The 72089-nt window shown below is 38.1% G+C and overlaps 2 protein-coding genes across 5 annotated transcripts; one reads left to right on the top strand and one right to left on the bottom strand.

Moving 5' to 3' along the window:
* Positions 1-4344: 4344 nt before the first annotated feature.
* Positions 4345-6299, bottom strand: LOC116267626 (AP2/ERF and B3 domain-containing transcription factor RAV1-like). The gene is made up of 2 exons (XM_031649482.2): positions 5820-6299; positions 4345-5499 (listed from the first exon to the last, which is right to left on the bottom strand). Exon 2 carries the CDS (start codon positions 5479-5481, stop codon positions 4603-4605), a length of 879 nt encoding a protein of 292 aa, XP_031505342.1. The 5' UTR covers positions 5482-5499; positions 5820-6299; the 3' UTR covers positions 4345-4602.
* Positions 6300-19171: 12872 nt separating this feature from the next.
* LOC116267495 (protein MICRORCHIDIA 6) lies at positions 19172-48920 on the top strand. 4 transcript variants are annotated; one of them, XM_031649226.2, is made up of 20 exons: positions 19172-19368; positions 21729-22092; positions 22991-23065; positions 23161-23195; positions 23386-23464; positions 23593-23679; positions 23780-23855; positions 25841-25919; positions 26093-26227; positions 31905-32003; positions 32145-32246; positions 32330-32476; positions 35430-35522; positions 35923-35974; positions 36104-36215; positions 47672-47799; positions 47875-47984; positions 48109-48188; positions 48270-48312; positions 48416-48920. In XM_031649226.2, the coding sequence occupies exons 2-20, from the start codon at positions 21735-21737 to the stop codon at positions 48512-48514; spliced, it is 1989 nt and encodes a 662-aa protein (XP_031505086.1). In that variant the 5' UTR covers positions 19172-19368; positions 21729-21734; the 3' UTR covers positions 48515-48920. The 4 variants fall into 4 exon arrangements, with proteins under 4 accessions (XP_031505086.1, XP_031505088.1, XP_031505085.1 ...); XM_031649225.2 differs by lacking the exon at positions 19172-19368 and adding an exon at positions 19404-19571; XM_031649227.2 differs by lacking the exon at positions 19172-19368 and adding an exon at positions 19601-19777.
* The last annotated feature ends 23169 nt before the right edge of the window (positions 48921-72089 follow it).

Here is a 72089-nt window from a genome sequence, read left to right as displayed (position 1 = left end):
GATGGTGGATTCAACATCTCTATTATGCTTCAAATCCATGGATCCCTAAGTCAGGCGGGGGAGAGGCATCTAAAGTGAGAATAAGGATTTGAATATGCAAGTTTTCAAATCTATGGTGTAGTTGTTGCATTTTGAATCGAAGAATGATATGAAATGCTAAAGATATCAAGGATAAGACTGCTTTGGTTTGGTCAAGTCGGATGGTTTCTGAGTTTAATGGTTTGTAGCTTCAAAGATGGATTTGACTCCATGAAATTAGAATTAAAGCAGAAGATGGTGGTCACAGAAAGATTGGATTGGATTTGAAGACGCAAGATTTTCAAATGTATGGTGCAATTGTTGCATCTTTGAAACTTTCAATCGAAGAATGATATGAAATGCTACGATGTATATGAAGGACATGATTGCCAATTGGATAATTTGGTCAAGCCGGATGGTTTCCGAATTCAATGGTTTATAGCTTCAAAGATAGGTAGATGAATTCAGAGAACTTGAAAATGGGTAAGAAGGATTTGAAAATATCAGAAAACATACACAGGCAGGACCAACTATATATGGATCCTCCTCTCAATTCTTGCTCTTGACAGACTTTTCTATTTCAAAAAATTTTCCACTTGGTGGGACGACTGTTTGCCTTCAATGGTGCTGATGTTCATGAATTACCAATTAGTGACTGCAGTGAATGTCTGACATCGTCAATGGCCAAACACACTGTTAAAATCCATCGTCTTGGGATCAGGGATCAAGTTTCTCTTTCAAGGCCTTAATTATCCATTACAATGCACTCCGTCTTGAAGCCTGCAGGATGCAATTTCTTTTGCTATCAATCTTTTACAGTTCAATAAAAGATGTAAACTGGTAATTGGACTCCGTTCAGGTCCACCCTTTATTTAGTTCAATTTAATCAGACTGTATCTAATAGATCGGCTCAGATTTTGGCCCCTTGAATCTTTAAGACCCAATTCGCCTTTACCTATATGTAAATAAGATGCATCCTTACATAGCTGGATGTCATACCTCTCTCTCTCTCTCTCTCTCTCTCTCTCTCTCTATATATATATATATATATATATATATATATATATATATATTGGTGATTTGGCTATCCAGGTCTTGAAGGCCATCTAATTATCCTGATAGACTATTAGGAGAAAAACATGAAGAAAAATATATAAATTAATAGTTAATCACATTTCTCTTTTTTCTTTTACCGTTCATAATTATGAATCAAAATGAGTTCAAAGCTGGTTATATGCGCCATAGTGCATGGTTAATAATAAAAGTACTCCTCCTTGTTCACATAGAAAAAAATAAATTTTGGTAAGATAAAAATGAAAATAAAAAAGTGAAATGACTACAAAGGACATGTTTTTTTAAGATTACAGAAACATCTTCCTCCTTTTACTGCGTATATAAGCTTACACGCATAACTGCACACGCAACCTTTACTAAAATGAGTTGAGTTGGGTAACGAGCACAATTTAATTTAGTCTCACTCTCTTTTTATATATATATATATATAACAACAACCGTACATAGCTGCCAGACGTTTTTATCTTGCACTCGAGTCGTCCGTTGAACGATATTATTATCGAGTCAGTTTACCAAAGCTTTTAAAATGTCAATAAATTAAGACCACGATTTTAATGGCTGTAGAATGCGTCCTTTTTGTCATGAAGTTATGGAAGCATACGCGGAGAGTGAGACATCACTGTACTCCAGACAGTCATTATCAGCCACAATGAACATCAACACCAAGTCATCAACAATGAAAAATTAAGTAGGGATTGGTGGTTTTCTTCGATTGGTCGTTTCCTTCATCATATGGAAGGAGATGGACATTTCACAACATTTAGAATCGGGGAGGTAAATATATCTGATTTGGATCGAATATTTGATCAAATGGATTCGAAAAAATCAGATATAAAAAAAATTAATATCTGATTAACAAATCAGATCGGACTTGGATGTAAGAAATGAGATCTGATCCAATTCGCATTTGGATTCAGATATACATGAATATTTTATCAAATTCAAATACCGATTTGGATTGGATTTGTTTTTAAACAAATGTCATATATCTAATGTTCTTATATTTCGAAAATTAGCAAAATTCGGTTTAAAATTTGAGATTCGGACATGAATTTAAAAATCGGACTCACATCTGATTCGGATTGTTAAACAGTATTTAGGATTCGGATATGAATATAAAAATCAGATTCAAAACACATTTGGATTGTTAAATAGGATTTCAGATTCAGATATGACTTTTTTATTTGTGTCTGAATCCAAATATGTGAATATCCGAAAAAACAGATACAATTAAGAATTTATCTGATTTCATTGACATCCCTATTTGAAACTCGCTAAAATAAGTCAGTGACCCTTCAAGATGCTTCCTTTTATACACAAGTCAATAATTGATGCCGATGCAGCGTAGAAACCTGAAAGTAATGGGGAATCGGCGGCCTCCGGGTTTCTTTTTCAGGTAATAGGTTGTTAACCCTTGGCTTATCTAATAATATACAATCAATGATTTGTTTAATTGAAGTACACAATTATCGGTCAGATAAATGTCTCAAACGGTTTTTAAATACAAGCTTTCCTGCACCTTTAGCTGAACGTTAGTGTTAAATTTCAGCAGCAGGCAAACATTTTATACATATAAAGGAGAGGGAAGAAGAAGATATTACTATTGAACTTTTAAAATTATATAGCCGATTTGATATATATATATATATATATATATATATATATATATATATATATATATATATATAGAGAGAGAGAGAGAGAGAGAGAGAGCAATCAACTTCTTAGTATTGGCCAATTTTAAGGCTCAAAAATTCATATTTTCATATCCAAGCTACATGATCTGAGGCATTATTCTGATCATTGTAAATAAACCTTGTCGAATGATATCTACTTATAAGTACTACTCTTAGAGTGGGGTGGTAAGTAATTGCAAAGAGGAAAAAAAAGTCTCATAGTCTCTCTCTCTCTCTGTCTCTCTCTCTCTAGATATATATATATAAGTCCCATTGAAGAAAAATGTAGCCTTTTATGGATATGTATGACGAATGGCGGGCATGGTTGTTCTCTTTGATGCAGTTGAGAAATAGTATCTTTTCATTTGATCATTTTCCCACAATTCAAGTTAAATAAGTTTTAGGTGAGCATGAGGATAACACACCATCATTGGCTAAAAAAGAATCTCGAAAGTCATCTCATTTATCCTGCCTTCAAGATGCAATAGTATCAGCAGTAATACACTCTTCAACTTATGCGTTGTGTCACACGACTTAATATATGGAAACATAGTGATTAAATTGAATTCGAGACTTACCTTTTCACATGCCCCAGTCGGATCAAACCAGCTATGTTATGTCTCTTGAGGCTTAAGTTAAGTCAAGTAATTCAAATCAATATCGACATTAACAACAACAGCAACAACTACTTCACACGCCCGAGTCCAACCATCTATGTTATGTCCCTTGGAGGCTCAAGTTAAATTAGCTAATTCAAATCAAACCCAAATCAATGTCCATAATAACAACAACAACCAGTTCACATGCCCTAGTCCGACCAGCTATGTTGTGCCCCTAGAAGCTGAAGTTAAATCACTTAATTCAAAAAAAATCTAAATAAATAATAACAACAACAACAACCATGTCACAAGTCCTTGCTCAACCAATTATGCTATGTACCTTGAGAATCAAGTTAAATCAGTTAATTCAAATCAATATCAGCAACAACAACAACAACCACAAACTTAGTTGGGTTTGATGAGTGTGTGACTCTGGCAGAACTCTTATATAGTGTGTGACTTCTAATATCAATTAAATCAGCTTTACTACACGAAGAACTTCTTTGGAATTTGGCTTCTTTATAAAGCCATGCATGGCAGTCATCTTTCTTGCCTTCATAACGGTTCATAATAGTAATTTCTACTGGTTAGGTTTCTGTTGATGTGAGTTGTTATTTAAAGCCGTGGGATGTGTGGAAAACTGCAAACTTCAACTTAGAATCCACTATCCTTGACGTGATTGAAATTATAATAATTCTCATTTTGTTGATGAAATGGAAATTGTGTCATCAAACAAAAAATTTTGATTATTTAATAAACTCATTCAATCAAAATTCTGGAAATATAATGTTCTCTTAGGGGTGAAATTACAATTCTAGAATTTTAAGTTTTTTCATCGCATGTTATGATAGTTCCAATTTAACAATTTTAAAAGTTTAATTTATATTTTATCAAGCTCATCATTTTTTTTCATTCTAAAAATGAAATTTTAGACTATCAAACACAAAAGAAAATTAGAACTAAAATTTTCATTCCAATTTCAATTTGACATGAAATTTTGCCTAAATTTTTAATTCTACAAGCAAAATTCAACACGGCCGAACGCCTCCCTAATAATGGAGAATGACACTAGTGAACATAAATAATTGAGTAACTCCCCTTTAAGCATGACACAGCCATGGTTCTGAATCCAAACTGGTAATTAATGGCGTTGAATACCTTCCCGGTGACATGCACTGGATCTTGCAACCGATCAAAGGATTGAACAAAACTCTCCAGCATCATCCCAAAGACTTTCAATGCTGTGTTGCATATTGCAGGAGTTCTTCATGCGATGTGGAGCAATCAGAGTCTCCTCCTCCGGCATGCTTCGATGTTATATGATACAGATTCTGATCAGGACCAGCAATAGACCTAGAGAACGTGATCACATCTCCTGCCTGGAGCCCCTTCTCCTTCACAAACCCTCTCCAGCCTCTAGTCAGGACATAGCTCTGGCTGCTATTCCAGAACGAGTACTTGATCCTCCAAACTCGCCCACCTTCGTCTTCGAAGCCGAGCAGCAGGCTATCGCTGCCGCCGTTGAGCAGCTGAGGAAAGCATGCCTCGGCGTACTGCTTCGGAATCACGAGCCTGTTGAGCTTCCCCACGTCGCTGGGCGTCAGCACCTTATCGAACAACGCCTCCTTCTCCATGAATCTCAGGCGAAACTCTCGCCCCGCCCACGCCGATGAGGGACAAGAGCCCGCGGCGTTTTCTTTGGCCGCAGCCAGCTCTTCGTGGTAGGTGTTCTTCCTGAGCATGTCGATGATCTCTTCCTTGGAGTGAGCCTCCAAGAAGGCGGTCTGGTGTTGGTCTTCCCACACGATCCTGAAGTTGGTGACAGCCTCTCCTCCTCTGTACTTGAGGGCGGCGACGTCGTAGGCCACCGCCGCCTCCACCTCCTTGCGGAACGTCCCCAGCCACACCCGCTGGTGCTGCTCGTATATTTGAGCTCCCCACTTGCCGTTTGGCTGGGGAACCACTCCCTTGTACCGGGAAGATGGAAGCTTCCCGGCGGGGGTCACGAAGACGGCATTGTTTCCGGTGGTGGTGGTGTCGTTGTTGGCGCCATGGAAGAGGAAGGGAATCTCTTCCACCCCTCCGCGGCTCCAGCATTCCTTGTTTCTCTTCATATCTGCAAAGCCAACAGTCTGTAACAACAAAGGGTCCATAAATCGTATGGTCATGGAAGGTGAATGAGCTCTCTCTCCCTCTCTATCTCAATGCTGCAAGTGTCTGCAGCACAACTAAAGGGCAAATGAAGAACCCTGTATATCAAACCTATCTCTCCTTTTGATTGGAAGACAACCACATAATTAAAGCAGAAACAAGAGCACATATTGTAGATTCTGCGTTCCCATCTAAGCAATTTAATTCATAGCGGATGGTACAAGCCCCTCGCTGGAAGGGACAAGAAAGCAGTAGGATGGTCCTGTTCCTGAACCTATATATCTCCTTCGTCCCAACCCACCTGCGCGTGCAACTCAATATGTTAAAATGGTTCCTTCTGCATCTGGCGTCGATTTCGAGGGGACGATGGACACTCTATTTTTCAGATGAAGATCTTCACTCGATTTTAACTTGGAGAAATAAGGGATTGCCACCACAGAAGCGCTACCTCCAATTAAGAACCTGTACAGTCTACAGATTGTTGCCTGTAATGAGACGAACCAGGTAATGAAAGAGGTCAACAATTCAATGTCCATGGGGGTTTGTATCTTTTCTAGCAGTCTCAAGGTGACGAGGAGAGTCTTTTCTGGTTGGTGGGATCGACATCGGGATATGGCTGAGGTCAGTGACAGAATCAGATAATATCACGTTCAACACGCGCCGATTCAGTCGGCAAGTGTGCATCCTCCAAAAAGAAAAGGAGGAGAAATAAAAAAATAAAAAAATGGCTTCCCTCATCATTTGAAAGAAAAGCTGTCGGTATCTGCTCGCCAGTGCCGTCTTAGAGGAACCAATTCTCCCACACGATGAATTCTGTGTGGTCGTCGTTGGACAGATTGAAGATTAGAGTAGGAACTATTCATTCCTGTTTTCTCTTTCTATAAGTAGTTGATAGACGAGCAGTGTGGGCCTCCTGCTGTTCCCCGGTTGTCTTTCTGATCAGGCCAATTCATCCCCCCTACACAAAAAGCCATAATGGGTACACAGAGAGAGAGAGAGTGAGAGAGAGAGACTCTCGATATTGGAGAAGGCAGCCTGATCTTATAAGTGGTTTTTGTACATTTGAAGTTGGAGAAAAAATGGATCTCATTCTAGAATCAAAATTTCAAAATTTTAATTGTTATTTTATAAGTTTAAAATTTGTTTATATCCCTTAATTAGGACACATGCCATGATGATTTTAATTTATTAATTTTAAAATTTTAGTTTCTGTTTATCGAACACATGATTTTTAATTTTAGAATCTCCAGTTCGAGGTGGGATTTCTTTCTAGAATTTTTAATTTTAAAATAAAAAATCAAAACAATCAAACACTCCATTAGAAAGCCAACTTCCGAGACCTCCTATAGGTGCCTCCAAATGGTGTTGAAGCATTTGCAGTTGCAGAACAACTGATGCTGGTCATATTCAAGTCCCACCCTTGTTTTGTTTCACACCCATCCTAAATATTCATTGGAAACGTCCCAAGATCCACCATTACCATCTCCCTTCTTTCTGTAAATGCATCCAGCTGACTATCTTTACCATAACAAGAACTCGAGAAGCGCTGGCCCGTATAATAGTACTGATACCTCCAAATGAAAAGGGTAAGTGAAGAAGCGGTATGTAGATAGGGGTGAATACGAGCCAAGTCGAGCTCGAGTTCAGTCAGCTCGACTAATGAAACTTCAAACTCGACTTGGCTCGAGCTTGAAGGAAGAAGCTCGAACTTGACTTGACAGTTACGTACTTACGTGTTGACCTCGAGCTCGACTCGATTAAGGTTCGACAAACTTGTTTGAATAGAATTGATATTCATCGTTACGTGTTGAGCTCGAGCTCGACTCGATTAAGGTTCAACAAATTCGTTTAAATAGAATTGATATTCATCATTACGTGTTGAGTTCAAGCTCAACTCGATTAAGGCTCGACAAATTCGTAAACTCGTTTGAATATATTGACTTCATTAAAGCTCGACAAACTAGGTTAAGGCTTGAGCTCGACTCAGCAGTTACGTGTTGAGCTCCAACTCAACTTGATTATTTGAACGAGTCGACTCATGAACTCGAGTTTAACTCGTTAAGAAAATGACTCGGCTTGACGAGTTCAAGCGAAGCTTTAACGAGTCGAGTAGTTCAACTCGTTGTTCACCCCTATATGTTAAGAGAAAGAGGACGACAGTGGTAACAAGGTCAAAAAATGGAATCCAAGGCCATGGAAATGAGGGAGGGAAGCAATCAAAACAATGGAGGTGAGAATAATTAAAATGGCAGATTGAGCAGGTTCTTCATCTCCTCCATGGCCATGTTTTCATACGATATTAATTTCATCCACTCCGAGGCAGATTTACGTTGGTGCTCGAAGATTTTTGTTTTGTCGTTCAGTGTGCAACTTGCAAATGAGACCTTTTTCCCGTACCACGTTGTCTCTATTTTCGAATTTGTACGTTCTTTTGTTCCCTTGGACGCATTCATCCCACCGTCCATATAGCACTGCCGTTCACGAAAGCAAAAAACTAGATATCAGTATTTTAGGTTGGTAATTAAGCAGAAGATCAGGCATTGACAACTTTAATTAGCTGCGTGATCTTTAATAATCGATAAGAATTAAGAAGCGAGCACTTTGTTCATATATGAATGCAATCTTTCATAAACTTATCTGCACACATGCAATCTTCCTGCCTAAAATTGTGATAATTCATATAAAAGTTCTGGGATTCTTGGATTCTTCAATATATATGAAGCTCGCATTCATGGAGTTTGTTACGAAATAGATAACTTTCTTCTTATGTCCAATTAGTTTGTTTCGAGAATTACATGTCTTTAAAATTTTTGAACTTTTGTTCAATATCTTACTTGAATCAAGTCTTACATTCCCTACCTTTGATCGGATTTAATCTTGTAATAAAATTTTGTTGACAATTCAAATCTGCAGACATTATGTGCGTGGAGGAACTTGAAATTTGCATTTTACATTGTCAGGGGTTCTAAGAGATCGTCAAAATTTTATATGTATATGATTCTACCATATATCAATAGGATCAACATCTAATATACCAGGAAACAGTTAATATATAATACTTGTAAACCAACAGTGCTCCCTTGCTTCCTCATCTTTCAGCAGGTTGTGAGAGAGAGTTTTGTACGCCGCTCCATGTATATAACAAGCATACGTCAAATATGGACTCTACTACCAATATGTATATTTACTTTTATTGTCAAACATTGCATATGCATGTATATGCAATAATAAATAAGTATGAGATAATAAATAAGTATGAGATAACAAAAGATTTATGAGATAATAAGATAACAAACAGACGGATGTACGAGATAATGTGAAACATAAGTATGAGATAATGTTTATGAGTTAACAAATAAATTTATAAGAAAATAAGACAACGAATAGATGTATATAATGTTAAACATAAGTATGAAATAATGTTTATCAAATAATAAGGTCTTTATGAGATAATAAGATAACGTTATAAGCAAGACAAAAATACAAAAACACTTTTTTATTGCTTAAAGAAATGTATTGGTGCATACGATGACAAGTTTTACCTTTATTGAATCTTCAATTTTTTATCCATATAAAAAGTTTGGTTTTGTATTAACCATTGCGTTTTTTTTGTCATAGTTAAAATGACACAAAATTACATAGATGGAGACTGTGTATATAATCAGCTTCTACGTAGTTGGACTCTCGGAGTCGACAGATTGAAACCAAAGCCAGAGCGATAGCTTCAATGGTGAGAACCACTAGAGCGACAGTGCTAGGGAAAGGCCGGAGGGATGTGAGGACAGGAATTGAATAGGAGAGAAACAGGTCGATTACATTGGCAGAGACCAGACACCGGAGGTCTCATATGTTAGTCTGTCATCTACAAGAGGCCGGTGAGAGTGAGAAGGGGAAAAGACAGAGATACAGACAATGGGAGTTAAACGACAAAATGAAATTGGCGGGCGGGACCTGCAGTTTTTTTGTGGGCACCATTGGTTGCTTCTCTTATGATCATGGCAGCTTCTTCCCTTTCATGCTCCAGTTCTAGGTTCTCGTTGTACACATCCATGTCCCTCGACTAGAACAGCTAAATATTAGTGAAATTTTAGAAGCATACATTTAGGAGGCGTTTGGACGTCACTTCAAAACCTGATTTTAGAGGCAAAACTTTCAGAACCACTCCTCGAAAGTGTTTGGATTACAAGAAAATGTTGTTTACTGTGTTTTCACATGAGAATGAAAAAACTAGGCCCCCTCTAGGTTTTTCATCAAAAACCTAGTTGTAAATAGTCAAAACCTGGCTGGTCATCCAAACATACAAAATAGGTTTTCAAAAACTCATTACCAAGTTTTTGAGGGTGGCATCCAAACCCTCCCTTAAACTTTTGACTGTAATAAAAAAATATAAATATAAGTAGCATTTTTTATATTACTAAGGACAGTTTTTTGTAATAATCTATTAATAGAAAATAAGCTTATGTCAATTAACCATGGATTGTTACTAACTCAAAGCGAGGCTTGTGAGATAAAAATGATAAAAGTACCATCAACAATAACAACTCTCGAGTTTGTTATTTTGCAAAGCCTATTTAACTGTACTATTAATGTCGTACATGGTTAACCGTTTCAGGGTTAGATTGGGCTTTATCAACATTTAAAACAGTTATAAGGTGAAGGATTTTTCTTCATAAAAGCGTTAAAGTTTATTCAAGGGAAAGATTAGGTGTACCAACAAAATTAAATGTATTCTCCATCACATTCTTTAGAGGGTAAAAATGGCAAATCACTACGACAATTCTTTATAGCTCTGGCTTTAGAGGGTAAAAACGGGTCGGCCGGGTCGGGTCGGCCGGGCCGGGTCGGTCGGCCGGGTCGGCCGGGTCGGTCGGTCGGGCCGGGCCGGGTCGGTCGGTCGGGCCGGGCCGGGTCGGTCGGCCGGGCCGGGCCGGGCCGGGTCGGTCGGGCCGGGCCGGGTCGGTCGGTCGGGCCGGGCCGGGTCGGTCGGCCGGGCCCGTTTAATGAACATCGTTAATGACACGCATTTGGATCGGGTCGGGCCGGGTACCGGGCCTAGTCAATCAAATTCGAGGCTCGGCCCGGCCCGTTTTTTAAACAAATGAAGCCTATAATTCCCCGAGCTAAAAATCAAGCAAAGCTTCAACAAAAGTCCGAAAGCACAACACTCCTTCAACGAATAACCTTCTAGATCTCAGCAGAAAACACAACTCCTTCAACGAATAACCTTCCCAGACCTAAGAACGACAAAGAATATCATGGCAAGAACTCAGCTACACTGCCTCCTAGCTCGATTCTGCCTCATTCCTGGACATATCCAAACATCTCAGACAGGACCTCACCAAAAAATTAAGAGAATGTCGCCAAAATCCACGCTCAAGATAGCGGAAGCCTTAGGAAATGATACATTTACTCTTGCTCTGGGAAACCTCACGGCTCTATGCTTTTGGATTCCGCTCCCGTTCCCAAAGCAATAAGCGAGAATCTGAGCGCTCTTCTGCCCAAAAGAATGCAAGAATATGCGGATGTGGTGGATGTTTCATCCCTTTAAACAGCTAAGGAGGAGGCACAGAGGCAGAGGCAGAGGAGTGAATGAGTTTCAGCTCAAAGAGTCGCAGTTTTGCACAACCCTCTTTCCCTTTCCAATGAAAAAAGAAAGGCGAAAAGAAACCCTAAACATTTTCATTTTGACTTATCGACTTAACCGGGTCCCAACGGGCCAAGTCAAGTAACCCGGACCCGGCCCGTTATGATGTCGGGCCGGGCTGGGCACTACGGACGAAAGCCCGATGACATGAAGTTTGTACCCGGACCCGGGCCCGTAATGGGCCGGGTACCGGGTACCCGCTGACAACCCGGCCCGGCGCTCACCCTTACATTTATCCTTGAAGACTATAGATCTCCACAAATGATCATTTTGATGTTTAGGGGAAATTTTCCCCAATAGATTTTCCATGAAAAGGCAACTGATGCCAAAGGAACCAGATGATATGGAGAAAATGGTACCTTTGAAGTTCGGATGTTTGCATAGCTAGCCTTGGTTCTAGATTCTCCTTTTAAAGAATCCTACAAAAAGGCTAGATGACAAGAAAAGAAGTTCAGAAATTAAACAAATGACAAATGGAAGCTTTATAATTGAAAGTTATGCTTAAAACAATAAATTGCGTTTAACCCAGAGTGCAAATCAAATAGAAGTTTTATTGCACAATGCTGCAAAAAAGTTTATGGAGGCATCAACATTTGAAAATCTTTCTATACGGAACACAATGGCTTAAGGCATGCAATTAAATATTTAACTCTAAGTTATGATAAAGTATTGCAACTAACAACACTTCATGTACTCCTAATAGTTATGGTATCAAACATAACTTTATGGCTTGTTGGAAAAAACGAAATGCTAGTTTACCTCATTTCCTCCCTCATAAAGCGGAGCATAAAGGGCTCCAATGCATCCACACCACCATAGAAGGAAAGTCAAAGTTATAAAGCAATGACTTAGAAAGAGGAAACGAGGCTTCGTAAAAATCAAGAAGCACATGCACCCATGTGTGTGTGTGTATTTTTTATATATATATATATATATATATATATATATATATATATATATATATATATATATATATATATATATATATATATATATATATGAAAATTGAATGATGACTAGTAACTTAACTATATAATCAGGACCACTCAATCTAGCATGATAGACGAGAGAAAAATAAGAAGAAAAAGGCGATTGATATTTTTGTTATATAGTATTAGTTGTCACCTTTTTCTTCATATTTTTTCCTCAACCATCCATATGCATCAGATGGACAGCCCTGATTAGATAGTTGAGTAATATATATATATATATATATATATACACAATCAAATATATCAAATCATTAATATAAAACTAGTCATACTTTGTGAGGCTAGTGTGGGGACACCAGCCAACATGTGGCTCCTCCACTGCATATGCCCAGATAGAAGATACACTGCAGCAGCTTGTTTCATGCTTAACATGCAGGATTAACACCAAGGACCTAGCAAGTGAAGGGTTTGGCTTATAGGATCCATTGCCACTAGAATTCACATGATGTTACAAGTTACAATAGGATAGTAATAGCAGCACCATAGGCATCACTTGGAGAAAAACTATATACTGTTCTACTAGTAAGGAACATGAATCCATGGTACACATAGTCCTGGAGTAGCAAGGTATGGATGCTGTACCTGAATAATCAACTGCAGCAGGGAAAAGCTGTTAATTCTTTATAGCACTTGGGCTAAAGTAGCGGTAGTGAACAACAGCTCTGGTGCTATTTTAATGCCAGAGTAAGCGCCAGAGCTTAAACCATTGCAACCCATTTCTATGGCAAAAAAACTAAGCGTCAGTGCTTTATATTTATAATTATGGGTTTGGGATAGTTATTACTCGTTCCCCACATTTTAAAATTACCAAGAGACGCCTTTGACTTTGGTCGACCTCTAATAAATTCGACAAAAGTCGCAACCAAAACCTCCCCAAATAATAGCTAGATGTTGCTACCGTTGGCAACAAATGATTCCAATGCAAATACTGCCGTATACCACGCAATGCATGCACATAAATATAGACAAAAATAATAGTGACCAATATCAACATTTATCCTTGAAGACTATGTATTTCCACAAAAGATAAATTGTGATGTTTAAAGGGAATTTGTATCAATAAAATTTCCATGAAAAGGCAACCGATGCAAAAGGCACCAGATGAACTAATATGGAAGAAACTCGTACCTTTGTAAGTCTGGTTGTTTGCATAGTTAACCTTGGTTCTAGATTGTCGTTTCAAAGAATCATATAAGGAAGCTAGATGACGAGAAAAGAAGTTAGAAACATTGAACAATGACAAAACAAAGCCTTATAATTGAAGGTTATGGTTGAAGCAATAAATTGCTTTTTTTTTCCCTTGCAGGCGAGTGGTTATTTTTCCACTGCCCTAACGAGGCCATAGCTCCCCTCTCCCACCCAATGCCCTTCCCCTTGGAGATTTATAAAGCGTGCTTAGGGACCTTTAATGGTAGAGAGGAGCAGCACACCAGGACGTGATATCAACCACGAGTTTCATAACACAGACTCCCTTGAAGTGGGCTGCTTTGCTACCTAGTGCACTACACCCCTGGTAGCCAAAAACAATAAATTGCTTTTAACCCAGAAAATGCAAATCTAATAGAACTTTTCTTGCACAATGCTACAAAAAAGTTTAATGGATGGATCAATATTGGAAAATCTTTCTATACAGAATGGCTTAATTCATGCACTTAAATATCTAAGTTATGATAAATTCTTGCTACTAGAAACACTTCGTGTATTCCTAACATTTATGGTATCAAACATAACTTTATGGCTTGCTGTAAAACCAAATCACAACCTTGCAAAACAATAATCATTATCCACATGACACGAGGAATCCCCTATTGTTTCTTTATGGTCTTTCTGATGGCATACAGTACCCACTAAGGCTGCAATACCACATTTAATAAAGAATTCTGTATATACAATACTTTTTATACTGTATTCTATAGGTACTCTCTACGAATTGGAGGTGATACTCTATTCTCTTTATTTGATAAGGTTGAGTAAAAGGAAAGTATTGTCTACTACTAAAGAATTTTGACCTTGAACAAGCTAAGGATATGAGTTGCCAATCACATCAACCATGTATTTTCTCTTTTTAGTTTGAACCTAACCCCCATAGTTGGCTGACTTGTCGAGTTGGCTCGTGAATCGCTCGATCAGCTCGGGTCGCTAGAAAATCTGGTTACAAGTCAAGGATGGCCCACCTTGCACCTAACTCGGCCAGATTCACCTCTGACTCTGCTCGACTTGGCCCGACTCAGCCCGACTCACCCTATTCAAGTAATTGTGAAACTCGACCGATTCACGGTGAACTCACCTAGTCGATAAGTCAACTTGTTGAACCAGTGACCTAGTCATCTGCCGATCGAGTCCAAGTCGTGGGTTTTTCAACTATGCTAACCCCAACAAGTGCAAATTCAACACATAAAAATTGGTTTGATCCTTAGGCTTCCAAAATCTACTAAAAAGAAGTTTCTTCTATAATTCTTCTCTTTGATCAAGCAGGCCAATCACCCTACAATGCAAATGGAATTATGATGCTCTACATTGACTAAGATAGCCCCAAAACTGACAAGCTTTGCTAGAAAGGCGGTGAGACTCCTTCACAATGCAGAAATTTGGAGATTGGTTCGCATGACAAACTTGAAATAGAAGATTCTGCAATTTGGTTTGGTTCAAGTAGTTCTTTCCAAGTGTTGCAGTTACCATTATGTATCGTTTCCATCATTTTAGATTTGCTATAGTTTCTCAATGCCTCCCATGATTTCTCAAGTGGTAAAGCTCATTGCCGACACCTTTTATACTTCTTGAATGGTCTTCATGTTGTTATGGAAGTTATATCATCATAACAAGTTATATCATCCAGCCCCAAAAGAAGAGTAATCTAAAAACCCGATGAGATGCTTTACAAGGTTGCATGCTTCACGACCCCCTCAAGGAGGGATCATGTTCAACTCAAACTTGTGTTGGAAGTTGGGCTATGTAAGTACAGATTCGTCGACTTAATTCCTTCAACTAGGATGGGTGTTGTGGCCCGACAATAAATTGATAGAAAAAAAAAGTTAGAAATTATCAATATGAGAGGTATATAGGTGTTAGCATGTGCACTCATAACCTTTTCCAAAAGTTTTTACAAATAAGTGTATGAGAAAATTGAAATATGTCGCATGTCAGATGCTGCCGACTGGCTAAATATTTTAAAGTGGTAGCGAAACACCCTTTAAATCGTTTCTAAAAACATCATGAATTGTTGGTATACCACAAACCATTGGTAGTGCTTCTATTGCATAGGGTTTTTAGAAACCAATGGTTTTCAATATGTTGTCATTTGGCAACACTCGACAATAGGCTGATTTCAGTTCCTCTAAATGTACATATTTACATTTGGAAGTGTATATTTATATATTGTTGTCTCCTATTGACTATAAATATATATTTTGTGTGTGTATGTGTGTGTGTGTGTATATATATATATATATATATACCCCAATAGAAAAATTGGCTGATGTTGCTGACTACTAACACTATTATGGAATCTACCAAGAAAGAAAGTTGCCTAGGCTTCTTCAGTTTTGACAGCGTTGGTCCCGTTCATGTAAGGAAATCTAACCTCTGTACACATAGCCAAGAGTCTTGCTATAGTTGTTCCATAACATTTCATACAGGTTGGACGGAAAGGTTTCCTTATTAATGAAGACCTTGCGCAAAAGGATTGCCTTTTGTGAATACCTAAACAAGACCTACATGATATAAGGAAAACTACTCACTAGAATATAATGTGGACCGATGATTTCATGCATGCATTAATGTTAAATTAATGTACATCATTTACACTATGTAATCGGCATTAATACATTATCACTAATGATAATACATGGTAGTCTAAAATAAAATATATACAATAATAATCCAAAATAATCACAAAAGGAGGTCGAAAACAAAGGTAAAACACACAATAATGGTGACAGCTTTAGGCCTCAAAATAGAAAACCGGCGGTGAATATATATAGATCCATCTGCCAGAAATATATATAATTAGAGCCATTAGAAGCCAGAAATGAAGCATGTAAGAGCACACCATGAAAAAATGCAAGAATGCTACCTCAAGGGGCATAGCATAGTTGGTCGAGGCGGAGGTCGTGTAGACTGCATGCTCTTGTTTTGAATGTCGTTGGTACTACTCCCCTGGCCAGGCCATTAAAGGTGGGGTGCACTCCATCGAATTGAAGGCGACCTGCTACTCACCCAGGCTCCAACACAGCCTTGGACCCTAGAGGTAGGAGGAATGGGTTGGAGGGCCTTCGGGCCTCATCTAGGCAGTGGACAACCTCCCACTCACCTGAAAAAAAAAATGCAAAAAAAAATGCAACATAATCTACCATAATGAGACTCTGAAGGAAAAAGGGTGAGAAGGGAACTGCACCCAATGAGGAACGGGAGGAAAGGATGGTCTTATGGCCTCTGAATCCAGTTCCTAGATGTTCCTCACCTTGTTTTTAAGGTCTTCATGGTGCAGATGATTGAATAAGCAATCTGCGAAATGGAGAGTCGAAGAGTCTGCAGAAAATAGAAAAGGCCACCAATAGCAAGTAGATGTCTTGTTGGAACCCATGGCATTTGAATGGCTTCAAACACAAGCAAAACTGTGTTAGACCCTAGAAGGAAAATCACATACAAATGATGATAAAAACAAAAGAGAATGATGGAAGAGGCAAAAGATTAAGAACATCTACTAGAGTGGATTGAAAAATGACATTGTCATGACAAAATAGGTATTACAATGACAGAATGAGTGTTGCAAACTTCCAGGTCTTGGACAACCCATCATGGCAGGCCAAAATCCAAAATAAACTTCACGCACAATTGATCCACAAAACACTGAAATTTCTTTTACTTCTCCCATTTTAACTTTGTTTATGATGCAATTTCAACTGGAAATCCTTGGCGTCTAAAACAACTTAAACTTGGATTTGAACTTTAAAATCATGGATGCATGCATGTATTTACTTTCTAAATGTGATGTGTTTCACACATAATCATTAAACATGTAGTTTTTGAGATTTTCGCATGTCGAATTGTCGATCCCTCTATTCAACATTTTGGGCTACCCCTTCAACTACAAGTTATAAGACCCTCTACATGTATGCACATTGTTGACAGAAAACATATTGGCCACTTGAAGACCTTGATACCTCTCACTAGCTGGAAGAGCAACCATGATTAAGTATGCATTTCTCCCCTGCATTCATATTTCTTATTGCTCAATCTCTTGTCCATAAAGGTTGAAAAGAAATTACAACGAATCATAAGGAGGATTCAATGGAGTGGCTCAACTATGCAAAATCAATTGCATTGAATTATGTCATCCAGTTGACCCCTTCCCTCATGGTAGGTATTCATGCCAGAAGTTGGTCTTGTCTATATGGACATTCTACTTTAAATAAAAAAATGATTAGATCTAACTACAGACATGTTCTAGCAAAGGAACATCATTATCTAATTGCAATAATATGAACTCAATAACAGCAAAACTCTTAACTACATGCTTGCAAATCTAAAATTAAAGATAGAGTAGAAGAACTCAGAAGTCTAGAGAATTTCAATAGAATAATTGGGAAGTGGAGGAGAACAGTCTACCAAGCAAGAAGAGTTGTTTATGGAGAGGAAAAACAGAAAAGGGCTGGGACAATTGTTCATGAGAAAGGCAAAAATGTCATGGAATAATTTGGAGGTTAATTTCTAGATCAAAAATCCCAAGACAAGTCCCATGCTCCCTAGACTTCTTAAAGAACCACTAAACATGCAATTTGGACAAACTAACTCATGTTGAAAATCCTATAAAATGGAAGCTGCCCATACTAAGGTTCTTTTTCATTGTTTTAGCACAAATTTTGGTTTGAATTGGATATTGCTGTGAGTTTTTGGATCTATTTAGCTAAGATATGGATCTAACTTCATATTGGCCCCAATTTGCATTGGATTTCACTCCCGGTGACTCTAAATAGCTTATTTTTTACTCAATTTGATGTCAACCAAGTTTACAATCTTCTAAACACACAAATTAACTTAATGGGTGAGATTTTAATAATAAAATCATAACACATGTGTTTTATCAACTAAAAATATGCCACAATCATGAGATCATATTAAAATAGCCGAATGGACGTGGAGACATCCTAAATCGACCTATCCTAAAAAACTTTCTAAAAAGTAATATTCTCTATCATCACAATACGTTCTATGTATAAAAATTTCTTGTGCTAATGGAGTTGAGTTGAACAATCAGTGTAAAATTACACACGTATTCTATTGTTGCACAAACATAAAATTTGTAAATGAATAATCAAAACTAGGAAACCCAAAATTGAACTAAAAATATCAACCAAAAGAACGAGAGAAGTATAGAAGTAAACAACAATAAAAAAAGCTGCACTATCCAATTTTAATAAAAGTTACAATGAGTGATCTCATCAATGCAAATATCAGTAAGTATTTAATAATGTTTATCTGCCAATCCTATACACCCTGAGAAACCCAAATCCCAACTAGGAAAAACAATAAATTAGAAGGGATATATATATACATGAATACACCATGTTACTTACGTACATGCAGATAGAACTTGACAAAATTTCACTTCAATAAACATGCTACAAGTAAATATGATATTGAATCCACACAACTTAGCCAATCTAGAGAAAGCAGATGTAACATTACCTAATCAAAACGAAAAGGAAAAAAAGCCACATCCACACTAATAAGATGCGAGATTAAAATTAGAAAATAATAGTGATTCAGAGATAATATCATATACGGCTCCATCCAAAGGCACCGGTTCGTTCAATTATTGGGTCGCACAAACATGGTCGGCGGCCCTCGGTCCGGAGAGAGGGCTACCGAAAACAATTGGAAAAAGGCTCCGAGGCGCGCCTCGGCGAAGCTACGGAGCCAACGCTTCATGCATAGCTCGCCTCGCCCCATCGCTTCGAGTCATTTTTGCTTCAAAGGGAAGCTTCGCCTCTACGAATAAAGAAGCAGAAGTAAACACAAAACATGCCATCCCAAGCTCAAACAACCAAACGAAGTGGAACGCAGACCGTCCGCGTTATGCCCAAGAAAAGAACGAAGCCACAGTGCCTTTGCCGCTCCTCTTCTCCCTACTCTTAGCACGAGTAGACGGTGGAGACTGTGTGTCCCTCTTACTCGTTCTTTTTAGCAGGTGCCGTTGGCGTTCGGTAGTTACCGTAAGCCTCTCCCTCTGTGTTTGCGAGCCAATTTCTTTCATGTGGAGTCCGTTTTCAGGACGAATGGATCCGGCGGGAGAGTCGGTTCTCTGTCTATTTTTTCCTGCCTCTGGCAAATTGTTTAAGTTTGTTCGTTCCCTTGGTGCTTTATCTTGTGTTGAAGGAAGATGCTCCTTCTCCTCTCCGACTACTGCCGATTACAAGTATATATATCTTTCTCTCTCGTCTGAATCGGGAGGGGCAATCATGGCACGTAGGCCATGGTCGCCATTTGGTACTTGGTAGAAGGGCATCTCTCTCTCTCTCGAAGCATTTGGCGCTTAGCAGATTTTGTTAGGATTGTTGCCAGGAATTGTTAGATTGGGTTTAAAAAAAAAAAAAGAGGAGTCACCCTTATCCTCTGTCTAAGGTACCAAGAGCGAGTTCAAGGGAGGAAGATCTCATCTCTCCGTCTCTCTCTTATATTTCTGTGTTTGCTTGTATGTCTTTGTGTATTTGTCTTCTTTCAATTCATTTATATTCTCCGCGTTGATGCTGTGTTTGTTTGATGTTGGCATCCTGTGAGGTGTGGCAAGGGCATGGTATTGGAGGTAGTTTTTGTTTCCCAGGCCCCAAAAATTAGGGAAAAGTTATGGAATGAGCGCAAGCCGTCTGGTTGGGCTGTCCCTCTTTTCCTTCTTAGGAAATTTGGCTGCAAATCTGATCTCTTTTCTTGCACGTTTTAGGGATTCTTCTATTTTTTATTTTATTTGGACTTTTGCTAGTTGAAATGTGAGAGGTCAGTGAAACATGGCGTGTAACCGTCGAACTACAGTCACTAGCTTGGTAATCTCAAATGTTTGAATGGATACACGCTGGTGTCGACATGAGTTTGCCCTGAGATGATTGGGGCGGCCAACCATTGTTGAATTTTCCAGACGTTCGACTGTTTACTCTCCCGTATAATTCTTCTGAGTCATGCAACTTCTATTCATCTTCAAGCTGCATGAGTAGCTTTACCTATTCCTTATCACTTGTCCGAAGTCCAAATACCTATTTGGCTTCATTAGAGGCTGTGGCTTCTTGTCGGCCTAGGCACTGGATGCTTGTAGAGACTCGTATACTCGTATTCATTTTCTGGTGTTGCATCAGTAGCTTTTTCTACTCTTTATACTTGTCCAAAGACCTGTTTGGCTTTATTATACTCAGTAGCTTCTTCACAAGATGTTAAAAGGTAATTCGTGTCTGCATACTTTTTTAATTGCATTTTTTATTAAGATTATAGAAAATCGAAAAGTTCACAAATTTTAGGCATCTATTGATTTTGTGTATTCTTAATCTGTGCTTTTTTATTGTATCCATTGAAGGTGTCAAAAGTGTGCCTAGGTGGCTGGTTAAGTCCTAGGTTCTTGCCGTTTTTGCTAGGCTGAGTCACTTAGGTGCCCCTAGGCCTGCATATGCCTGCATAGGCACCACCTAGGTCCTTGTTGGAGGCCCATCACCTAGGCCTGCCTTGTGCTTTTGATTACTAAAGGCCTTCATAACATGGTTGAGCTAGACTCTGGGAGGCTAGACTTCTTGAATTGAGAGTTTAGAAGGTTTGTTACCTTCTTACCATATGTTTTGGGCTGGTTTCCATTTGTGACATTCAATACGTCTCCAGAATGACAAGCGGGTACTGCATCCGAATTTTAAATGCAACTGTTGTAACATGATTTCTGTGAAAACAGCCTCGAGCCACCACAGTTATGGATTTTATGACACTTGCTTTGGTGATTATCATAGAATTAAGGTCTGCATGTGTGTGCGTGCATACATTGTATCACTTTAGATACTCAAATATGCATGCTTGTGCACATACATGTATGGATGTTATGTCCAACTCAGGAGTGTGGTGCCCTTGTTCTGGACAATAACTCCAAGGTTATTTGAAGGTAATAGTTACGTTCAAAGATTATGCAAAATTTAACTCCTTATTTGCAGGTTTGCACATGTACTTTACTTGAGGACAAATGGTAGTTCATTGCTAACACATATAAGGGACATTTTTAATCAGCTACAAGGAATATTCATTACTTATTTTTTTATCTTCTTCGCTGGCTGTAGCTGTTTGGCAACCAGTATATGTTAAGTTCGAAGCACTCTTTTGGCTTCGTTTAAGTTTCTCTTTTCCCTATAGGTTCCCTTGTAGAATAAGCTGTCCTGTGCAAACCATTTGTACTTTCTCCCTTTTTATGTTTTCATACTTTGATGCAATAATAAGTGATTAACTACTAAAATGCCAATTGTTTATCTGTTTGACTTGAATTCTTTTTTCAAAATGCCAATTGTTTATCTGTTTGACTTGAATTCTTTTTTCCCTTTTGTGTATTGCCCCTCAGCTTGTAATGAGCTTTCTAGACATTGTGGATTTAACAAGTGATGAAGACACTGAACGGATTGATGAAAAAGCAGTCATATTGGAGACTGTTGCAGTTCCAGATGTCAATCGGCTTTCAGAGCCTTACCATAGTGAATCTCTTAATCAGCAAACAACAGAAGTGCAAGTTAGGAAACAAGGCTCTTCAGATGAAATTGTTTTAGGTACCTTCAAGAAAAACCATCTGCCACAAGAACAAGCAAGGTCTGGATTGGATGCACATGGAAAAGCTTCTCTACCACCAGGCTTCTCTTGGGCAACTTGTAGGCAGTTTTGGAAGGCTGGGAACTATCACTCTGGAAAGACTTGCAACCTTAAGATAGCAAGTAATGAAGTGACATATTTCTTGTACTTTATACTACAGAGCTATGTAACATGGGTACCTTAATCTTGGTGGACTACTCGTACCAGTCGGGTGCGACATGGGTACGGGTACGGTGTCGGGTGCGGCTCAAGTACAAGTCAACATGTACCGGGTATGGTCAACATACCCAGGTCCATATCTGTCCAAAACAGACTTGGTCAATGTTGACCGAGTTCATTTTAATCCAAAACATAGGGTTTTTTCTTTTTTTTTTTTTGTTTTCTTATTTCCTTTCAAAAACACAAATCCTAAACAAAAGTGTGGGCGATGTCCAGCGACCTCCGGCAACGTCCAGCAACTTCTGGTGACCTCCAGCAACCTCCAGCGACCTCCGGCGACCTCCAGTGACCTCCGGCGACCTCCAGTGACCTCCGGCGACCTTCCTGCATGAACTATTTTTTCTTTTTATTGTTGTTCTTAGTTGTATTTTTGTTTTCCTGCATGAAAATTCGACTAATGTTTATATTTGATTGATTAGGGGCTTCTCAATTGTCGATATGTTTAAAGTTTTTCATAGGTTTCTTAAAAACACTGCTGCAAGTTCTGTTGATATATATTTTCTATGTTGTTTATTTGTTTATGTTGATACATTTTCTTTTGATATATATTTTCTAAAGTATTTCTTCTTGGCTTTATATATATATATATATATATGCATTAACGGTCGTACCCCGCACCCAAGTTTTTTGAAAATGGTCCGTACTTGTACCCGCACCGGCACCCGTACCCGTACCTATGTGACATGGCTACAGAGTTGTTTGCTGGTTCATACTTCATTTTTTTCTCAGTTTTCTATTTTTTGGGGATCTTGACTTGTGGGGGCACTCATGGTCATTGGTTATTATTTTGTTTTATTTTAGATGGTGGGAATCGCATGCGTGTACACCCTAAGTTTCTTCATTCAAATGCTACATCACATAAATGGGCCCTAGGAGGTATATAACAGATCTACTGTTTCTGCAGTGTATGCTATAAACTAAGTTTGTTTTTCTCTATTGTGACCATTTCAATATCTTGCCTTCTTTGACAGCCATAGCAGAGCTTCTTGACAATGCAGTGGATGAGGTGATGCCTGTGTCTTCGTGAACTTATACCTGCTTCCACTGTTTTTCAATCCATAATTTATACTGTTTTCAGCATCATCATTCTTTTAAAAAACTACATATATTTTCTTAAAGGACTGCTGATTCTTCTGGAGTCCCTATACTTCTTCTTCTTGGTTCTTGTCCCATATAACAGAGTAGTTTGTTTGCAGATACATAATGGAGCTACCTTTGTGAATATCGACAAAATTATAGACCCGAGGGATCAGTGCCCTGCCTTGCTTATTCAAGGTATATCTATTTATGTTAGTGCTATGGCACCTTTGCATATTTTGTTTAATGATCCTTATACCTTGTTTGACAAACCAAGAGAATTCCTTCTTAAGAAATATAAATTTGCATTTATTCTTTGCAATCAGATGATGGTGGTGGAATGGATCCTGAATGCCTACGTAAATGTATGAGCTTAGGATACTCAGGGAAAAAGTCATCTGCTATTGGACAATGTATGCTTTGTACACTTACTGGTCAAATATTTTATTTTATATAACTGGTTAAATTTACATGATTGATACTGTTTTAGTAACTAGTAATGTAGCCTTTCAGATGGAAATGGTTTCAAGACGAGCACAATGCGAATCGGTGCAGATGTTATTGTTTTCACTTCTTGCATGAAAACAAGGTTTGGTTTTCATAAGTAGCACAGATACTCTTTCATTTTTTTGTCTGTGGCTTTTTTAAGTTCAAGAACCAGGAGATGGAGGCATTTGTTCCAAGAACAATTTGCATTATAAATATGTATCTGTTAGTCTTGCAAAATCCAATTGCAAGTTCTTCGTAGTCCCCTTTTTGTTTCAGTGTTCTGCCTAACAAACTTCTCAAGATTTGTATTATATTCTCTGTCACACGGGTACTCCTCTTAAGGAGGAGTACCTGCACCATACCGGTACGACACCAGTACGGGTGTGGGGTGGGTGCTGCGTTGACCATACCGGGTACGGTCAACGCACCCAGGGTCGAGTCCGTCCATTTTTGAACTTGGTCAAAGTTGACCGAGTTCAATTTTGACCTTTTCTTTGTTTTTAAATGTGATTTACAATTTAACGCAGTTTACTTTTTTCACGTTAAAAATATCGTAAGTTTGTAACCCTCGACGCCTGACTGTTCTTCTTCACTCGTCTTCATCGAGATCGACGACGGGAGGCGATTCTCCACTCCGGCGAACGGCAAGTGGCGAACGGCGAGTGGAGAACGGCGAAGATAAAGGTTTTTAGGGTTTTCCGATGCAGCTTTTGGTTTCATCTGTTGAAAATCTCGTTTGTTTTGTGAAGATCGAGCTCCTTTCTTCATTTTTTGTTCTTCCGTTTTCTGTCTGTGCCTTTGTAATCATTCTGGGCTGGTTTTGACTTCTTCATCGGCCCTTCACTTTCTGTTCGGTTCTTTGTAGGGTTTTAGGGGATTTAACAGACAAGATTTAGCATTTCAGTTGATTTCTTAGTTCCTAAACTTGGCTAAATGCGCTTTTTTGTTTTTTATTCAGTTTTTAATGTCAATCCTTTCCCTCTTCTTGCTTTTCCTGGTTTTGTTCCTTCTTTGCCTGGTTTCATTTGTGGTTCCTCTTTTTTCGTAATGCTTAACATGGAATTATTGGCCACAATGGCACTTCCTGATAGTTGTAGATAGAACCTGCTGTGCGTCTTTAGTCTGATAACCAGTTGTGCGCTGCAATTTTGTCCCTTGAGAACAGGGTCATGTTTGAAAATCGAAATCGTTGCTTTTGTGTCCTTTTGTATATTGCCGATTGATGCAACTGTTTTGTTGGAGTTCTGGTTTTGGTTTTCCCCTTCCTCCTTAAAACTTTCTTCCAATAGCACGATTTCCATTTTCCATCTGTTTGGTAGTTCATCTATTTTTTCAACTTTTTTGTCTTTTTCTTCCATGTGTGCTTGCATTGTTTTCTCAGTTTTCTGGTAGATCATCATGATTTATGAATATGTTATTCTGTTTGTAATTTTTTGATATATATATATATATGTGTGTGTGTGTGTGTGTGTGTGTGTGTGTGTGAATATGTTATTCTGTTTGTAATTTTTTGATATATATATGTGTGTGTGTGTACGGCCGTACCCTCGCACCCAAATTTTTTGAAAATGGTCCGTACTCGTACCCATGTGACATAGATTATATTACTTGTTGGTGATTGCTCGTTGTACTCATCTCAAGTACTACTTTCTTGCCTAAAAGTGAAACATTTTCTATGGGACAGTACAAATAAATATACTTGTAAGCAGTAATTGAATTTCACAAAACATGATCTGCAAGACAAAAGACTCCACTATCACCATAGGCGATTTGTACAACAGGTTACTAAGGTTTGATTTGGGGGCAATACTTCCATTTTTTTTCTAATAAATAAAATGGCTGCTATGTATCTAAGAAAAGGTAAAAAAGATAGTTTTGGTATGTCTAGAAGCTTAGTTGATTTTGAGATTATGATCATATATTAAGGCCGCATATGGTCCTGGTGCTAAATGCTGTTTTTTTGTTGACTTTTTTTTTTTGCTTTCTTCGTATATATGCTGTAATACTTGTCATAATACCTTCAGTTGCCTTGAATTTTCTCCATCCAGCTTGGTGACATGTTCACGCTTTCCATCTTTATACCAGGGTTTGCACTCAGAGTATAGGCCTACTCTCCTATACTTTTTTGACACAAACAGGCCAAGAAGATACGGTTGTACCAATGGTGAGTGCAACAGCTTGTTGGGAAAGAATTTCTCTTTGTTGCTTTATATACGGTCACCCAAATATTGGTTAACTCTGTGCCTTCCATCAAATTGACAAGGAATTATTGTCGTTTAAATTATGATGGGATGCTCCACTATCATGGTAAAGAAAAAAGTTTGTTAATTGTTGTAGGTCGACTATGAATTATCACCAGCCACCAGAGAAAGGAAGCCTATAATTCGCACCAGTGAAAAAGATTGGGTATATAACATGTCAACAATTTTGCAATGGTCACCATATCAAACAGAATCCGATCTCTTGGTGCAAGTAAGCTGACTAAGTATTGTTTTGTGAAATCAAAATTTCTTATTTCTTTGGTACATGTGCATTAGGGGGGAAAAGGGCGTGGGCGGGGGGGGGGGCGGGGGGGAGGGGAGATTTTGGTGGTGGTATGGCCTTTGTTGAGTTTCATTGTATTTGATTAATCTTCTTGCCCAGGGAATCTGATCCATGAAGGTTATCATTTTCATGGCATAGGATATGTGGTCAAAAAAGTTAGCAGACCCTGCGCAGGAAGACCAGTAAGTCTGAGTTGGTCTCTGAAAAGAAAATTAAAGAAAAGGAGAGAAATACAATCGCTAAATTGCGAAAGGCCCAAAACTAATAACAAGTATATAAGTGTTGTTGTGAATCAGTTTAAGCACTTTATGACACATTGGAGGTGGTTTCACATGATAATCATAATTGTTGCGAGAGAGAGAGAGAGGCAGCAAAAAGTTGAAAGTTCATTACGTGACCCTAATCTCTATTAAGAGATTAGGGTTAGGGAAAATTACAAGAGAAGTCCACTAAAAATAACAAAACATTTAAAGAGATCCTCCCTAACTTCCTAATATTTCAGAAAACCCCTTTTTGTATCTTTAACACTCCCCCTCAAGCTGGAGCATATATATCAATCATGCTCAGCTTGTTACAACATCTCAGGAAATCGCCTATGGGAAGAGCTTTAGTGAGAATATCTGCTGCCTGATCTTCTGAGGAGACGTGAATAGTGTTAACAATTCCTCCTTGAACTAAGTCCCGAATATAGTGGCAATCCACTTCAATGTGTTTAGTCCTCTCATGGAAGACAGGATTGTTAGCGATAAATGTAGCTGCCTTGTTGTCACAATACATCTTCATTGGGAGATTCACTGAGACACCCAACTCTACAAGTAGTGATCTAACCCACGACATTTCAGCCGCAGTTTGAGCCATAGCCCTATATTCCGACTCAGCACTAGAACGAGCCACAACATTCTGCTTCTTGCTCCTCCAGGAAATAAGATTACCGCCCACAAAGACACAAAAACTGGTAGTAGACTTCCTGTCATCTACAGATCCAGCATAATCAGCATCACTATACGCCTCGATGTCAACACATTCTCCTTTCTTGAACCATAGCCCCTTTCCCGGGGCTGATTTCAAGTATCTTACAATCATTAGAGCTGCATCCCAGTGAACTTTTCGGGGTTTTTCCATGAATTGGCTCAACTTATTTACAGCAAAGCTAATGTCGGGACGAATGACAGTCAAATATAACAGTTTCCCTATCAGAGATCTGTAAGATCTAGAGTCAAACGGCTCTGAGTCATCATCATGTATATGAATGCGAGGATTCATGGGAAGTGTGGCAGGTTTAGCCCCCAATAGTCCCGTTTCCTGCAGAAGATCAAGAACATATTTCCTTTGAGACACTACAACTTCTTTATTACTACGAGCCACCTCAATACCAAGAAAATAACGAAGTTGTCCAAGGTCTTTCGTAACAAAGTGTTGCTGTAAAAACTCCTTTGTTTGAACTATCTCTTGATCATTTTCCCCTGTAAGAACAATATCATCCACGTAAACAATCAATATCACAAGTCCTGCTGAGCCTCGCTTGATAAACAATGAGTGATCAAGCTGGGATCGGCGAAATCCACACTTAGATAACACTTCAGTAAGCTTTTGGAACCATGCACGGGGACTCTGTTTGAGTCCATAAATAGCCTTCTTTAACTTGCATACCTTGGAACACTCCCCTTGTCGCTCAAAACCAGGTGGTTGTTGCATATGAACGGTTAAAGGCTCTTCGTCCACCTTGCCAGCATTGTTATGCATCACACGTTGAGACTGGTATAGTGGCATGCGAGTATGTCTTTCTCAAGAAAGACCACATATCCTTGGCCTTGGTATAATATGCAATAGTTGGGGCTATATGAGACTCCACACTATTCATAATCCAAGACATAACAATATAATTATCTTCATCCCACGCAGCATATATTCCTTTTTTTCTCAATAGGTTCACCCTCCTCAAGAATATATTTCTTCCTATGACCAGCCACCGACATTATGAATACCCTAGACCATATTTCATAATTTGAGCCATTAAGTTTCATCGTGGTTCCATAAGAGAATGAATTCCCAACCATCTTGTAGTCAGTAGACCCTTCAGATTTACTGTTTTCAGCCATAGTAAATAAAGAAGACCAGATTGACGCAAACGTTTAAAGAAAGAGGGCTAGGAAATTACTGTCACTTCAGATCTGGTTCAGCCGATGACAAAAAAAAAACAAGAATGAACTCCCAACGACTGAAGACTGCTGCTCCCAACGACTGAAGACTGCTGCCACTTATAACAGCAGCTAGTTCTCATAAAACTTCCTGTCCACGTGTCAAAGAAATCCACAAAATCAAACAAAAAAACTTGTACTAAGGATCAGCAGCAGTCCTCACTCCTCACGCAGCCTTACTTTACTCAACTTGTATCCACGATCTATAGAAAAATTCTGATCATATTCAAAAAACTGAATTTATAAGCAGCATATAGACTCCACAAAGCATCCACAACACCTCACGCAGCCTGACTTTCCCGAAATTGTATTTACGATCATCACAAACCACCGCGTCACACGTCACACTACATCCACAATAGTCTGCTTCATACAACCAATATGAGGATCTGATCACGCCTTCCACATAGGCGTGATCAGGTCCTCCTTCACACGGCACACCCAACCCCTATTCCCTCACTGTCTCCTTATTGGGTGATAAGAGGGAATAAGGAGTAGCGATGACAAGAGAGAGGACGAAAAAGAAAGGAACTCACTTGGCTATTCGCCGGAAAGATTGTCGCCGGAGAAGATGGTCGCCGGAGAAGGTCACCGGAAAGCGCACCCTGCCGTCGACGCCCACACCCGCTCTGATACCATGTTGCGAGAGAGAGAGAGAGGCAGCAAAAAGTTGAAAGTTCATTACGTGACCCTAATCTCTATTAAGAGATTAGGGTTAGGGAAAATTACAAGAGAAGTCCACTAAAAATAACAAAACATTTAAAGAGATCCTCCGTAACTTCCTAATATTTCAGAAAACCCCTTTTTGTATCTTTAACAATAATAACCAAGTTATAAGTGTCTTTTGCTATTTAGAAGCCTATAACCATTATCAATTTATCACAAATCTTGTTCTCGGGTTTTTATTGGTGAGATTTTTCTGGGATTTTTAACGGCAAAGTTGTATTTCTTGGGAAAATCTTGGGAAATGTTTGACAATAAAAAAATTGGGTATAAATGAAATAAATAAGAAACTAATAGGAAAACATAATAAAACTATATAACAGTGATAAAAGGAATGTTTTAATGATAATAAAAATGATGAAAATTATTTAGATATAGCGAACACAACAACTTTTCTTTTTGTTGGAATGTGATGCACCTCAATTTCTTTGTCTTTACTTCTGTATGATAAAGTATTGATCTATCTCAATATGCTGTGTGCAACTTTGATATATACGCACTAAAAGTAATGTTAATAGCATAGTCACAGAAAACGCTTCAAAAAGACGAAAAATAAGTCAGCCAAAAGAGGGAAAGCATGCCATTTTTTTGAAAAAAAAATGCCAAAACGAAACAAAACACAAAAAAATATGTTTTCTGCATTTTTTTTCATTTAGGCACTTTTTTACAATTTTTAAGTCAAACTGTTTGTATCCATTTGCTGATTTTTATTTGTTGCTTATCTACTTAATTTTTATGTTGTTTTATTAGTTTTTCATTTATTTTTTTCCCTATTTTCATGAATTTTAATTTTTTTTTTAAAAAAACTTACTGTATTTTTTTTTTCTATTTTTTAAGCTGATTGTATTATGCTTGAGAAAAACCTCGCTGTTTAAAACCCGATTAATAGCTCCCTTTCACACAATCTAAGAGATCAAGAATTCCTCCTACATCAGCCAGTAGGTGCTTGTTGCATAACCTGCATAGCTTCAGTTGTACCAGCTGCCATAGACCTCTATTCAGCTTAAGCACTAGATCTCACGACAACCCTCTATTGCTTGCTAGTCTATGATACCAATGGTTTTCCAATAAATATGCAACATCGGAAACAGATCTCCTGTCCAGTCTGTATTTGTGTAAATAACAAATCCTTTTTACGTAATATATATATATATATATATATATATATATATATATATCCTGTAAATTATAGCCCAATGTGACGGCTCTGCATTTGTAAATATATATATATATATATATCCTGTTGCATATATTTACATGGACATTACCATCCCTAAACATAGGCAAATGACAAGACTGTCACTAGACATACATGATGCAGTCCAATCATTCATAACATCAGATGCAAATGGATCTAAATCCAACTTAGATCCAAATGAATCTTCTCACTGATGATAATGGAGGAACAAATTAATCAAAATTATTAATATTTAGGAGCTCCACGGAATTCAAAGAAAAGATTGAGTAAAATGACAAATATCAACATGTATTTGGTACTTTCCTATTAATAGCCATGTTCTTGGCACCTAGGCATGATCAATGACTTATACGCCCACATTCTTGCCGTCATACTTAATAACTTTATATTATACTGTAGGAAGAGATTTAAGTACAACCTTGTTGCGCAAAATAGTTGGTTCTTTTGGGGAGTTGGATTGGATTCAGTGCTCATTTACTTTTGCATGCTCGTTGAATTCAATTCAATGGCCTAAAATAGAATAGGTGAATCAAGCACAGCATGTCATTACTTTTATATATGTGTGTGTCTGTGTGTGTGGCCTAAATAAATATGACTATATGAGGACTGACAACTAGCCATCCAAAAAAGTTAGCTGGTAGTACATAATATGTGACATGTAATGCAACTTTTTCAAGTTGTGAACCATCAATCACTTTTTAAACTATCACTATCATTTACCTACTTGAGGCTTTTGTAGATGAATCTGTGAGGGTGAACTGTAAGATGTTTTCATCCTTCATTCAGTTGTCTTACAATATTCTGATGTATTAATGTGCCCTCAGATAAGGTTCAGCCACATGTCAGATTCAGGGAAAGTACACTCTGTTTCCTAGTTTAGGTGGTGTTCGACTGAGGTATATTAAGGCTTATAGATTTGATCTTTGATTTGGACCAATAAATATGAGACATGGACTGGTTAGAAGTCGGTTCCAAGTCACTCTTTTTCACTAGAATAAAAACTCTGGGAGATTATATTACATCTGATGTTAGCTGTCTTAGGTTCACTCCTGTTTCTTCCTCTGCATAACATGGCATTAATCAAGATAATCTATCTGCCAATGTTTAAACAATTTTTTCCTTGGATTCTCATCTGGCATCACAGAGACTCCCTTTTTGCTACCATTCTATCTCCTTATGCTGTATTCTGGGAACAGTGAGCTGTCAGCAGAAACACATGCATCAATTATATGTCTTTAGAAACTTCCATGTTTTTCTCTTTACTTCCTCACAATGATGTCAAGTTTTGTTCAACACTGTTGTGTTGACTCAAAGCATTTCATTTGTTTTTTGCTCGAGCTTCTTACTTCACAGAGAGAGAGAGAGAGATTTCCATGGTGGATATGCACCATGTTATGGAAAGCAGAATATTTGTTTTTTCCTTCTGGTTTCGCGAGCATATATAAACTTCAACCAATCATACCTTTGTTGTGACTTTAATGAGCAGTTTGATGACATAGGACATCATGGAACTAAAATTGTAATTTACAACTTATGGCACAATGATGATGGAGACATGGAGCTTGATTTTGAGTCAGATGAAGAGGTGTGTATATATCTGTTACCATCTACATGTTGGCATTTCTATTTCCAATTTGTGTTCAATATGCTTTTTGTAAATCTTTTTGAATCTAAAGTTGAATTTGCATCTGAAAGGTTAATTTGCATGAACTCATGATTTCATCAGGATATTAAGATTTCTGGAGCTCCAAAGCCGGAGCATACTGGTCATCATACAAGGATGCTGACCCATATGCATGTTGCAAATCAATACCTCTACTCTCTTCGTGTCAGTCTATGAATTTAGATTTGAGTCCTTTAACGTTCATATTTCCATTTCTATTCTAGTTCTTAAGGTTTTGATTTCTGCAGGTATATGTGTCTATTCTTTATCTGCAACTGCCTAATAGCTTCAGTATAGTATTGAGAGGAAGAGTGGTAGAGCACCACAAGCTAGTTGACAACCTCAAGTTCCCACAGTACATCCTGTACAAACCTCAAATTGGGGGAAACAAGGAGGTACTTTTGAAGTTTCGTATTTTCTGTTGTCCCTTGCTCTGCAGAACAAAAATGGAGAAAAATGATACCATTAAAGGCATTTGTGAAATATAAGAGAAATAAAGGAAGAAGCTTATGCTTAAGATGTGTAAAAGAACTCCCAATATCTTTTCATAGTGTGTGTTTTAATAGAACACGATTCATCCAATAATATGCATATATATTGGCAAATTGGAGATGTGAAATGTGCGGATAAGTAACTCTGATTTTCTTCCTTGGAATTCAAACCCATGGATGTGTTTGAAGTTAGAACTGATCCATATGCTATAAAACCAGCCTATAGGATTATGTTTCCAGTGACAAAACATGGTCATATTAGTGTTATATATTTATGTGATTTCTGCGCGGTTGAGTTTTCAAACGTTAGAAAAAGCTACCCACTTCTTATTGCAACACCCCGAACCTCTGGAACGATACTTGGAAGCCAAGAGTGAAAATTTCGAAAAATCGCGAGGGGTTTATATATACATAATACATCTTGTATTATCAAGTGCCTTGGTTTGTAGCCTTTTTGTATATGTATTGCATTCGGAAAAAATGTGTTTTTTTGTTTTTTCACATTTCGTGTTTTTCTCATTTTTTTTAATGTTTTTTTTTTTTTCAAATTGTATGTTTAGGCTGGCTAAGGGGCAGATTGGAACCTGCCATAATTCACACTTGGTTAGTTTTGGGTTGAGCCGAAGCAGTTGGCATCAAATTCAAAGTTTCAAACTTGGGTCCAACACGTAAGGACATGTATCAATATTTTTTTGAGATACTAAAGCTCTTGTTGAGCAGTCTTATCCAATATTGTAAATGGTGTAAGATAACCTGTATGAGTTGGCTCAAACTTAAATATGTAATTGAGCATAATGTAACATGCTGTTAAAGACCAGATAATTTGAAATTTAAATAAAAAAAATCACAAAGAATTTTAGAAAAATAGTAAAAGAACAAAAAATAGAAAAATATTCTTTTCAAAAAACATGAATTGCATGAGCATAAGAAAATAACAGCTATATGCTAACTACGACATGTATGTTTTCATTAGAAATAACTGAATTTGAAACATTGGGTTCTTAAATTACTCTAGAATCCTAGATACTTAAAAGTTAAAAACAATTCAATGAATGTCAAACAAATAAGTTTTATCATGTGTGACTTATTACTTTGAGTCTAAGTAACATGAACTCTTCAAAATGATTGCTGCCACATTGACAATGACTCGGGTGTAGGTGTGGCAATGAACACACTGACACACACACACACTCACACACATAATCTCTGTGCCCACCCCTGCACTTATGTGGCATAGTTTGGAGTCGAACAACTCAATGGTCATGAGGATTGAACTTTATATATATATGTATGGTGTTCTTTGTTTACATATATATGTTTTCGTGTTTATTTCCTCGTGGATGTATGAGTTCATTTATTTATAGTCTATCGACTTAGACCAAGTCAGGCTGACTAGTCCCGATTAACCTTGGTTAGTCCTTCTAGGGTCATGAATGACCTGCATCCAATTTCCAATTTTGGTAATTTTACAATGTCACAGATATCACGATATTTTCGAAAATATCATGATATTATCGCCAAAAATTTAAAAAAAAAACGAAGAAAGGGAAAAAATCCCGATATTTTGGAAAAAATAAGGAAAATATTATTTTTTAAATATTTTCGAGTTTTTCCTGAGATTTTCCCCAAAAAATACAACTTTTCCATTGAAAACCCAAGAAAAATCTCACCGTTTCCAAGAAAAATCTCATCGTTCGAGAATGATATTTGTGACAATGATTTTTGCCATTCCTTTTTTCATACTCTTAAGAGATATATTTCCTCCTTTTCATACTCTTAAGAGATATATTTTTCCCCTTTTCTCCCATCTTTTTCAATTGATTCTAACATGGTTGTGCAGGTTGTGTTCCTGCCTGTATAGACATGCCACTTGCTGGTCTATTTTCATATGTTTTAAACTTTTCCAGACCTGACGTTACATAGTTTTTCCAAAAATGAGTTATTTGTTTAGATGTATGCCTTTATATACATTTGAGAACTGAGAGATTGCACGTTTTCTGAAAAGAGTCCAAAGAATAAAATAGGTAAGAAACTGCCTTCATACTTCAAAGTATCAACCAAAAATATATATCTTTGTGGTCCTGTGATAAATTTCCTTGTTGGGCAAAAAAAAAAAAAAAATCCTTGGCACAAGTTACCTTAATCTCTTAGCGTACAAGTCACAAGATGTACAGAATAAAGATGGTTTATTTATTATTTTTCTCATGGAAGATATGATAGAAGCATGATACAAATGGAACCACCTTACTTTTATATGCAGAAATATTACCGAGCTATTGACTGTTGAACCATTGAGTTAGCTTATAGGTTATCTAGAAAGGTCAGTAACTTTTATCACAGCTTTCCCTTTTAGAGAAAATATAAGGTTAAAAAAAAGAAAAGAAAATAGTAATATTGAAAAGTAATATTGAAAATATCTATACTTGGTACTGTTTTATAAAAAAAAAAAATCTACATTTATATTGACATCCACCTACTGAATCATTTTCATCTATGATCAGATTATTAAGTGAGTTAATGATCATTGTTTATTGAATGGACTTGCTGGGATTTATGTATTAAAATATGTTTCTCAAAAAACGAAGAAGGTGGATAGTGACTAGTGACGGGCTTCATAGAAATGCAAGTTATCAGGAAAATGACATTTTCACATCTAAACTCTAAAGCACCATGACAGTGCACAATATATGCAAGAATCGTGACAAATGCATACAACGAATGCCTGTCTTTGACATGTACAAGTAAATTCTGCTCGAAGTCTTTCAATTTTTGTGTTATGCATATCATGCCAGAAAAAGAAAAGAAGAGGAGAAAATGACGGTCACTTAAAGCTGATCTGCGTTTTTGGTTGCTTCAGGCTGAAGTTATAACAATCATAGGTTTTGTGAAGGAGGCACCACATGTTAATGTTCAAGGCTTCAATGTCTACCACAAGAACCGTCTCATTAGGGTAAGACTTGGGCACCTTGCTTCTTTGCAAAGCTAGCAAACTACTTCTTTTCTGTCCGTACTTCTCTTTATGATCATTATATGACCATAAAAAGGTGGATATTGGATAAGTGATAGTATGAGAAACATTAAGAGGTTAAGCGAAAAAGGTCTGCCCAGTTGTAATTTTAGTTTTTGATATAGTTTTAGATGGCCATATTTTAAAGAAATTGATGAATTTTGGCAGTCACTATAGTTTGAAATTTGAATGCCATATACCTAGTTGACCAGCAGGCACATAATAACAGTTTCATCATAGATCAATCGTTATGTTTTTATATTCAGATAATACTTTTATATGGTTCAAATATGTTTATTTACTAAGGTAGTTGGTATCTGACAATCTTTCTGGTTACTTGCAGCCCTTTTGGAGGGTTTGGCTTGATCCGAGCAGCAGGGGAAGGGGTGTAGTTGGTAAGGAGTTAACCTTTGGGTAGTGGATCTGATTCACTCTTGATTCTTTATCCTCCATCCACCGTAGATACCCTTAAGATAACTGAAATTGCAAATGTGTTTCTTCTGCTTATGCTGTTACCCTTTCAGGGGTGCTGGAAGCTAACTTTATAGAGCCTGCTCACGATAAACAAGATTTTGAAAAGACTGCTGTCTTCCAGAAGCTTGAAGCTCGTTTGAAGACGATGGCAGTTGAATATTGGTAATTCTTAATATTATATTCTACACTAACATTTAATGCATGATACTGGAAAAAAGGAACGCTGCAAATATGAATCCCTGTAGAGTTTCTTGCTACTTGATTACTCTTTAAGGTACCTAGTTTGAATTTTTGAATTATGTCATATGATACTTATGTGGAGTAGATAAAATGTTTATTTTTTCTTTCTCTCATTCTCTCCCTCTATATATATATATATAACAGTTGCAAAAATGGTTCTTGGGTTTTTATTGTCAAGGTCTTTCTTGGGTATTTTTTGTTCAGGCTGTTTCCTCAGGAAGATCTTGGGCATTTCCCGAAAAAGGAAAATATACCAAAACATAGGTAACATCAAATTAAGTGAAAAGCTAAAAAGAACACACGAAAGATGTAAAGATAAAAGGCCAAATGAGTTAGAAGTTGATAATTAAGCAACATGCTAGTTGTGTAACAAATAACAACTAACAAACAAGTAAATAATTAAAAAGGTAACATGTGTGATAGATACAATAATCAGAACTAATCTAAGCTGTCCGTACAACTCTTGACATGCCTAGTAATAAACAAACAAGTGCATAAAAAAATATATCAATCAACAAGAAAAAATTCAAAGTTTCAATTTTTCAAGCTATAAGAATTCAAGCTTTCAGGGCTTTAAAGCTTTAAGCTTTACACACAGTAAATTCTTGAAGTCATCACTTCTTCCTTAAAAGAAAGGGAAACGTTAAAAGGATCAACCTTCATCCGGAGAAGTAGAAAATAAGATTCTTCATTTATTTCACACAAGATTCTTCATTTATTTCATGCATACGCCATCCTTATCCTCCTTTGGCTTGATCATTGGTTTCTTAATCATCTGATAGAAGGTAGATTTTCCACTACCCTAGTATCAAAATCTTCTTCAGTGGATGACACAGATGGTCTATGTAAATCAGATTTGCGTTCTTATTTTCTATTTCTTAAGCCATTTTTTTTGCATGCATATTCTTCCTAAAGAACACCAAATCTGCTAATCTTGTTGGAAGAAGATTTTTTTTTTTTAATTCTTGCTGTTAGCAGCTTCCAAAGCACTCCAATTTCTTTCACAAGCTGATGCATTTCGTGGTTGCTTTAAAAGTTTGATCGCCACCTTTTGAAATTCAGGAAGAGGAGGACCAAATATCTCCATCAAATCCTTATTTAAAGAAAACAAAAAAATAAGATTATTATATTTTACATCTTGCAAGTAATATCTATAATTAAATTACAAAAAGAAGATGAAGTACATGTACTTGGATGTGTAGAGTAAATAAGATCGATGCCTAACCCAATTACAAAACAATGTGTGCGTGTGTGCATGCTTGTGTGTGCATGTGTGTGTGTATTATCTTTACTAGCAGCTCATATAGCTTCTTGGGGCTAAGTGTCCCAAGCAACACCTTTTCCATCTCCAAATGTTAATACCCTTACAGATGATTTGGTGAACATAATTATCTTTCTTCCTGTTCTCCAGAAATAGTAATTTTGATCAAAACTTGTCATCTTGTTAGCAACATCTTTTGCAGCACCTTCTGCAAGTGTCCATTCATTTGAAGCAAGCATAAACTTGACCCTCTTCTTGTTTCGAAATGAAATCCAAGCACATGAAATGAGAAGTAAATCTTGTCACATCTGTTTTCCTTTGCTCTATCGTGATATCTAAAGCTTGTGACTCATTAGCACAATCCATGTTGCTTTGCCTATTAAATTTTTTTCTCCAAAATATCAATGACTTTAAACATCAAATCAAGCTGCATGTAATGTAGTACAAATATTTTGATAATGGTCTTCAAGAATAGTTTTTGATCTTCTATAGTTTGCTTTGACTGTCTGTAACAATTTGGACAATATTTATGGCTCAATTTCTCCTATTGCAGAAAATAGAAGCTCAACTATTTAATTTGCATTCTCATGTCCCTTTTTGCATGTTTTGCTTTCCAAAACAAAGTGCCTCTTGAAAATTTTATCAACCAATTTATCAACTTTCTAAATATTAGATTATGATCCACTTTTAGATCACTCAGCTTTTATTTCATCAACATATACTTCATTTTTTTTCTTTGCATCTTCCTATAATTTTATCCTTGTTGTTTTATTACTTGGAGGAAAATATTTTGGCACATGGTTCAAAATAGCAACATGAAAATTCTTGAATTCCTTATAGTGAGAAAATTAAATGGGAAATTATGTCCAATGCGTTAAAAAAAGGTCATCTGTGCAATCTTTTTTCTTGCTATCTGGATATGCTTGGTATTGTTTGTTGTCCTCTACATTGAACTAAACCAGCAGAACCAAAGGGGCTGTTACCTAAAGAATATTTAATACATGTTTGTGGTTTGTTGAAGAGGTTAGGTACCTCAAAGTTGTTCTTTTTTCTGAAGGTCTCTCTCAAGATCTTTCGGGTGAGCAAGGGGTATTAATCCCACCGCCCGAAAAAGGCCCGAAGGCCCCCCCATTCCCCCTGCCTCCGGGGTCCTGAGCTGTGTCGGTGTCAGCGATAGCAACAGTGCACCCTTCAGCTTAAATGCCGCGCCCTACCACCTTAAGACACGGGAACATAACGCCCACGAGAATCGAACTAGAGACCTGCCTTAGTACAGGCCCCTAGCTCAACCAGCTACGCTATGCCCCTTGAGGCCTCTCTCAAGATCTTTAGATGTTTTAACTGCCACCTTGACATTTTTTGGCATTTCCTTTATTTTTCTTTCTTTTTTCTCTTTTTTTTACCCTTCTTTTCCTTTTCTACCTGCAGATTACAACGTATTTTGTAGTTTCTAACATTTTAATTTTTTATACTATTTCCTGTTCAACTGCCACAAGAAACTGCGAAATAGAAGTTTTATCTCAGTCACTTTGTTCAAGCTTTTCACAAGCCACTATAGTTCAACCTAAGTAAGTTGGACTTCTAAAAAAATTTGAGATTTTCTATTCCTAAGTTCAAAACTGCCCAACAGCTTGCCTAGTGGTCATTGAAATATTTTTTCTATCTCTCAATGGCACGATGAACCAACAAGCTGCACCAACATTGCAAATAAGATGCATGAGCTAGTATGCTCAGTGTGCTGTGCAGGATGTAGAATAATCAAATGATGATAGTCTACAAAAGAAATCATGATGCGCCATAATTGAGGTACGAGACTTTGCTTGTTTTGTGGGACCCACTGTTTAAAGTTTAAACAAACAGTGGATCGCCAGAGCAAGAAAAAACATGACTTGAATCCAAGTTTTCCTCCAGAAACCTCTTATTTGGGATCTGTTGAAACAGTGAAAGCGACAAGAACACGGATGTAACGTGGAAAAACCCTCAACGAGAGGGAGAAAAAACCACGGGTGAGGAGGTCTGGTGCCCATTAACCGCTAGACTTTCTCTCTCTTAAAACTTCATTCACTTCAAAAATTAGGGTTACAAGTCTTTAAGTAAAGCCCAACAAGGGCTACAAGCTGGATCGGGTCTGGACCCAGACCCGGTCCCAAGACCCATCTTTACATGCTTCAACACTCCCCCTCAAGTTGGGCATACATGTCAAACATGTTAAACTTGGATACATTTCTCTCAAAAGAAGTTGAAGATAGAGCTTTAGTCCGAACATCGGCGGTTTGGTCTTAGACTTCATGTAAGGTAAGATTAACTCTTTAGCTCAGACTTCATGTAAGGTAAGATTAACTCTTTAGCATCAATCCTCTCACGGATAAAGTGGTGATCAATCTCAACATGCTTTGTTCTGTCATGTAGTACATGGTTATTAACTAGGTTGATTGCAGACTTGTTGTCACAGTACATCTTCATAAGTGCTCCAATCTCTATCCCGATATCAGCTAGCAATATTTTCAGCCAGAGTAACTTTGACACTCCCATAGCAATAACTCTATACTCAGCCTCTGCACTAGATCGAGAACACACATCTTGCCTCTTGCTTCTCCAGATAACAAAGTTTCCTCCCAAGTAGACACAGTATGCTGAGGTAGACCTTGTAGTATCGGCACAACCTGCCCAGTCAGCATCGGAATACCTTTCGATCTCAACAGACTCTTGTTTCACATATAAGTGCTCCTTGCCAGGATTCCTCTTCAAATAGCACAATATTCTGTCCACAGCCTTCAAGTGTGCATCAGTCGGGGCATGCATAAATTGACTCAGTACATTCACAGCAAAAGTGATATATGGTCGAGTGAGGGTAAGATAAATCAACTTCCCAACAAGACGTTGATATCTTCCTTTGGCTTCTTTACAGAGCAACTCCCCATCTCTAAGGCTCAACTTGTGCCCAACATCAAGAAAAATAGAAGCTGGTCTACACCCCAGCTTACCGGTCTCCTCCAATAGATCTAGTGTGTATTTTCGTTGATTTAACACAAGGCCGGTACTGGACCTAGCAATCTCAGTACCAAGAAAGTGCCTCAGTTTACCAAAATCCTTGAGATCAAATTCGGCAGCCAGTAACACTTTTAGCTTTGTGATTTCATCCTCATCATCATCTGTAACAATCATGTCATCCACATAAACAAATAACAGAGTGACTTTCCCTTCTGTCCCCTTCACAAACAGAGTGTGGTCTCCATTCCCTTGATTGTCGCTATAATGTTGCATTACTCATTTGAGTCGTTCGAACCATGCTATGGGCGATTGCTTGAGGTCATATAAAGCCTTTTTTAGTTTACAACATTTTTCACACCTCCTTTTCGAGATCGCCATTGAGAAATGCATTCTTAACATCCAATTGGTACATCCTCCACTCCTTCATCACAGCTAGAGAAATAACAACTCTAACTGTCTTGATTTTCGCAACAGGAGCAAAAGTCTCCAAGTAATCAATCCCATATTTCTGACTAAACCCCTTGGCCACAAGACGAGCTTTGTATCTTTCAACACTTCCATCTGGTTTGTATTTGATGGTGTAGACCCACTTGGATCCAACCAAGTGAGCTGCTTCAGGGATCTTTACAACTTTTCGTGTCATGTTTCTTCTCAGGGCTTCCATTTCTTCTTGCATCGCATCAACCCACTTGGAACCACCTTGAGCTTCAGCAACTGTCCTGGGAATCACAGCCAAAGAAAGAGAAGATACAAAACACTTGTAATCCTTGCTCAGTCTAGAATAAGATATGAAATTATCAATAGGGTGTTGAGTACATGACCTAACACCCTTTCTAAGAGCAATGGGTAAATCTTCACTTTTAGCCTCTGCCTGAGTACCTTCAACTGACATCTCTTGGGCACGACTTGGGTCATCCAGGAAGGAGTAGCATTAGGATTTGGAGTAAGATTTTTGTCACCGGAGGGCATCGCTTCGTCAGCTTCATCAATGGGTCTTGCCACAGGCGACTTTCGCCTAGAGTAAACATGCCCAAACAAACGGTCATGTCCCTCCTTATCCACAGTTGAACATCGATCATCCTCATTGTGTTCTAGAGGGTTAGTAACCTCAATCTCTTCCTTCTTGTATTAGTAAACTGAATCTCTTGATTGGGAGAATATTCTTCTCTCATTGTAGACTTCTCCCCCTGAAGAGAATTCTCACCAAAATATGAAGCATGTTCCAGGAAGGTGACATCTTTGGTAACATAGGCACGACCTGTGGACAATGTTGTAAAACGTGTATCGTAAGGCATATCGGTCGGGCTTTAAGATACGCCGTATCGTAAATTTTTTTAAAATAATAATAATAAATCAGAAAAACTTAAAAAAAATCGGAAAATTCATAAAAAAAATAATAAATAATAAAAATAATAAATTCTTCATAGAAAACATGTTTTAGATAATGATAGACTTATTATTGCTAAATGCTATAAACTTACGCGTTCACGGTTCATCATTCATACTTCATACTTCATAGACATCAAAATTCATAACAATATCATTCAATTTCAATCAACAAAGCATAAGTCATAAAGTGATAAAACATTCAAGTGTTCAACAACCATAGATTCATAACTCTTAAGTGGTTTGGTACATATAATGATTCATCATTCATAATCTTCATCATCTACATCTTCTTCTTCATCTTCATCGTCAAGAATTGGAAGATCCTCACCAACATATTCAGCACCAGCAGTAGCACTAGCAGACTCTCCTTCATCAACAAAGCCTTCTGTTGCTTCAGCTTCAAGGTTGAAGCATTCAAGATCTTCATCATCAAATATTGTAGTCGGTTCTTCCTCAATCCATGGCTCCAGATCGTCAAAGTTTTCCAAGCTGATAGGATGGAACTGAGATGTGTGCTTCCTTGCGGATGTTTTTTGTAATTCTCTACGTTACATAAGAGAAAACTTGTTAATATATAATTTCATATAAATATATTGTACAAAAAATGTAAACATTAAGCTATATTACCTTTGTTTCAACCTCATATTATATCGAACAAAGACAAGGTCATTCAACCTTTTACGTTCGAGCCAATTCATTTTTTTGCTATGGATATGTTGGAACACACTCCAGTTCCTTTCGCATCCACTAGCACTGCATGTTTGGCTGAGGACTTTGATTGCAAAACGTGCTAGGTTTGGACAATCAAACCCATACCTATTCCACCACAAATCTAAACAAAAATATAACGTTATAACAAATCAATGTGAAAGTTCTAAAAGAATCAAATGTAAAAAATGCAAAGTAAATTAAACATTTCTATGTATTTACCTGGACGCATGGTTGTCCTGGCTCGAACGGCGACAGGTTGTCCCATGCCCCGATAACAAGTATCATATAGATCTAACTCTTTGCTGACGACATCTTATTCTCTAGAATCTGCCACTAACACGTTAATACAATCCAACAAATCACTTAAGATTTCTCTGTCCTTAAATGTAGGAGAAAATCTAATTGCAGGATTTAGATAGTAAACTGTTGCATGAAGAGGTTGATGAAGCTGTCCAGTCCACCTTTTATCTATCATCTTCCATATGGGCATATATAACTTTTTCTTTCCTTTTAAGTTGTCTTGAATTGCCTCTTTTGCTTTATCCATGGCCTCATATAAGTACCCTATGGAAGGCCTATCCTCGTTGTCCGCTAACTTGAGGACTTTCACTAATGGAACACAAACTTTCAATAGCTTCACACATGATTCCCAAAATTTGTTATTAAATATGATATCCACAACTAAAGAAGCATTTCTTTTATGAGCATGTGGATATGCAGCCCATTCTTCACTAGCGAACATCTGCCTCAAAGGAGTTCTTTGTTTCACCACACTCTGCACAGTCAATACATTTGTGGCAAATCTAGTTTGTGCTGGTCGTATCAATTCAACTCCTTTTGTAAACTTTCTCATCAAACTCAATATATATGCATGATTATAGATAAATTTTGTTACCTCTTGACATTGGTCAATGGCTGATTTCATATCATGCATCTCATTAAGATCTTGAAGCATAAGATTAACACAATGAGTGGCACATTGACTCCAAAAGAATGTTCTATACTTTTGAAATAACAAATCTCCTGCAGCTCTATAATTTGCAGCATTATCCGTAATAAACTGTACAATGTTTGCAGGTCCAACTTCTTGTACGACATTATCAAAAACATTGAACAAAATCTCAGCAGTCTTAGGAATATCAGACAAGTCAAGTGATTTCAAGAACATTGTACCTTTAGGGCAATAAACAAGAAAATTTACAAGTGTTCTTGACCTTGTATCAGTCCATCCATATGACATAATGGAGCAACATGTTTCCTTCCAAGATAATTTCAATTCATCGCAATGTTCAGACACTTCTTTCACTGTATCTTGAAGAATTTTACTCCTCAACTGATGATATGATGGCATTTTGAATCTGGGGCCTATAGAAGCAATTGCATCTGTCATGGCTTGGAATTGAAAAGAATTAACTGCATTAAATGGAATACATGCATCATAAAACCATTTCCCTACCATCTTTTGTGCTTGATATAGCATATCTTTAGATGTCATAGCAGCACGAATCTGCGGCTGACCACCTGGGCTAGTATATGAAGGGAAAAAGCTCTTAATAGAACCAACACTAGACCTGCCAGTAGGAACTCTACCACTAGGTAGTCGCATACCACGCCTGGGCCTATCTACTGTGCCTCTTCTCTTCCTTCCCGTTATGCCAGATCGACTTCCTTCATACATAATCCTTTTTCCTCTACGATCTCTACCTCTTGAGGTCTCCAAATCTGTTCTTAGAATGCTATCATCTTCATCATCACATTCATAAGCTTCTTTCTCTTCTTCTTCATCTTCCAAAGACTCATTATAGCCTAAATCTGCCTCTTCAATTTCTTTCTGTATCCTCTTTTGATGTAAAGCATGAAACATATCTAAACATTGCTGACGCACATATGGAGGCAAAGGTTTGTTTGGTCCTTCAACACAAGGAGATGCATTTTTGGAGGTCCCTGCCAAATGGTGTTTCATTCTACTAATCTCTCTTGAAAATGTATTCCCACAAAAGCTACATTTGAGTTTCAAGCGGTTATTCTCCTTCACCCTTTCGCACCATTTCCATGTGAGATCCATATCTTCAAAAAAAAAAAACGAAATCCTATGGTAAACTTAATGAAAAACACACAAAATCTTTCAATCTACGATTGTACGGTAAAAAATTGTGAATACATGGTAAGAACATGAGATTTCATACCTTACGAAGAAGAAATGAAGAAAACCTCTTTCCTCCCAACGAAAATCAACCATCTACGCACAAATCGACCCCTTAATCTTCGATGTCACGGTGAACATCAACTTTTCGATGGTGAAAATGGACGATCGCCCTCCCTGACGGCAGTATCCGAGCTTGAGAAATGAAGAACGAAGGCTTTTTTTTCAAAATGAAGCCGAATAAGTAGGTCTCGGGCCTCCTTTTGCGAAATCAGCCCGTATCGTACGATACGGGGTATATCGCCCCGTATCGTACGATACGGGCGATACAGGAACGATACACCCCCTATTTACGATACGGGGGGTGTATCGTACCGTTTTTTTAAAACGATACGGTACATATCGTACGATACGAGGTCGTATCGTACGATATGTACAACACTGCCTATGGAAGGGTCTCGACACTTATATCCTTTTTGAGTGGGGGAATAACCTAGAAAAACGCCCTTAACCAACCTAGGATCAAGTTTTTTAATATTAGAACTGTGATTGTGAATAAAACAAACATATTCAAAAACTCTAGGTGGAAGAGAGAAAGGTTCATGACTTCCCGGTAACATAGAGTGAGGCGTCTGCCCATTCAACACACGACTAGGCATATGGTTAATTAGATACACACTGGTCAACACAGCATGCCCCCAATATTTTTTTGGAACATGACGTTGAAAAAGAAGTGTCTGAGTCATATTCTGGCGATTCTTTCGTTTAGCAACTCCATTTTGAGGAGGAGTATAACTACAAAAAGTTTCATGAACAATTCCCTTTTTTCGAAAGAAGCTATCAACAGACTGACACGTATACTCACGAGCATTGTGAGATCGAAAGGTCTTAACAAATGCTCCATATTGAGTTTCCACATAAGCAATGAAAGTCTCTATGACAGTAGGAACTTCACTACGATCTTTCAACAAATAAACAATGGTGTTACGAGAATAATCATTTATAAAGGTGATCAAATACTGAAAACCATGACAAGAAGAAATTCCCGAAGGCCCCCACACATCAGAGTGAATCGTGGCAAACACCTCGTTAGAACGATGGGTAGACACAGATTATGAAGCCCTAACATGTTTGGCCAGGTGACAGACATCACAAGACACTATAGTCATATCTAACCTGGAACACAGATCAAGAAATAACTGTCTTAGAATTCCAAAAGGAAGGTGTCCAAAGCGTTCATGCCAACACAGAATCGATTGAAGGGAGTCCTCTTTACTTTTCGTTGTTTTGTTGGCGGCTATCATTAGGGCAGTAGCAGCACGCATAGGTAAACGATATAGCCCTTCAGAAAATAAACCAATCCCAATCATCTTCCCTGTCACAAGTCCTGTAGAATACAACGATCAACAAAAAAAAAAAAGTTCACAATTCAACTATTTTGTAATCTTGCTAACCGACAAGAGGTTCAAGGGAAGATGGGGAACATGTAGAGCATTGTGGACTAAGAACTTGTTCAAAAGTGAGAGACTCTTTTTTCTAGCCACAGAAATAGAGGAACCATCGGCAAGAGACACCCGTTCCTTTCCTGATGAAAGCTTATACCCTTGAAAGACCTTAGGGTCGCCAGTCATGTGGCGGGTAGCACCACTGTCAATAATCCACTCCCCCATATGAGAATCGGCCACCACGTCGGGTTCACCAAAGCAAAAAAGGCCTAATCAAGAAACAGGCACAAAGAAGGAACAACAAACGGCAACCGAGAACAGCAGACGGGATGATGCTGGGTGGTGACACTGGGAGTTGACAGATCAGTGCGACAGTTCTCCATGGGCTTCACGGGCAGAAAGAGAACAGCGACAACCGGCACACACCAGACGACGGCAAACAGCAATGGAGGCCTCGGGCAATAGCAATGGAGCACAAAATGGTGGGCGACGGTGAGCGCTGAGTGATGGACGACGCTAGGCACTGATAGATGCTGAGCGATGGGGACTTAGGGCGACGGCAGAGGTGGGCTGCACTGGCGATGGAGCACGACGGGGGTGAGCTAGGCGACAGCCATAAGCCAGCAGCAAGAGCAGCCGGAATCGACAACAACAATGGAAGCAGCAGCGGCGGAATAAGAGCAGCGAGCGATGGAAAGGTCAGGGCTGGAACTTCACAGCCGACAAAAATTTTCACAAACTAGTCATGTCTCTGATACCATGTAGAAACAGTAAAAGCGAGAAGAACACAGATATAACATGGAAAAACCCTCAACGAGAGGGAGAAAAAACCACGGGTGAGGAGGTCTGGTGCCCACTAGCCGCCAGACTCTCACTCTCTTAAAACTTCATTCACTTCAGAAATTAGGGTTACAAGTCTTTGAGTAAGGCCAACAAGGGCTACAAGTTGGATCGGGTCTGGAAACAGACCTGGTTCCAAGACCCATCTTTACATGCTTTAACAGGATCCATTTTGTTTTTCTTGTTCTTGTTCTTTTCTTTGTTTTTGTCTTTTTCTTTTTTGAGAAGAGGGGTGCGGCTTGTGGTAGGAGGGGTGTGTCAGACCTTAGATCCTTAGATCCATTGATATGAGATCCTTGGGTATCTCTGTCGGCCCTTTGAATTGTCAAGTCTTACTAGGTTTTTTTTTTTTTTTCTGTTGAATTTCTGTGCATGAGTCTCTCTACATGAAGGGATGAGCGGGAGGGTGTGTGGTTGATGGGAATGATGCATAATTGGAGAACATAAAATCAAATATTTAACCTTGTTCTGCGCCTTTTTTCAGTTTGTTCATTCTATTTTTCATGCTTCAATACTTCCTGAACCATCATTTATCTTTTAATTTTTAAGTTTAGCAGCCGCTGTTGGGAGGTCTTAGTTGCACATTATTTACTTGCAGGAACTTGCACTGTGCTTTGATTGGGTACAAGCCTCCAGTTCTGAAGATAAAGTCTCAAGGATCTGATAGCAACCACAAACCTGTTCGAATGGAATTAGTTAGTGGTACCACTGGCATGGCAGCTATTGGTATGCATTTCCATACTGAAAGTGATACTTTTAGGACAGAAGATTAATTAACAATACATGCTTTTGCACATACAGGGCTTCAACCTTCTTCTATGAAGAGGAAACCACCAAGCAATTTAGGTGACACAGAAACTTTTAAGCGTCCAGCCATCACGGGACAAAATGCAATACCACCTTATTTTGAAGTGGGCCTTGGATGCATCTTTCCAAACTTTTCTCGTCGATTATATATTACCATTTGAAAGAATAAAACGTTCTGTCTAGATCTTCACAACTCTTATTCCTGGTTGGATTTTTTTTTTAATCTAGACAAGCGACAAAGCTGATGATTCTAGGAGACTGCAGGAAAGTAGGGAACTATTAGAAGAAAATGAAAAGCTGCAGCGACAGTAAGAGAACATTTTATTTGGAGATTATTCATGTCATTGCATCCAGATCATAAGATTCTGATGTTTCTCCATCTTGATCAGGTGTAGGGAATATGAGAAAGTGGAGGAAGAGCTCGAACTTAAAGTAACTCTCTATGCTTAAGTAGTTAATATACTTTGTTACCATTAACATTTTTTTCTTTCTTTTCTTGTTTTACTCAGCTGCTTCCTTTTCTTACTCCATGTAGGTTCGGCAGCTTGAGATAGAACTTCATGAAATGCAGACCAAATATGCTCGTCTATTGTTGGAATCTCAAGAGAGCAAATTGAAGAGCGAGAAGCCATAGCTTTCTGGTGCAAAATGCTTGACATCTCTGGTTTTCTTGAAGATGCTCAATATTTTGCTTCATTACGCATGGCCGTGTTCATATCTAATTCTCACCAAATTTTGTCCGTTATTCTGCGCGCCTCTAAATCAAGATCTGCTGAAGGCAACAAAACGTGATTACTGTACATGAAATCAAGGGGCTGTAATCAGGAAAGTGACAGCCAGTCAGCAGCCTTAATTTGCTTTAGAAGAGAGAATCCCATTTCACGGTTGTCCCACTTGTATTTTGTGTATAAATATGTTACAAGAGTTCACTTCTACTCCGATTTGGAGTGCATGTCAAACAATACATCATGGAGCATTATAAACTTTTGCGGTTGAATAAGAAAATCATCCAAAATTCGATTGAGCCCCATCTTGGACTATATTCCAGCCCCTTATAAGTAAATTCTGTTTGAATTTCCTTCCATTCCACCGTTTAAGCGCCGAACTGAAGTTTACCGGAATCATGTCCTTGACTCCAAACTAATCCATGAATCTGCGCCATATCATTCTCGCAATGCTGCACTTGAAGAAAATGTGATTCGCTGGTTCACTAACCTTTCTGCCGACATAACATTGGGACGCTAACTGCCAGACAAGTCGTTGAGTTCAATCATCAGTCATAAGTCTGTTTTTTGTCTGCTATGAATGGAGTCCAGTTGGCTCTTGGGTATGTGCCATCACAATCCCACAGAACACGTCGAGTATTATCAGAGTTGCTGCCATTGGACCAGACAAGCAATTGACATTGTCTTCAACTAATGGATACGATTCTGCAGGTATATACTTCACGAGAAGCTGCCCATTCTATCTGTCTTTCCAGAGTGACCCTAGCTTCATTCCCATCTTGTCTTGCCTTCTATAGGTTCATTCAGAACAGCTTGCTAAGAGAGATTTCTAACTCGGAGCTCAAATTCACTTGGTCTAATAAGCAGCAGGGCGAAGCCAATGTCACAAGTAAGTTGGACCGGTGTTTAGTCTCTTCTCACTGGGCTAAGACAGGTGGTGGGTCATGTCTTTGGAGTTTCTTCCGAGGGCTACTTCTGATCACAATCTGATTCCATTTGAAGTAAGGAGGAGACGTTCCCTCACTATAGGTCGATTGGCTTTCAGATTCTTTAGTACTGGATGGATATGGAAGGTTGCAAAGAGGTCATCCTGCAAGGCTGGTCCATGATTAGTCTTCTGGGGAAGTTAGGGGCTATGAGAAAGAGCCTCAATGAATGGAATAAACGGGGCCCTAGGAACCTTGCCAATACCATTGAGGAGATTCAGAAAATCTTGAAGGTGACCAAGAAAGCCATAGAAAATGGGAACCTTGCAGCAATCAGCCAGGAATCCTTCTTGTAGGCAGATCTTCGTCGTTATCTCAGACTTGAAGAAAACTTGTGGCATCAAAATGGTAACGTGATAGAGATGTTAATACCAAATTTTTTCATGCCATGGCGAAAGGCAGGCGAAGGAAGAACATAATCATTGAGCTCTCAGATGGAGACAGATGCGGGTTGGAGTTGGAGGATATTTTTGATATCACTACTCTATATTTCCAACGCCTGCTAAGGGAAGACTCAGCTACAGGGGGCTATAACACTGAGGGACCGCAAGGTTTAATGATTTCTCAGGCGAAAAATGACAACTTTATGGCTTCCATTACAGATGATGAAATACAATGGGCAGTCCTTGAAGCAAAAAAAGGGTCTGCACCTGGTCCGGATGGTTTCAACAACGAATTCTGTCAAGAGCATTGGGAGGTTGTCAAGCTGAACATCAGCAGGGCTATAAGAAGCTTCTTTAACTCAGGCCACATAGTCATGAGCATCAACAAAACACAGTCTTGATTCCAAAGATGGTAGGTGCCAGTGAAGTGGACAAGTTTTTCGGCCAATATCTCTTTGCAATAGTTTACTTAAATTTTACTTAAATTTATTACCAGGACCATGGTTAAAAGGCTCTGACCTGTGATGAGTCGCATTTTGCATTTTGGGTGACAACCAAAATGCTTTCCTACATGGGTGTTGCATTCATGACAGCATCCTCTCTTGGTCAAGAGATGTATCATGCCCTGAGTGTTAGGAAAGCCAGGGTCGCTGGCATCAAACTCGATCTTAACAAAGCATATGACCGGGTAAGTTGGAAGTTCCTCGAAAATGCCCACCTATTTTTGGTTTCGGAGATAGCTGGACTAAAAGGGTTATGACAATAGTTTCCCCTGTGAGTTCGGCTCTTCTAATCAATGGGCATGAAGGAGCTTGGTTTGAAACCAAGCGAGGGCTCTGGAAAGGAGATCCCCTCCCTCCGTATCTCTTTGTAATTGTTATGGAAATTCTTGCCAGATCTTTGCAGGAACCTATCAAGGAAGGTGTGTTGGATAGTGGCCATTGAGCCCTATCCAAATATCTAGTAACTGCAAAGCAGTTACTAGATTTTCATCTAAAAGTACTCCTACAATATCTCCTAAAGAATCTCCCACGTAACCGTAGCTAGGGTTGGGGAAAACCTAAAGGGCTGGGCTTTAAATTCCTAGCAAACTCTCAAGATGATTATCCGTGAGAAGCCCTTTGGAAGAAAACCCCAAAAAGAAAAAACTGACTTGTCTTCTTTCTCTTCCTCTTCCTCTTGCTCTTGTTTGCTGTTCTTCACAGGGAACGCTCGAGATCTTGCTGCATCCTTAAAGGGAGTCTTCTGCTGCAGAGTAAAACTTCTAACAGTGGTATCAGAGACAGGTTTTTCGATCTCAAGTAAGTCCTTTCAGACTTCTGTGATGCCCTTGGTGAATGCCTAAGTATGTATCATGCTGTGAGTGCGTAAATATGCATCATGTTCTCCGAATCATGTTTCGTGAATGATCAAAACATGCTAGATCAAAGGTTTAAGAACTATGCTGCGTGGATGAAGCAAGTTAAGGCTTTCTGTTCGCAAATTAGCATGCTCAATTATTTTTTATGCATGTTATTCAAGAAACATGACGACTGCAAATCGATCCATAAAATTTATGTGCCTGTTATTCTAGAACATGGTATTTCAGTTTATTTGTTCTCTGTTCCTTGAGATTTTCTGGTCTATGGCACCGTAGACTAGAAAATCTCATGTATCAGACAACGCTGCCAATTTCAGACAGCATTGTCGACTTCACAAAGCAGAGAACCTAAAAAGGAACAAAAAGGAAAATATATACCTTGTTTGAGTATTCCTTCTTTTTTTTGAAAACCCTCTGTTACAGATGAGAAATCCTCCGTGATCGTCCCTGTTGCCTTGTCTGGCAATTTTTTTTTTGCCCTCAAACTTTAAAACTGAGTGACGAAAATTTGTTCACAAAGGGGCAGAAAGCGTTAGGGCTTGTGGTTCTTGTCATTCTCACATTTTTTAATGACCCACTTTCTTGTAAACCTCGACTCCTCTGCTCCTGCCTTCTCTGCCGATGAGCAGCCAACACCAAACGTTAGGAACCCTGGCGTCTTCCTCCTGATGATGGCAGAGAAGTGATTTGGGCTTGAGCACAGAGGAAGACGCGTCTGATTTCAAGAAAATTTTCTCTCTGTCTGTTTACCCTTGTCTCAGCAAACGGCAGTCACTCGAGTGTAGCCAGAGATTAGGGAAACCCAAAAATCCAAAACTCTCCAAAACTCACCTGTGAGCAGTGGGTGACCTGTTTTCTCTAATGCCGACAAGAAAAGCTCCGGTCACTGGTTTTGCTAGCTCCCTGCTTGACAGGGAAAAGCTCCCGCCGCTCTCTGAGTGGCACGAAGTTACCCAAAAGGATTGGGGTCAGGCTCGGGTAAGCAAGGGAGGGGAGCAACGGCTCGTTATTAAGGAGCAACGGCTCGTTATCCTTCCACTGCCGAGAGCGGGAGGTGTACGCTGCTCTGTGAAACCAGCCTCACGCGGTCCCCTCCATTTTAAGTAACATAATAACCAGCCCGGCCGGGTGCACTGAGACAACTCACGGCTTGGAACAGGGCAGTCCATCAAGTGCACCTTCAACCTCGCCGAACCCGACCAGTATGCGGTCCCACCAACTCATGCGCCCTCACTCGAGTTACAACCGTGCGTGACCACCGTATTGTGAAGCTAGCCTCACGCCGTATCCTCCACCCTAGAGCAACCCCGCCGGAGCGCAACTCTCGGCTTGGACCAAGGAGGCGGCACCAACGCAGCTTTCACGCTCAGGACGAACAGGCGCTGCGGTAGTTTTCACACGAGAGGGAAGAACTCTCGGGAGGAGAGAGAAAACGAAAGTGAAAATGAAAAAAGAAAACGGGCGGAAAGAACTTTATACTCCAAGTTCAAAAATTACAAAAATGTCCTTCAATTATGCTTGATTTTTAAATAAGTTGTTACACTTTTCATAAATTAAAGCCGCAACATTTTTTGCTGAAAAGTTTTTCAAAAAGAGGCTCGCGAAAGTTATTCTCGTCAAAGACCTGGAACTTTATAAGAAATTACTTATGGGGATTCTCAGCGTTATTATAAATTGCAATAAGGGGTTCCGAAAATTTATTTAGCAATTTTAGCAGAAAACCTTGCTCTTATATGAAATTACGTATGGCACCCTCTAGCGTGTTAAACAGTGGAGAAAGAGGGTTCTGAAAATGAAAATAACTCTGAAAAGAGTTATGTACGTACTAAATTTAATCTTTAATCTTCTAGTTCTAAATATTATTTTAGAATGTTGTTTGAGATTGATGTACATGCATATTTATTTTAAGGCCTCTTGATGTGATATTTATTGTAAATTTTATTTCCCTTTGCTATTGTTGTTCTTAACTTGCCATGGGAAATTAATTTAGAAATGACATCAAGAGTCGGAGCTTCTGAATTAGCTAAGACTGAAAAACTGAATGGGACAAATTTCCATGCATGGAAGCGTAGAATAATGTTGGTCTTGACCTTAGAAAGACTCGTTTATGTAATCAACGAGCCTTTTCCAATTTTAGGAGACAAACACACGGATGAAGAGAAAAAGGCATATGAGTCATTTTCTTCTGATGATTTAATGGCTAAAACAATTATGTTAGCCTTCATGGAAGATGATCAAATCAGAGTCTTTGAGGATTGTCCAACTGCCAAGGATATGTTTGATACTATCGCTTCCAAATACAATACCATGACTGCGATGCACATACAGCTACTGCAAGAACAATACAATTCCTACAGGATGAAAGAGTCAGATAATGTAATGGACTATGTCAATAAGATGTTGGTCATGGCTAAAGATTTAGCTGTGGTAGGGAATGTCATATCTGACAATATGCAGATCAGCACAATTCTGAACAGCCTACCTCCTTCTTGGGATATGGCAGTTACTGCTTTGAGTGTTCAATTTGATACCCTTACGTTAGAAAAGCTTCTTATACAGTTAGCTCTACAGCAACAACGACTGACTAAGAAAAATAGAACAGAGTTGATGACAGTCCAGGAAAAACCTGCTGGTAGTCATGTGCCTATAAAATCAAAACAATTTAAAAATCGAAACAATGGCAAGTTCAAGAGCAATTATGCAGGTACTAACAAATCTCAAGGAACTGTAGTGAAATGCTACAGATGCGGGAAGCCTGGACATATAAAAAAGAATTGCAGGACAAAATTCCCGAGTAAGAAAGACAACATTGGTCGGGGCAACTACAACAGAAGGAAGCCTCAAGGAGACTCTGATAGAGAGGTCATCTGTGTCGTATCAGAATGTCTGTTTGCAGATGGAGATCTAACTGGATGGTGGGTCGATTCAGGAGCAACTCGTCACATTGCGAAGACGAAAGAAGGAGTGATCCACATGGAAAATCTGAGTCCAGGAACCCACAAAGTCTATATGGGAAACAATTCTTATTGTGATGTCATGGGAATTGGGGCATATCGTTTAAATGTTGAGGGTACAAGTGTTGTACTTAACGAAGTTTTGTATGTCCCCTCCATGAGGAGGAATCTAGTGTCAGTTCCTGCACTAACTGGGAAAGGTTTTGAAGTACGTTTTATTCCAGGGAAAGTAACAGTAGGAAAACATGGAAGACTCATGTTTAGTGGAAAATTTGTAAAAGAACATGGTATGTTCAAATTGAATGACATGAATGAAGCTTCAAGTTCTACTTATTTCGATTGTGCAATGAGTGTGAATGTAAACTTATGGCATGAAAGATTAAGCCATATAAGCATAAAAAAGATGCAGACTCTAGCACAACAAGGTTTAATACCTGACATAAATCTAAGTGATTTTACGAAATGCGAGTCATGTGTATATGGAAAAATGACAAGAAAACCATTTCCATCTGAAGTAATTCGAGCCACTGAATTATTAGAGATAATTCATACTGATATCTGTGGACCTTTCAGGGTCCAAACTCATAGTGGCAAGTTATATTTCATAACTTTTATTGACGACTTCTCAAGATTTGGTTACATATATTTAATCAGATATAAATCTGAAGCACTTGAGAAATTCAAGGAATACAAATCTGAAGTCGAGAGACAACTTGGAAGGAACATCAAAATCATAAGGTCTGATCGAGGAGGAGAATACACTTCTAGTGAATTCCTCGAATACTGCAAAGACCTTGGAATTAATAGGCAAAAGACAATGCATAGGACACCACAACAAAATGGTGTGGCTGAGAGGTGTAATAGAACCCTCTTGAACATGGTGAGATCCATGTTGGCAGGAGCACAATTACCAAAAGTTTTTTGGGGAGAAGCTGTGTTGACAGCTATGTATATAATAAACCGAGTGCCCTGCAAAGCAGTCCCAACCACTCCTTATGAAAGATGGACTGGTATAAAACCAGATCTGAGATATTTAAGGAGATGGGGATCTGTAGCACATGTGAAAATTCTAGATCCAAAATTGGATAAACTAGATAATAGATCAGTGAGATGTATATTTATTGGATACCCAAAAGGATCCAAGGGCTACAGATTATATCATTCATCTATGGGACTTATAGAAAGCAGAGATGTAGAGTTCATAGAAGAACTCAATAATAAAGATTATGATCCAGTGGAATATCGAAATGATACACTGGATGATCTGATTTATTCAGATGAACAGTCTGGTAATGAACCGACTGGAGGTCAGTCAGGAAATGAACCGACTGGAGTTCAGTTTGGCAATGAACCAACTGAACAAGAATCGTCTGAGGAACAGTCAGGAAATGAACCGACTGAAGATCAGTTAGGCAATGAACCAACTGATATGAATACTTCATCATCTCAGACGTTATCAGGTCATAAAAGACCAAGAGCTCCTCCTTCATATTTAAATGATTATTATATATATTTGGCTGAGGAGCTATGCTACCTAGCAGACATTGACGAAATGTCTGACAATCTGACATATGATGAAGCGGTAAGCTCACATGAATCGTCAGATTGGGTGAATGCTATGGATGAAGAAATTGAATCCATAGAAAAGAATAAAGTCTGGGAATTAGTAGATCTTCCTAATGATAGAAAACCCATTGGATGTAAATGGGTGCTAAGGAAGAAGTATAAAGCTGATGGATCAGTTGAAAAATTCAAAGCCAGACTAGTGGCGAAAGGTTTTTCCCAAAAGGAAGGAATTGATTACTCAGAGACCTATTCGCCAGTTGCAAAGTTCGCATCAATCAGAATAATTTTGGCTATCGCGGCATTCTATGACCTGGATATTTGTCAGATGGATGTGAAGACTGCTTTTCTGAACGGTGAGTTAAAAGAAACTATATATATGACTCAACCGCAGGGATATGTCATCAAGGAAAAAGAAGACAAAGTGTACAAGTTGAATAAATCGTTATATGGACTGAAACAGTCTCCAAGACAGTGGTATTTTGCTTTTCACAAAGCAATTACAAAACTTGGGTTTGTAGCAAACCAACTAGACCACTGTGTATACGTTTGGAAAAGTGGGAGTCTTTTCTGTATTCTATCATTATATGTTGATGACATATTATTAACAGGAAATGATAACGATATGATATACAAAACGAAGACTTGGCTAAACAAAAACTTCGAAATGAAGGACTTGGGTGAAACATCCTATATATTAGGAATAAAAATCACTCGAGAAAGAAACTCAAGAATCCTGAGTTTAAGCCAGGAACGGTATATTGATCATATCTTGAAGAAATTTCGTATGTTAGACTGTAAACCAATTGGGACTCCTATAGCTAAAGAAGCAAACTTAAGCAGGAGTGATTGTCCCAGTGAAGGACAACAAAAATTAAATGTTCCATATGCACAAGCAGTTGGTAGTCTGATGTATTTAATGCTTTGTACCAGACCAGACATAAGTTTTCCTATCGGTCTGGTAAGTCGTTATCAAAGTAATCCTGGATGGCCTCATTGGCAAGCAGTCAAAAGAATTTTTCGGTATATTAAAGGAACAAAAGGACTGAAATTGTCTTATCAAGCAGATGAGCTAACTTTAGTTGGCTATTCTGATGCAGATTTTGCAGGCTGTAAAGATGATAGTAAATCCACTTCAGGGTATGTTTTTCTCTTTGGAGGTGGGGCGATAGCCTGGTCCTGTAAGAAACAGGGATGTGTTGCTCAGCACACACAAGAAGCAGAGTATGTAGCATGCAATATTGCAACTACTTTTGCTGTCTGGATAAATCGGTTCTTGAAAGACTTGAAATTAGATCTTGCTCATGAACCGGTTCAACTGTACTGTGATAATCAGGCAGCAATATCTCTGATGAAAAATGGAGCTGTCAGCTCAAAGAGTAAACATATAATGGTGAAATACCATTATGTTCATGAAATGATCGAGAAAAATGAAATCTCAGTAGAATATTTGCCTACAAATGATATGGTGGCTGATCCCTTAACCAAGGGAATAACTGAAGACTTGTTTTCAAAACATGTAGCTCATATGGGGCTGAAATATATTTGAAAGATTGCGAAGGAAAAACCATTGAATGGAAAACCTCGCTGTAAACCTCGGAAAAGGTTTAGGTTACGCTGGATAAGCCAATTAAGGAAAACCACGTAACAAACTGAGAAAAGAAAACCCACATATAGTGGAAGAAAACTGGCGGTCTCATGGCCAAGTGGGAGATGTTGGATAGTGGCCATTGAGCCCTATCCAAATATCTAGTAACTGCAAAGCAGTTACTAGATTTTCATCTAAAAGTACTCCTACAATATCTCTTAAAGAATCTCCCACGTAACCGTAGCTAGGGTTGGGGAAAACCTAAAGGGCTGGGCTTTAAATTCCTAGCAAACTCTCAAGATGATTATCCGTGAGAAGCCCTTTGGAAGAAAACCCCAAAAAGAAAAAACTGACTTGTCTTCTTTCTCTTCCTCTTCCTCTTGCTCTTGTTTGCTGTTCTTCACAGGGAACGCTCGAGATCTTGCTGCATCCTTAAAGGGAGTCTTCTGCTGCAGAGTAAAACTTCTAACAAGGTGCTCTTCCCAAGGTGGGCAGCGTGGAAGATTGTCATTTCTCAGCTTTATATGCCGAGGACGTTCGGTTATTTGTGGAAGCTAAGAGGAACTTTTTATTGGCTTGAAGGCAGGAATGCTCGGGTATGAGCGTCATCTGAGAAAAGAATTTTTTTTTTTTGGGATTCGACCTTTCTGAGGGGGACTGCTCGGCAGTTGAGAGATGTTTGGGCTGGCAGAAATCGGTAACTCCCCATAGAATATCTTGGAGTCGCTCTGCTGACTGGAAAGCTTACGGAAACCCTTCGCCTCCCCTTGATTACGAAGATGGACAAAAAATTGCCGACTTGGAAAGGATGTTTGCTCTCTTATGGAGGCAGGCTATGCTTGGTGAATCATGCTCTATCCAGAGTGCCTTATTACTGGGGTATGACTTAGAAATTACCTCGGAACACTTGCAAGCATATAGATAATATGTGCATTAGAATTTTATGGGGCAACGAAGATGACAAGAAAGCCAGCCATCTTATCTATTGGAAGACTTTATGCCTACCCAAAATTGAAGGTGGTTTAGGGATACACAACATTAAAGATTTCAATTTAGCTAGCTTGTCATTTCTTTGCTGTAAGGCTCTGATTGAGGACTCTCCTCGGGCAAGACTAGTTCGAGATAGATACCCAAGGAGGAGCAGTATCTGGTATGGTAACCCACCTGCAAAAGGATCGGAGGTCTGGAAACATGGAATATTTTCATTAAAGGGCTACAATATAGTTATGATTTCACAAAGGTGTCTCATAGTTATACAAATTGTTGGAATGGGCCCGAAGAGATCCACATTTATCATCGCCTCTTATCTATGCTCAAGAACCTGGCTAAACTGACTGAATGATGATATGCTGCTCACGGGCACTGGTGCATCAAGTGTAGTCCGATCTTGTATTACTTAATGAAAAGGGTAAATGTCATTGTATGGATAGCTGACAGATTTCAGAAAATTGCTTCAACATCTTAATGTTTGAATCGCATTTAGAAAAAAACTTATTTACTGAAGACGACGGATGAACTAGATGCATATGCCAAACTTCAGATTTAGTTGTATGTGGAAAAAGAGAGTTTATACTGGCCGAGTGGTGACAGTTTGCAGCGTTGGAATTTTCGGTCCCGAAGAAGGTAGAGTCCACCTTTCCCATAAGTTGCTCCGATCGTCAGCTTCGAGCTCTGGGCCTGCAACAAAAAACAGATTACATTAGTTTTGTTCTATCAATTGACTAATGGAGATGAGATTGTATCTGAACTTAGGAACATAAGGGACATGTTTCAAGGTTACCATGGAAGAAAGAACAGTTTCTCCTACAAGAGAAGCCTTAACAGATAATTGCAGCATAGATAACACTACTGCCTATCTCTTTGGACAATGAATTTATAATCCAAGAGATAAACTATAGTGTTGCATCTCGCCCGAAGAATGTATTTCACACAAAGACAAACTTAGTTTTGCCCACCGACGCCATTGTCATGGATCGACTCTTAGGTAACATAGTTTTCTTCTGTTAAAGGATTGGTGACAAGAACAGTGCCTTGGGTTGTCGCTGCATGTGATGAAGGAAGTACAAATTGATGAACTCGGCTAATTTCACTCGACGCCTCTGAACCTGTAAGTACCGATAGGAGGTGTTTTTCTTGCTGAATGCGAGTTGAAGCCGATGGAGTATGTCATAAACGACAAACAGGTTCAAGACACCACCAATTGCTCTCTGATACCATGAAAAAGAAAATAGAGCGCAGAGGAAGGGAGAGCACAAGTTCAGGGCAAAAAACAGAGAGATGCATGACTGCATTGATGATTATTTTGGGTTTTTACATACACGCAAGATAAAAAGAATCAGAAATTGTTAGATGAGTAAGAAAAATAATCCCTCTCGAGAAATATCTTCGCTCAGTCATTATTAGGAACCCCTTTGGTAGCTGAATGGAACGTGTCCCCTGAGCAACCAAGACGCCATGATGAATAAATATATCCTCACTTGCCTTCAGCGCTATCTTGCCTTCAGGGCATAGCGCAGCTGGTCGGATTGGTGGAGTGGTGGAAGGTCGGTTGGCAGTTCAATTCACGAAGGTGCTACTCCCCTAGATTGCAAATGATGGGTACATAATGCTCGGTTGATGGGTGTTAACTTGGTCAGCCAAGTAGTCTTGAACCTATAAGGCATGAGAAACATGGGAAAGAGACTTCGGCCTCTTTAGGGTATCCGACATATACTAGTACATGGGATATACATTAGCCTCAATTGAGCAATGTTGGCCGAAGTCACGCTGTCTGAATTTATGCCATTATTTTTTTTTATTTTGCTGCAGTTTTCCCATAGGAGGCTAACATCTCTCACGAATTGTGACCATGTGTAGAATAGCAGTTCTTTACTTTTGAATTCATTTTAACACAAGCTTCACAGCTTCTTATGCAATCCAAGTTGGCATTGGCAACAAACGGGATCCTTCAGATTATTCATCAATAGTTTTAATTGGACCCATGACTCTATGATGCTTCTCCTCTCATCGTAGCAGGGCATATACAGTACCCAAGAAGGAAGATTGGGGCCTGGGGGACTGACATTTGATTCTGAACTTGTTTGATGTTAGTCCCAATGAGAAATTAAAAGATCTTCCTTGCTTTCATTATTTTTATGTGGATCAAGCATCATTGGAAGGTGCTCAATGGAAACAAATTAATCCTGCAATGAATATTGATGTTTCCAAGATAATTACTCAGTATTTGTTCGATAAGTTTGTGATTTCGATTCCTTGAATAAGTTGATACATATGAGAAACATCATTTTATCTCCTTGGTAGTTCCCTATATCTCCTAGACAGTCACAAGCAACTTAAGCCTCCACAACATTAGGATTCAAGAGCCAAGACATAATTATGTGATTTGACGGCTATGTTATTCCAATCATTATATTTTGGATAATCAATACTTTGGTTCTGGAATTTTCCCATTCACGTGTTTAGACATTCCGCTTAGAAAAATAAATCGGCTGCATGCCAAGTAATTTATGTCATTCATCGTGTGGATGCAAGATTGATGCTATAAATTCAGTGTTCTTAATGCCATCTACATAAGCTTATTAGAAACACGTACTTATGTTTGTGCAGCATAAATGTGAAATTCAAGGCCATCTTAAAATATTTTTTTCTCAGATTAATGATTGCACAAAACTCAAATTCATGCTCTTAGAGGTAATAATTAATTTTTGTATCAGCGATATACGATGCAACATTTTCTGGCTGATCATGGTTTTGTCCATCAGCATAGTTTCGATGCTATACTTTTCTAGGACAAAATTTGACCATAGGAAAAAAAATCCCCTAGGCTACGCATATGAAATGCTCAAAAAAGTCTATAATTTAGGAAAATATGAAACTGTTACAAGTTGAAATGTCTATATTAATAAAAGTGTCTATTCGTTTCATAATGGGGCTGGTTATGAAGCTTTCCCACCAACTTCATTTTGTCAAATAAAGCACAATCAGAGATTAGGAAAATTTAAGTATGGAGACATACTTTGGAATGTATAATTGCTAGCATTATGTTTGGGCAGCATTTGATGTCAACCGTAATATTAAATCTTAAAATTTTCATCCTTGTTATCGAATACATGGGAAGACTGTTTGTTTGTTTGTTTTTTTTTTTTCTTTACTTATACGTATAGCTTTGAAATTTGAATTAATTGTGGCTAGTTTTAGCATTATATCTCTCATTTTCAATGCAAATTTTCAAACGATAATGCATATGAGGGGTCTTTCTATCAACTCTCCTCTCTCAAATAAAGCAGAAGCATCAATTTGGAAGACTTGAATACGTAAACTCGACTTAGGAATGTACAGTTGTTTGTGCTAAACTTAATATCAACATTAATATTAAAATCTAGAACTTCTGCCCATGGAATATATCAAGACCTACGCTCTTTTACTTATATATATAGCTTCCAAATTTGAGTCATTTTCGCACTATACCTCATTTTATGTCTACGATATCCAAATGGTGGATATGAGGAGTCTTTCTACCAACTCTATCCTCTCAAACAAATTAAGCACATTCTTAAGTTATGAAAACTTACATTATACGAATTCTCAAACTTTATAACCTACAGTTATGTGGCATCCAATCTCAACAATAATATTAAAACCTCCACAATTATGTCGGTCTTATGTCTTCATAGCCCTGCAGCACCCACCATTGAGGGCAAGTGGCATATTTAGCCAACACTTTTTATTATAATATTAAAACTTAAAATTGCCATTCTTGTTATTGTTACATCGAGATCTGAGCTCTTTTACTTATACGTATAGTATTGCATGAAATGTTATTCTCTTGTATCTTTCCAGCTCGCATATATTTTTTCTTTAAATTTGATTCTTGAAGGATGAATTTCCACCGAGCTTGTGAATAGTGATCTCAAGGTTTGTCAATCACAGGCTTGCGAGTGTATGGTAGATAAAAGTCTTTCTTCTACATGTTTTTCGTAAAAATTGTCTGTTATATGACATGTGGTTCATGGCTTCTTCCTGATATGTGTTTTTCTTTTTTGTGATTTTGGTTGTAACTAATATGTGTTCCTTTCTTTTATGAGTCAAGTTGTATACTTTCATGCTACTAAATTTGAGTTTAAATTTTGCTTTTGAATTTGAGGCTTTAAGTTGTTATATGCCATACATGCTTTTCACTTTGAGGCTTTAATCTGTTAATGCCATATGGCTTATGGCTTTCATTTGCTATGTATTTTTGTCCTTGTGATTGGTTATGCACCTCTTTCTTCGTTCTTACATTTTTTTTAATTCGACGATTTTCCACGAAGGCCTAAAAAAAAGTTTTAATTTTTTTATTGATGCTTCGTGATAGTTTTTCTTAATTGCATACCGGTGCCCTAAAAAATTAAAAATTATATAACTAGTGCTTCTTTGTTACAATTTTTTGGTTCTGCCCCTGCTCTTTCCCCACCATCATTTCTACTTGCGAATGCTTGACTGTAGCACGAGCATCGTAGCACCATAGCAAGAGTTTCAGTGCATTTTCCATCTCCGACTTCCTGGTTGATATATATATATATATATATATATATCCATTTTCTTTCTTCGAACATGGTGTGCGTACGTTTGCTTCTTGTACTTGCTTGATACCCTGGTTTATATTCTCTCGGAAATCTTTACTTTGGATTTCGGCTTTTTTGTTTCAAAAATATAATGATTATTGTGGAACATGATCTCTTTCGTTGTATGGAGATGGATTACTTCGAAGGCATAGTTTTTTTTTTTTTTTTTTTACTATGTTTCTGCGATTTTAAGGATGGTACTCGGACAAGTTTTCCTGAGACAATCTTAATTCTTTTTGAGAAAGTTAATCGAGTCCTCTGATAATCAAATTGTTGAAAATCTCATTAACCCAATATCTTTGACCTGTACTCTAAGAAAGTGGCATTGGCAGTTGAACCAAGAAGAGTTAGTAAATAAACCAAGAGGTCGACTGGCGGTGTTTTTTCTCTACATGTAAATCTCGATCAAATAGGTGATTTATAACAGCATTAAATCAAGCAAGTAATTTTTTTTTTCCGATACGAATCTGCTGGGAATAGCGTCCTTCAGGGAATGATTTTCTAAAGATTTTTTAATGTTTTTATTACTAGCAGTTGTATATATTAGGGGTACTTTTAGATGGTTTCAAAACCATTCAAGTCTCTTGCAAAGTTGCAATAGTTCAAAAAAATAAATGTGTTTGTCAAATCCCTTTGACAATGCAAAACAGTGAATTTCCACTAATGTAAGATCAAGACTAAAGAGCCTTTTGAATGTCAGTGTGAGGCAGTGGCTATGCATTTTAAAAATTTTCATTTCCTTTCTTTTATTACTCCATCAAACCGCTGAATGATGTGGCAGTTGAAGCAACAAAAAAGACCGACAAAATTCTGAAGGCACAATTGTTGAACAAGGAAAAAGCATTCTGGCGCCAGAATTATGTGGCTTCTTACACGAATCATGATCAACATGCGAAATGAGAACCCTCTCAGTTGAAAGAACAGCCCACAAGAGTTCTCATTTCAAAGACAAAATCGAAACCGTTATTACATTTACACCATATTGACAAAGCAGTTTTGTAAGCAGATCAATGAGATGAACAACCAAAAACAGCTGGTTTGCTTTTTATATAGTATATAGTCAAAGTCTATGACATTCACATTTTCCTTTAGATAGAGAGGGTCCGCCATAAAAATTAAATAATGTAAGCAGAAATGAATATAGATAAAGCAGTCGGCTGTGCAAAGTCATGATAAGTTGCGTTGTCGACCAACCTTCTTCTAACATCTGTATTAACAGTTTAAGACATGACAAACCCAATAAAAGTGACCTACCAAAGATAAGAAAGCTACTCCATCTCCTGCATCCTGCACCCCGTGAGCCTTGGAAGCTCTCCGATGGATGGTTACTCGAGACGACTGTTCCCTTCCCGTCGATGGCATCCACAGTATTAATGCCGTTGCATGAGAGCTCGACTCATGGGCTGATGCAAGGCAAGGAGGAGCGCTGGTAACTATGGAATAGTTTGTTCTTCATGGCCTTGTAAAGGTGCATCGCTACACACAAGACATTGTTAAGGTACTTCTCCAGCTTCTTCATCCGTCTTGTTGGTTTCTGCATGCAGGATGGTAGCACATATTTGCAGGAGAGATGAGAGGAAACAAAAGCACACACATTGGTGGAGTGAAAACCAACACTTTGGTCCACCTACCACCAAATAAAAAAACGAAAAAAAAAAAAAAGTGACTTGCATCTTCTTTATCACTATATATATATATTATAAAATACGATGCCCACTTAAGTTCAAAAGCCTTTGATCTTTCTAAAAACCATGCACTTCTCCTCATTTTTACAAAAAGGTTTACCTACTTGTTTTCTATAAATGATCTTAAAGGAACATAAAAAACTCCGAAAATAAAGAATTGAAAGCTAGAAGACAATGCAGGTTTAAGGGTAACCAATGACTATGCATAGTTTTCTAACTTTAGATTCTCTACTTTTGGAGTTTTTGATGTTCCGTTAAGATCATTTATAGAAAACGAGTTGGTAAACTTCTTTATGTAAATGAGGAAAAGGACGTGGTTTTCAAAATGATCAAAAGCTTATGAACTTAGGTGAACATCATCTTATATATATAGTGAGGAAGCTGATATCAGTCACTTCTTTTTTATTTTTTTTTGCTGGTAGATTGTCTGAACTGTCAGTTGCACCAATGTGTGCGCTATGGTTTCCTCTCATGCTTCTTACAAATTAATACATGTTGCCACCCCACATGCATAAAACTGTAAGAAAGATGAAGAGGCTGGGGAGACGCCGTGACAATGTCATGCAAAGCCATGAAGAGCAAACTACTCCGTAGTTGCCAGTTCTCCCATATCAACCCTCCAGTCGTGATTTCACTACCTCATAGTCATAAAGTTGTTGAGACGGACCCAAAGAGATCCGCATTTATCTTTGCCACTTTGTAAGCTTGAGAACATGGTTAGACTAACTGAATGATGATAAATATGCTGCTAAACAAGTATTTAGGGTTTGCTAAAGATTTAGAAAAATGTAAAGAATTCACTTGTTTCAAACTAATAATAGGTATCAGTGCAGTTGCACAAGAGCTCGATCTGTGGGTCGTTGCAGGGCAAGGAGGAGAGCTGGTTACGATGGAATAGTTTGTTCTTCATGACTTTTCAAAGGTGTTTCACAATGCGCATGGCGTTGTTAAGGTGTTTTCCCGACCTCTCCAATCTTCATCTTTATTGCTGTTTCTTGCACGAGGGATGGCGGCACGTACTTGCAGGAGTTGCGAGAGGAAACCAAAACACACACGTCTAATATTTCTGCCTACCTAATACCAGAAAAATAGAAAATGAAATGACTCATATCTTCTTTATGATCATCATATAAATGGACGGAATTTGATGTCCACTTAAATTCAAGTGCTTTTGATCCTTTTGGAACCATGCACTTTCCTTTATTTTTTACGAATAAGTTTACCAATTCGTTTTCTATAAATGATCCTAAAGGGACACGAAAAACACTGAAAATAAAGAAGTAAAAGCTAGAAGACTGCGCAGGTTTAAAGGTAACCGATGACTATGCATGTTCTTCGAACTTTCGATTCTTCGCTTTTGGAGCTTTTGATGTTCTTTTAAGATCATTTATAGAAAATGAGTTGGTAAACTTCTTTTTATAAATGAGGAAAAACATGTGGTTTCCAAAATTATCAAAAGCTTATGAACTTAGGTAGACATAACCTAATATATATATATGGTAATGAATAAGTTATAAGTCACTTCTTTTTCAATTTTTCTGGTGGCCAGGCTGACCAAACTGTCGATTTTTACTTCTCCACCAATGTGTGGCCTATGGTTTCCTCTGATCTCTCCTACAAAATAACGTGCTGAGAATGACAGAAAGTGTCTTGACAATGTCATCTGTCTATGAAAGTGCAGTGGCTTTCGAAAGTCATGAAGAACAAAGTACTCCATGGTTACCAGTTCTCCTATATCAACCCACGAGTCGTGCTCTCACTACCTCATGGTTATAAAGTTGTTGATATGGGCCAAAGAGATCCAACTTTTTCTTTGCACTTTATGTATAATTGAGAACATCGTAAAACTAATTGAATGATGATAAATATGCCATTAATTATGTACTTTGAGTATGCTAAAGACGTACTAGAATAATGAAAAAAGATCACATGTTCAAACCAATAATAGGTGTTAGTGCAATTGCACAAGAGCTCAACTCGTGGGTTGATACAGAGCAAGGAGGGAGCAGCTGGTAATCGTGGAGTAATCTATTCTTCATGGCTTTGTGAAGGCATTTCACTGCATGCATGACATTGTTGATTGTGCTCCCCCTGACCTCTTCGTCAGTTTTGCTAGTTTCTGAGTACAGGTGGGCAGCACATGTTTGCAAGAGAGGCAAGAGGAAATCAAAGCGCTCACATTGGTGAAGAAGTAAAACCCAACACTTTGGCCTTCTTGAAACCATGTGTTTTGCTTCATTTTCATAAAAAAGTTTACCAACTCGTTTTCTATGGGTGATCTTAAAGTAACATGAAAAGCACCTAGAATAAAGAACTCAAAGCTAAAAGTCTATGCAGGTGAGTATAGAAAATGAATGTATTAAAATGTATTAGTCTTGAGAGGAAAACAAAATACACACGTACGAATCACAGATTACAATGTAGTGTTAGGTTGTTTGCTAAGATCTTTCATTTGTACCAAGATGTTATTAGGATATTACCCTTGTACTGTATTCTAGACTTATGACAGCTTTGACCAGTACAGAAGGTTGATGCCCACAGAAATAGAACCAAGGACTACTCGGTACCAGTCACTGGCCTAACCAACAATCGTCACATTAAAACCTATGCTTTTCAATTGTGAAAATAAAGTCATTATTTGTATGATAATAACTAGAATTTTCTTGTTTATAAAACACATTAAAGTGTGTCAAGAAGAAATGAAACTATTCCCTCATTGACATGAAGACCCTTCAAATGGCATACTCTAGAACCAATTATGCTTTAATTATCCAATTATATAGAAACTTGGTCTTGTTTGGGTGGGTGAGCAAACGGTTAACCATTCACCACCCAACTGAGACCCGAAGCACTGAGTAATACCTATGGGAATTGAACAACAATGTAATTGAACTTTTAGAAAAGAAAAACCAAATTCTTTTTATCTGGATTATAAACGAGGGCTTGTTTTTCACTTTAGTTTCTATAATTGTTTAATACACTCATTTTAATAAAGTAACTTCCGATTATTTATTTTTGGTGTTTTTCATATTTCTTTAATGTCATTGATAGAAAATGAGTTGATAAACTTTTTTTATATAAATGATGAAAACCCGTAGTTTCCAGAACGATTAAAAGCTTTTGAACTTAGGTGAACATCATTTTTATACATATGATTCCCTGAAAGTAACTCTATAATATCTGAACATCGGGGGATTGGGGGACTGCTAACTTGCACCATCAAATCTATCGATAGTCCATGCCCTGTCAAACTCCACCGCCATATAAACCTCCGGCGCAAACGTTAAGAGGGCTTTCATTTTCTCATAAGCAGTTTGATGGATCAAGACCTCCTCCGTTCTTCGAGAATGAAATCTAGCTTCCACGGTAATCAGCTCGCATGGGCCCTAGCTTCACATAAAAAAAAAATTAACAATAAATTTTAAAAAACATTTACTTATTTTATATAAATTACAAGGGTTAAGGAGAGAGAAAAATTGGGGAGATAACAATTTTGTAGAACGTCACATGAGGCACAAGGAACGACATCCCAGAAGGTGATTATATAAGTAAAGTTGCTATCGCACCATTAAATGGGACAAATTACTTGGAGTTCTGGGCTGGCAACAAAAAACAGAATAATTTAGTTTTGTTTTATCAATTGATTAATGGAGATGAGATTGTTTCTGAAATTAGGAACATAGCAGACATGTTGCAAGGTTACCGTGGATGAAAGAACAGCTTCTCCTACAAGAGAAGCCTTAACAGATATTGCAGCATAGATGACACTACTGGCTATCTCTTTGGACAATGAATTTATAATCCAAGACAGAACTACAATGTTGCATCTCGGCCAAAGAATGTATTCAGCCTTGTTTGGTTCGAGCGGAGCAAAGAACTATCTACAGAAACAAATTTATTGTGGGCCTCTGACGCCATTGTCATGGATCGACTCTAGGTAACATAGTTGTCTTCTGTTAAAGGATTAATGACAAGTACAATACCTAGGTTGTTGCTGTGATGAAGGAAATACAAATTGATGAAACCATGGCTGATTTCACTCGACGTCCTTTGAACCTGCACGCACCGATAGGAGGTGTTTTTCTTGCTGAAAGCGATGGAGTATGCCATAATCGACGAACAGGCTCAAGACACCAATTGCTCTCCGATACCATGAAAAAGAAAATAGAACGCAGCAAGGGAGAGCACAAATGCAGGGCAAAGAACACAGAGAGGCGTGATTGTTGCACTGATGATTATTTTGGGCAGACGAGAGAAAAATCAGAATTTGTTGCATGAATCAGAAACAGAATTGCTATCGAGAAATATCTTTCATGAGTCATTATCTTTGTTAACTGAATGGAACGTGTACCCTGCCGCCATGATTGAATAAATACATCCATCCTCACTTGCCTGGAGGGGTGTAATGTAGCTGATCGGATTGGCGGAGTGGTGAAAGGCCTATTGTGATTCGACTCATGCAAATGTGGGTGTCTCGCGTCCCACCTAGGTCGCTCTGAACCCCAGGAGCAAGAGGAAAAGAGTAGGGGCTTCGAACGTTAGTATCCCCGGCCTACTTCAACACGCACTTAGTCTCAATTGCATAGGAAATATGGAAAACATCGGTCACAATTGTGACCATGTGTAGGATCATTTCCTTCTTTTGTAATTCATTCTAACCATGACCATGTGTAGGATCACCTCCTTCTTTTGTAATTCATTCTAACCACAAGCTTCTTATGACATCCCAGTTGGCATTGGCAAAGAATGGGATCCTTCAGATTCATCAATACTTTTAATTGGACTCATGACTCGATGGTGCTTCTCCTTTCATGGTATCAGAGCATTCACTACTCAAGAAGGAAGATTGGGGGCACTGACATTCGATTCTGAACTTGTTTGATGTTGGTTCGGTTGAGAAATTGAAAGATCTTTCTGGTTCTCGTTATTTTTATGTGAATCAAGCAAAAAAGTTAAATTTCTGAGGCTCTAATGTTTTGTTTTGCTACTATTTGTTGGGAGGTTTTGTGGTCATCTAATTCCAATTAATGTATCCGTGTTCTTATACAATGTACAATCTAAACCACTTTCGGCCATTTGAGAAAAAGAGAAAAAAAATATGTGAATGACATGTACAACCTCATTCATGTTGATCGCGTCAGATGCTATACCTCATGCATGCTATTTTTCCATGTCAATTTACATTTGTTATTATTTGGTGAAGAGGTGGCAAGTGAAATGATGTCTTATGTCTAACACTTATATCTGCTTGGCGTTTTATGTTGAAACTCTTTGTAGTTTCAATATCATATACACCCATCAATATCATAATTCCTCTAATCAAACACTTATATATGAAGATACCCTAAAAAACTGGTTGACTATTAATGAGAAGCATGTAGATGCCTTGTCTCCTTCAACTTTTCAGTACTCTGTTCCAAACCATCCAATGTTTCCCTGTGTTCAGGTATCAATGCGAAGCAATTTAGTGTTTTTTTTTGTCTTGATGACTGCGCTTCATTGGCAGATTGTGCTTTTGTTACATGGCACAGAAGAAAGCAGTGCAAATGGTCATCCCATTTGAAGAGGACTGAAGCTGCAAATGTAGAAAATATTGTTACTACATTTTTGAGGAGCGGAGTGGTTCTAAGCCAATTCAATTTTTTGTCATTGGTTGGTTTTTATTCCTCTCTTTGCCATTCTCAATTTCCTTTAAATATTTTTGTACCTCTTTACTTTTCTCACTTCTAGGCATCCTCATATTTTTTTCGCATTACTGGTTTTCATTGGTTTTTTTTAATTCAAAAATTGCAGCTTCATCTTTATCTGCGAAGTTATGCACTTGAACAAATCGTGCAAGCTGCAAGTTCATCTGTTGGTCAGGATTGATATTTGTAAAACACTCAAAGCATGATTTGTAACTTTTTAAATGTTTACAATTTTTTATTTTTCTTTGTTGATGCATGGTCTCTTTCTCTTTCTCTCCCCCCCCCCCTTCTATCTGTCCACATATATATATATATATATATATATTTAATGGTGTAATTCCCAAATTAAATAAAATTCCCGATGTATAAGACTGTCCAGACAACATCTATTCCAACTGTAAATCAACATATTTCCTGGCCGTTGCAACTGTTGGAAAATGGATTCTTACTTCCCGATGGTTAAAACTGTCGTAAACAATACTACTTTTCCTGACAGCCTAAATGTCGGGAATACATTTTTTTTTCTTTTTGGTGCAAAGGAGCGGTTTAGAACCGCATTAACTAACTATAGCACGAGGTCGAGTTACACCAATCAGATCCTCCTCAATCAATCGATACAAATGACCAGGTAGATTGGTAAAAATGGTCACTCCAAAAGATTCTTGAAAAGTCCATGAGGCAAGAAAATCCGCACACATATTAGCTTCTCTGTACGTGTGACATAAGACACACTTCCAATTACGTCTGAGCAATTCTTAACACTGTTTTATTATCTGGAATAAAGGATCACGAGGCTGCAGGTCCTTTAAAACTTTGTTCACAGCTAACAAGGAAACTGATTCAACAATAACTTTACGAAAGAAAGCCACGCTCCCAAACCAATTTCAAACCATGAAGAATAGCAATAAGTTCAGCCTTAGTTATATGACCATAACTCACACGACAAGTGAAGCCAAATAACCATTCTCCATTATCATTGCGAAATAAACTACCAGCCGCTAAGTCTCCTGGATTTGTTCTAGCAGCCACGTCAACATTTAACTTAACAAAACCCAAGGGAGGTGACATCCATGCAATGAAGGTTTGAACTTTTCGTTGGAATAATCGAAGTTGGGCCATATGGTTTCTGAACTCCTCAATAGAAGTAGTTATGCAAAATAAAACATCATCAAGCCAAGAAAAACCTTCTTCAAATACAACTTGATTTCGCCACTGCCAAATATGTCAACAAATGAAGCAAAAGAAAATAGACCAAGGAATCATATTGTTAACCAAAAAGCGATGAATAGAAATATTATTCATCAGCCAAACCTTTAAAGTAACTGTATTAAACTCCAACAATTTAGCCCTATGAAGATAGTCAACCCATATAACTTGAGAAGAACTACAATCTCGGAGGACATGCAAAGTATTTTCCTCAAAAGCACCACACCGAGGACAAACTGGAGTAGTCAAAATATTTTGATGTACACAAGCAGATCTAGTAAGAAGACGATTATGAAATAATTACTAAATAAAGAACTTAACCCGAGGAGGAATATCTAGTTTCCACAGTTTAGACTAGATGTCATGTGTGTGAACACCAACAGTAAGCAATTTATAAGCTGAAGAAATAGAGAAGTTGCCATCAGTTGAAGCTTGCCAAAAATTTCTATCTTGCTCATCCTGTTGAAGT

Source organism: Nymphaea colorata, chromosome 14, assembly GCF_008831285.2.
Source record: "Nymphaea colorata isolate Beijing-Zhang1983 chromosome 14, ASM883128v2, whole genome shotgun sequence".
NCBI lineage: Eukaryota > Viridiplantae > Streptophyta > Magnoliopsida > Nymphaeales > Nymphaeaceae > Nymphaea > Nymphaea colorata.
This window is presented reverse-complemented; position numbering and strand designations above follow the sequence as displayed.

Excerpts from the sequence above, each read along its gene's own strand:
- LOC116267495 (XM_031649225.2), top strand. The coding sequence starts at position 19,536 with ATGCTCCTTCTCCTCTCCGACTACTGCCGATTACAA. Across the intron at positions 23,856-25,840 it reads ACTTCTTGCATGAAAACAAG|GGTTTGCACTCAGAGTATAG; the intron begins GTTTGGTTTTCA and ends TCTTTATACCAG. Across the intron at positions 26,228-31,904 it reads AATCCGATCTCTTGGTGCAA|TTTGATGACATAGGACATCA; the intron begins GTAAGCTGACTA and ends TTTAATGAGCAG.
- LOC116267626 (XM_031649482.2), bottom strand. The coding sequence starts at position 5,481 with ATGAAGAGAAACAAGGAATGCTGGAGCCGCGGAGGGGTGGAAGAGATT.